The sequence below is a fragment of the Pseudorca crassidens genome, chromosome 5 (assembly GCF_039906515.1).
Source record: "Pseudorca crassidens isolate mPseCra1 chromosome 5, mPseCra1.hap1, whole genome shotgun sequence".
NCBI lineage: Eukaryota > Metazoa > Chordata > Mammalia > Artiodactyla > Delphinidae > Pseudorca > Pseudorca crassidens.
Window position 1 is genome coordinate 37,203,314 of NC_090300.1, and position 60,948 is coordinate 37,264,261.

At 43.2% G+C, this 60,948-nt stretch overlaps 1 protein-coding gene and 1 pseudogene across 1 annotated transcript; one reads left to right on the plus strand and one right to left on the minus strand.

Annotated features, from left to right (window-relative positions):
* Nucleotides 1–15,730: 15,730 nt before the first annotated feature.
* On the minus strand, nucleotides 15,731–56,510 carry LOC137224814 (inhibitor of carbonic anhydrase). The gene is made up of 17 exons (XM_067737772.1): nucleotides 56,391–56,510; nucleotides 46,693–46,865; nucleotides 43,343–43,451; nucleotides 42,365–42,526; nucleotides 40,942–41,089; nucleotides 40,066–40,121; nucleotides 37,946–38,124; nucleotides 36,443–36,614; nucleotides 35,391–35,539; nucleotides 33,276–33,366; nucleotides 32,061–32,117; nucleotides 29,031–29,186; nucleotides 25,784–25,925; nucleotides 19,484–19,548; nucleotides 18,672–18,856; nucleotides 17,231–17,417; nucleotides 15,731–16,405 (listed from the first exon to the last, which is right to left on the minus strand). Exons 1-17 carry the CDS (start codon nucleotides 56,431–56,433, stop codon nucleotides 16,371–16,373), a joined length of 2,109 nt encoding a protein of 702 aa, XP_067593873.1. The 5' UTR covers nucleotides 56,434–56,510; the 3' UTR covers nucleotides 15,731–16,370.
* Nucleotides 49,981–50,237, plus strand: LOC137224817 (small ribosomal subunit protein eS21 pseudogene; annotated as a pseudogene).
* Nucleotides 56,511–60,948: the final 4,438 nt, after the last annotated feature.

Sequence of the window (60,948 nt, forward strand, 5' to 3'; positions counted from 1 at the left end):
TACAATGAGATATCATCTCACACCTGTCAGAATGTCCATGATCAAAAAATCTAGAAACAATAAATGCTGGAGAGCATGTGGAGAAAAGGGAACCCCCTTGCACTCTTGGTGGAAATGTAAATTGACACAGCCACTGTGGAGAACAGTATGGAGGTTCCTTAAAAAACTACAAATAGAACTACCATATGACCCAGCAATCCCACTACTGGGCATATACCCTGAGAAAACCATAATTCAAAAAGAGTCATATACCAAAATATTCATTGCAGCTCTATTTACAATAGCCCGGGGATGGAAACAACCTAAGTGTCCATCATCGGATGAATGGATAAAGAAGATGTGGCACATATATACAATGGAATATTACTCAGCCATAAAAAGAAACGAAATTGAGCTATTTGTAATGAGGTGGATAGACCTAGATTCTGTCATACAGAGTGAAGTATGTCAGAAAGAGAAAGACAAATACCGTATGCTAACACATATATATAGAATTTAAGAAAAAAAAAATGTCATGAAGAACCTAGGGGTAAGACAGACACAGAGCTACTAGACACCGAGCTACTAGAGAATGGACTTGAGGATATGGGGAGGGAGATGGGTAAGCTGTGACAAAGCAAGAGAGAGGCATGGACATATGTACACTACCAAATGTAAGGTAGATAGCTAGTGGGAAGCAGCCGCATAGCACAGGGAGATAAGCTCGGTGCTTTGTGACTGCCTGGAGGCGTGGGATAGGGAGGGTGGAAGGGAGGGAGATGCAAGAGGGAAGAGATATGGGAACATATGTATATGTATAACTGAGTCACTTTGTTATAAAGCAGAAACTAACACACCATTGCAAAGCAATTATACTCCAATAAAATAAATAATTAATTAATTAATTTTAAAAAATGTGAAAAAAAAGAAAAATGTCAGGCAGTGTTGCTGGATACAAGATAAATATACAAAAATCAATTATATTCCTAGATTAAAATTTTTTTAATGAATAATGCTATTTAAAGTAGTATAAGAATCACAAATGACCAAGAATAAGTCTATCAAAAGATGTCTAAAATTTTTACACACCGAACTGTAAAATATTGATGAGAAATTTTAAAGAAACTCTAAGTTAATGCAAGGCTATACACAGAAAATGGAGTGGTGACTCAATATTATAAAGATGTCAGTTCTCCTCAAATTATAATATATAGGTTCAGTGAACTCCCAATCTAACTCCTAATAAGTTTTTAATATTTTTTAGTGGGAATTGACAATGTAATCCTAAAGTTTATAAGGAAATGCAAAAGACCTTAAATAGACATTTGTTTGGTTGTGTAAGTTGTAGCATTCCAAGATTAGAGCAAAATGCATTTGATTTTTCTAAACTTTTCTGCCTAACTCTAAGTACTGACATCTGAAATATAATTGCCATGTCTATCCAATTCAGCTGTTCATTATCAATAAAATTACCTATGTGCTTTCTATAACTTGACACTGGATTAGTAGTATGAATAAAAATTATATACAGTCCACTAAATAAGTATTTGTAGACATACATCCACCACAGTTGGTATATAATTTAGTTCTTATGTTTATTCCAATTCTTTCACATTAAAAAGCAAATTAAACTCTAGCTATGGTTTAAGGTCTATTTCAGATTCCTCTTCTCTTCCAGATTCGTCTTCTCTTCCTCCGCCTTCTTTTACATAGATATATGCCATTTTCAAATATACACATAAGTAGAGAAAATGATGTAATAAACTCCCATGTACACCTTACCCAACTTCATCAATTGTCAACATTTTGCCAATATTATTTCATCCATCCTTCCACTTCCCCATTTTTTTCTGGAGTAACAGACAGTGCATTACTTCACCCACAAAAGTGTGCATCTATAACAGCTAAGGGATTTTTAATATATAACCATAATGCATTTATCACACCTGTCAAAAATGAACAATTATTCCATATTATTATCTAATTCCCAGTTAATATTCCAGTTTACCTGGTTGTCAAAAAATTTTATTACCTCATTCAAATTAGAACCTAAAACAAGATCTAGGCATTGAATTGGTTATATATCTTAAATCTCTTCTGCTCTTTTCTTTTACCCTTTATGCTATTTACTTGTTGAAGAAACTGCATCATTTGTCCTTTGGAATTTCCAACATTCTGGATTCGGCTGGTGTGATTTAACATGTTATTTTGCATTTAACAGCATTTTACAGAAAGTCCCTCAATTTGGGTCTGTCTGAAATTGCTTCATGATTTGATTCAGGGTGTGCATTTTTGACAGCAACATCACAGAAGTGAGGCTGGGTTCTCAGAGTATTGCATTAGAAGGAACACAATAGTAATTTGTTCCATTATCACTTCTGTAACCTTTATTTGCTTGGTTAAGGTGGTGTCTGACAGGTTTCTACACTGTAAATTTTCCTTTGTAATTAATGAGTAGTCTGTGGAGAGACACTTTGAAACTACTTAACATTTTGTTCCTCATCAGACTTTCATCCTCCAGTTTTAGCATCCATTGATGATTCTTGCCTGAATCATTATTACTATATTGATTACCAAATAGTGATTTTTCTGATTATATCATTCCTTGTGCATTTATCAATTGCCATTCTAAAATAAACAAGTACTTCTCTTTCTCCATTTATTTATTGATTTCCTTTTATTTGTTTTTATCAGCATGGGCTTGGGGGTTTCTTTTATATTCAGTGGGTTATAATACTTTACTATTATTGTTTTTTTCCCATTTTTTATTGTGGTAAAAAACACATAACATGAAATTTATCATCTTAGCCATTTTAAGGTGTACAGTTCAGTGATATTAAGTACATTCATATTGCTGTGCAAATTGTCACCACCATACATCTCCAGATTTCTTTTCATCTTGCAAAATTGAAACTCTACACCAATAAACAATAATTCCTCATTTTCCCTTACCCCCAGCCCCTGGCAACCACTTCTCTACTTTCTATCTCTATGATTTTGACTACACTAAGTGCTTCATTTAAGTGGAATCATACACTATTTGCCTTTTGTGATTGTCTTTCTTCACTTACCATAATATCCTCGTTTCATCCATGTTGTAGCACATGTCAATAATTTCCTTCTTTTTTAAGGCTGAATAACATTCCATTGTATGTACATACCATATTTGCTTATCCATTCATCTAGCAATGGGCACTTGGGTTGCTTCCACATTTTAGCTATTGCAAACAATACTTCTATAAACCATGAGTGTATAAATATCTCTACAAGACGCTGCTTTCAATTCTTTTGGGTATATACTAAGAAGTGAATATCTGGATCATATGGTAACTCTACATCTAATGTTTTTTGAGAAATCTCCATACTGTTTTCCACAATGGCTGTACATTCCCACCAACAGGGTTTTAATTAATCCACATCCTCACCAACACTTACTACTTTCTGGTTTTTTTGATAGGAGCCATTCCAATGAGTATGTGGTATCTTAATGTAGAGTTAATTTGCATTTCTCTAATGATTAGTGATGTTGAGCATCTTTTCATGTGCCTATTTACCATTCATATAATTTATTTTCAAAAAAGTTAAAGTTCTTTGCCCATTTTAGAATTGGTTGTTTGTTTTTCTCTTGTTGAGTTTTAGGAGTTTTCTATATATTCTAGGTATTAATCCCTTAACAGATATCTAACATGGAAATGTTTTCTCCCATTCTGTGGGTTACCTTTTACTGTTCATAGTATCTTTTGATGCACAAAAGTTTTAATTTTCATAAACTTCAATCTGTCTGTTTTTGCTTTTGTTGCCTGTGCCTTGATGTCACATCCAAGAAATCACTGCCAAATCCAATGTCATCAAGCTTCTTCCCTATGTTTTCTTCTAAGAGTTTTATACTTTTTATGTCTTAAGTCTAGGTCTTTAAATAATTTTGAGTTAATTTTTATATGGTATTAGGTGAGTGCCCAACTTCCTTCTTTTGCATGTTTATACCCAGTTTTCTTAGCATGATTTGTCAAAAAGACTATCCTTTCACCTATTGAATGACTTGAACTCCTTTGTGGATATATGTCAGTGATTATTTCTGGGTTTTCTATTCTATTACTTTGATCTATGTATCTGTCTTTATGCCAGCACCATACTCTTTTGAAATCTATAAAATATAATGTTATGTTTGTTGGTATGTTTTGACAACAGGAAATGTGAGTCCTCCAGCTTTGTTCTTATTCAAAAGTGTTTTGGCTATTCAGGATCACTTGAGATTCCATATGAATTTTAGGATTTTTTCCTATTTCTGAGGAAAAAAAGTCATTTGGGTTTTGATAGAATTGCATTTAATCTGTAGATTATTTGGGGTAGTATTGACATCATAACAATGTTAAGTTTTCTAATCAATAAACATGGAAGGTCTTTACATTTATGTCTTCTTTAACTTCTTTTAGCAATGTTTTGTAGTTTTCATTGTGCAAAACTTTTACCTCTTTTGTTAAGATAATTCCTAAGCACCCCCTTTTTTTTAACATCTTTATTGGAGTATAATTGCTTTACAATGGTGTGTTAGTTTCTGCTTTATAACAAAGTGAATCAGTTATACATATACATATGTTCCCATATCTCTTCACTCTTGCATCTCCCTCCCTCCCACCCTCCCTATCCCACCCCTCTAGGTGGTCACAAAGCACCAAACTGATCTCCCTATGCTATGCGGCTATTTCCCAGTAGCTATCTATTTTACATTTAGTAGTGTATATATGTCCATGCCACTCTCTCACTTTGTCACAGCTTACCCTTCCCCCTCCCCATATCCTCAAGTCCATGCTCTAGTAGGTCTGTTTCCTTAATCCCATCTTACCCCTAGGTTCTTCATGAGCTTTTTTTTTTTCCCTTAGATTCCATATATATGTGTTAGCATACAGTATTCTGTTCTAGTCAGACAAGATACTTTATATTATATCTATCTTTAAAGTCTATTGAGACTTAACGTGTGGCCTAACATATCCTGAAAAGAATGTGTATTTGCACTTAAAAAGAATGTGTATTCTGTTGTTATTGGGTGGAGTGTTCTGTATATGTCTGTTTGATCTAGTTGATTTAATGAGTTGTTGAAGTCCTCTATTTCCATGCTTATCTTCTATCTGGTTATTCTGTCCATTATTGAGAGTGGGATATTGATGTCTCCAACTATTACTGTAGAACTGTCTATTTCTCCCTTCAATTCTGACAATTTTTGCTTTATATATTTTGATGGTCTATTGTTAGGTTTGTAAATGTTTGTAATTATTATATCATTTTACTGTATTGAAATCTTTACTAATATATAATGTTCTTCTTTGTCTGTTATAAACTTTTTTGATTTAAAGTCTATTTTTTCTGATATTATTATAGCCAATCCTGTTCTCTTTTGGTTACTATTTGGATGGAATATTTTCTTCCATCATTTCACATTCAATCTATTTGTGTCTTTGGATAAAAGTAAGTCTCTTGCAGACAATGTTTTATTATATCATGTTTTTTTCCATTCTGCTAATTTCTGTCTTTTGATTAGAGAGTTTAATCCATTTACATTGAAAGTAATTGCTGATAAGGAAGGACTTCTGTCATAGTACTATTTGTTTTCTACATGCCATACAGCATTTTTCTGTTCATTTCCAGCATTACTGTCTTCTCTTGTGTTTAGTTGATTTTTTTTTGGTAGTGAAACATTTTAATTTCTTTCTCATTTCCTTTTGTGTGTATTCTATACCTATTTTCCATGTGGTTACTATGGAGATTACATCTTAAAGTTATAACACTCTAAGTTGAACTTATACCATCCTAACTTGAGTAACATACAAAAACTGCTTGTTTACAGCTCCATTCCCCACCCCTTTCAATTGTTGATTTCATAAAATTACATCTTTATACATTGTGTCTGAAAACATAAGCTAATAAATTTTTATGCGTTAGTCTCTTATATATGTAGAAAACAAAATGTGGAATTATAAACCCTTGTTACAATAATACTAGCTTTTATAATCACTCATGTATTTTCCTTTACTGTGATCTTTATTTCTGCATAAGTCTTCAAGTTATTGTCTAGTATCCTTTGATTTCTTTCTTTTTTTAATTAATTAATTAATTTTTAAATTTTTGTCTCTATTGCTTTTCGTTGCTGTGCGCAGGACTTCTCTGGTTGTGGCGAGTGGGGGTTACTCTTCCTTGCAGTGTGCGGGCTTCTCATTGCAGTGGCTTCTCTTGTTGCGGAGCACAGGCTCTAGGCACGTGGGCTTCAGTAGCTGTGGCTCACAGGCTCTAGAATGCAGGTTCAGTAGTTGTGGTGCACAGGCTTAGGTGCTCCATGGCATGTGGGATCTTCCCGGACTAGGGCTTGAACCCATGTCCCCTGCGTTGGCAGGTGGATTCTTAACCACTGCATCGCCAGGGAAGCCCTGTGTCATTTGATTTCAACCTGCAAAACTACCTTTAGTATTTCTTGCAGGGCAGGTCTAGTGGTAACAAATGTCCCCAGCTTTTGTTTATCTGGGAAAGTCTTAATTTCTCCCTCACTTTTGAAGAACAATTTTGCCAGACATAGGATTCTTGATTGATAGTGTTTTTTCTTTTGGCACCTTAAATGTACCAGCCCACGGCCTTCTGTCCTCCAAAGTTTTGTTTTTAAATACTTATTTATTTATTTGGCTGCGCTTGGTCTTAGTTGGGGTATGCGGGATCTTCATTGCCCATGCGGGATCTTTGTTGTGGCATGTGGGCTCTTAATTGTAGCATGTAGGATCTACTTCCCTGACCAGGGATTGAACACAGGCCCCCTGCGTTGGGAGTGCAGAGTCTTAACCACTGGACCACCAGGGAAGTGGTGGTCCTGCAAAGTTTTTGAAGAGGAATTTGTTAATAACCTTGTTGAAGATCACTCGTATGTCAAGAGTTGCTTCTTTCTTTCTGCATTCAAGATTATTTTTTTGTCTCTACTTTTGACAGTTTGGTTATAATATGTCTTGGTGTGGGTCCTGGGTTCATCTTACTTGGTGTTCACTGAGCTTCTTGGATTTATATTCACGTCTTTCATCAAACCTGGGAAATTTTTGACCATTATTTTTTCAAATGTTCTCTCTACTCCTTTCTATTCTCCTTCTGGGACTCCCATAATGTATATGTTATTCTACATTATGAAGACACACTTGTCCCTTATTCTCTGTTCACTTTTGCTCCATAATTTTTCTTTTTGCTCTTCAGACTCAATAATTTCCATTGTCCTGCCTTTCAGTTCACTGATTCTTCTCCCTGTTCAAAAATGTCTTTGAATTCCTTTAATGAATTTTTATTTCAGTTATTATACTTTTAGCTTCAGAATTTCTTTTAGGTTTTCTATCTCTTTACTTATATTTCCATTTTGATTATACGTCATTTTTTTGTTTGCTTACTTTCTGCACATATCCTTTTAGTTCTCTCTTGAGCATTTTTGAAACAGCTGTTTTAAAGTCTTCATCTAGTAGACCCATCATCAGGTCTTTTTCAGGAACAGTTTCTGTTGATTTTTTTCTCTTTTCAATGGTCCATACATTTCTGTTTCTTTGTATGCCTTGTTTTGTTGTTGTTGTTGAAAACTGGACATTTGAATCTAACAATATAATAACTCTGGAAATCAGATTCTCCTTCCTCAGGGTTTGCCGTTTTGTTTTGTTTTCTATTGCTGTAGACTATCTCTGTGCCAAGGATCAGCTGAAGTACAAACTTAAGATCTTTTCAGTCATTTTTGATCCTGCTCCTTTCCCTGGGTATGCACAATGACTTTCTAATTTCTCTTGAATATGCAGTTGCTTTTTAATGCCCTAGTCTTAAATGTCTCATTTTCAAAAGGGAGAAAAAGAAAAAAGTGAGGGGGGGTGGTAAAAAGGTATTGGCCCTTTAAACCCTCTGGAAGTCACTCAGAGGAGGAGGGTCTTGCAACGAAGAGGTGAAGTGCAGTAACACTGGCTTCCCTCCTCTGTATCTGCACCTCCATGTTCAGAAGCTGCAATCAATGACCATAACACAAATCCCTAATATTTCATAACAGAATCCTTATTGCCCACCTTGGATCCCACAAGCTGTGTGCAAGCTGCTCCAGGAATACATACACAGCTGCCTGATGTGGGGCATGGGGGAGGGAGATGGGTAGCCACTGCTAGGCTAAGAACTGAAATTGACTGAAATTAATGGCAGTTTACCCTTTAAACATTCCCCTGGAATTTGGAAGCCTTCAATGGATGCCAACGTTCAAAAATACTTACATCAAACAGTTTCTACCAGTGTAATTGTTGTTTGAGTGGGAAGACTGATTCTTGGTGCTTTATACTCTGCCATCTTCCCAGAACACTCCCCCTCATTTATTTTGATGAATAGATTGTTGTGGCCCTTCACGCTTGCTCCTGTGTATTTGTTACAAGCCCCATAATTTTTTAGGCACATCACTTTCTGGCAGAATAAGACATTCAGGCCTATCTCATACTTTCCCTATACTAGCTCTGGAATCTCTGTTTCAGGAATCTCATTTCTCTAAGAAACTTTATCCTTTTAGTATAGAATGGTATTTAGGAACCAAAATATGGGTGCTAGGTGTGGTAACTGCTTTGGAGAGAAATTGATACTAGGATCTTTCAACATATGTATAGATGATACAGATATAGATATATAGATATAGATTTCCATAATAACACACATCTACATCCATCTCTCCCTCCCTCCTTCTCTCTCTCTCTCCAACCATGAGTTCACACTGATTCCTCCAATTCAAGTTGAACATCGCAGCAAATCTTTTAGTTTTCTCCCTCCCCATATTTGCAACTCCCTTCCTCCTGACAGTGAGAAAGCTGGATCTTGATGTTCTCAATATTTTTAGCTCTTTGTTCCATTCCCCTGTATATTATCAACCTCCTGATCCTCCAGCTGCCTCTTTGGCCCCAGTCCCTCAGGCTTCACTCCCCCTGGCCATCTCAAGGAGAGGAAATGAAGGAGAACAAATAAGTATTTTTTAACTGAAGAAAAGAACAAAAAAGGGAAGAGAAAGAGAAAAGGAAAAGGAAGAGGAGCTTTTTAACCTGTCTCCACAGTCACACAGTAAACTGTGAAGGGCAGAGAGCAGGATCCTGTGCAGAATGAGGAAAAACTGAACAGAGATAGTTAACATTTTTTACCATTAAACAAAGCTCTGGGCTCCTTTTCCTCAACACAATCATTCTTCTATAATGTACTGGGAGAGACTAGCTGGTGTTTGTCCTTGTTTCAAAAGCCAGAGATGTCTATTCTGCATGCAAAAGAACCTCCTAATAAAACTCTCTCCTTATCAGTATAATGTTCAACCTAACCTGGTTGTATCTGACCGCTAGGCCAATAGGTGCAGAGGCCACTGACCCTGGAGCTAAGTGGACTATGGAAACTGTCATGTGTAAAGGAACAAAAGTCCCTGATCAAAGGCAGGTGTGCAGGGAAAGTTGGTCTTCTCTGGCATGCTCTTGGCAGGGCACTCCGACAGGTCTGGCAAAGATGGGAAGAGAGTTAGAGGTCAGGGCTGGGGCACAGTTTAGAGCTCCATGGCAGGGTTGATTTCAGACAAAATTGTGAAACAGGCAGGATCTGTCCCAGGATGGAACATCTATTCAAAAGCCCCTCTGGCAATTGACTTCTCCCAGGCCACACAGCGGGATACTATGGAGGGGAAAGGAAGGCTGGGGAATTCTAAGAGCCTGGTATAAAGTGGGCCAGGACACCAGGGTGTCAAGGAGTCTTCATTTTAAAATGAAAGAAGGATCTCAGGTAGAGGAATCTGCTCCTAGAAGTGGAGTTAATTTCCAGATTTGTATTTGGAAATCACCTGCCCAGTGCTAAGCAAGAATGTAGTGGTGATAGAAGGAGCATTAAGTAAACATGAGAAATGATCACAACTGCAAAGACTGGGACAAGAGGAGAACCTGGTCCTGGTTCTCCTTGACTGGGGACACCACTATATCTAGTGTGATTTGGTCATTTACTTCTATTCAGTAAGACTTTCAGTTGTTTAGTGACTTAGGTGAGTTAGTTCACTCTCACCACCTTTTGTTTCCCACCTAGAAAATGAGAATAATAATACCTACTTCATAGGGTTATTATGAGAACTAAATTAGCAATTAAAGTAAATCACCTGGTACAGTACCCAGCACATTATTCTCCTTCTTATTTTTATTTATGTCATGACCAATATCTTCCCCTTCAATTCCCGTGTGCACAGTGTTGTGACCCCAGCTCCTGAGTCACACCACATCAGGGAGCCCTGCAAGCATGCTCACCACTAGATCCTAGACAATGCATCATAAAGAATATAGCAAGCAGATGCTGCAAAGTTTTTTTCACCTTATGCTAGTTACCTATGCACGCTTTTTATTCACCTGTCCATTCTTGAGGACAGATACTGGGTATTATCATGTGCAATCTGTAGAATAAAATGGGTATGAAATTGGAGTCAGAGACTCCTCGTTTTGAATCATAGGCCACTTAGAAGGTACATGATGCTGGACAAGTTACTTACCTATTCCTAGCACGTTTTCTCTTTAATAATAGGAATATGAGACCTTCTTGGGTCCTTTCGAAGATTACTTACAGTGCTATTAAAGTGCTAGTCCTGCCTGACATGTAACAGTAACCAATAGATGGGCAATGCTATCATTATTATGGAACACTCAGCACAGACTGAGTACTAACAACATATTCAGTGAATTAATGAAGTGACCCCACATAATATCTTCATGGCACCTTCCATTGCTAATGGACCCTTCAGCAAAACACACCCTGCAAGACCATCTAGTACAATGATCTCATTTTATAGAGAGAAAAACTGAAGCCCAGCCAGAGAACGTAACTGGTAGGGTGCCCAGCAGACAAAGCCAGAACCCAGGATTTTGGACTCAATATCCTGAGCTATCCCCACCATCCTGTGACATGCTTTCTTGAAAGGTGTCATTCATAATATCTTCTAAGTCATTTAGGGATTTCACTTCCCATGCTCTTTCACCAAGAGAAGCCAAGTCCTGAGATCTTCAGGTGGGCCCATGAGGAGTGGCTGGTTAAGCTGAGCAGAGTCTAGTGCTCCTGGGGCAAAAGAAACAGATTGCAGATTCCTCTACTGCCCTGACAGCAAATGCCATTGTTTGATGTCCCTGCTCTGCGTGGGAAGAGGATAGCAAAGTCCACCTGGTTTCTTAGCTGTTTCAAAGTAAACCTTTGATCTATACAGATTTGTAGACAATTGGTGTCAACTCTTGGTTTCTACAATTAAATTATCCTACCCTTTTAGTTGTCCTAAATGTTCCACAGATAGGCCTTTTACATAAATATATGCAACTTGTCTATATGTGCAACAAGACTTATTAACCCCTCAGGGTAGAATCTGCCTGAAAATAGATTAAGTAGCCTCTATCTCTACCCCTCCACCCCAGGGGAAAGTGGTGTGAGGTTGCAGAAGAATCAGTGGACTGGAGCTATGAATACACAAAAATTATACACCAGGGGGTGTGTGTGTGTGTCTGTGTGTCTGTGTGTGTGTGTGTTATGATGGTGAGAGTCCCAAGATTTTATTAATACTCAAAGGGGTCCATTAGTACCCCAAACGTGTTGAAATTCTAAACATTTATTATCTGCTCTTGTCTTTTTTCCAAGTCTTAGAATTGGGAAAAAGTAGAGGTAGAGTGCTTGATAGCTTTTCCCCAGACAGGGAGAAGTCCCTGTTGGACCAGGATCTTCAGGCTCCTGCCTCAAGTCTAATCCACTCGAGACTGCAAGGGTGGCTTTCCTGGTAGGGGAAACTGGTGGCAGAGACTCAAGCCCATCAGAGGCAACAGTCTCTGAGGCTTCAGGCAACAGAGCCTGAGGACTCTGTAGCAGGTGAAACTCTAGAAGAGAGTCTTCCTAGAAGCCCCAGGTTGAAGGATAAGCATGCCTGTGGCTTCCTAGGGGTATCCTGTAGGGAGACAGCCTAGGACGAGATGTGAAAATACCTTTCCCAAGAAGGACAAAAGGACCTGGAGCAGTCTGGTGCAAGAGACTGATGAACGTGGAATCAGATTTGTGTAGGAAAGGGAAAACAAGGATTAAGTAAAAGGAAGGTTTAGACCAAAGTGGACAAGGGAATAAAACCAAAAAACCCAAGAAAGCAAGCTACTATGTTTTTGAATAATGCACAAAACAACAGAAGACGGAGCTCTGTAAAGTTAGAAAATCTTTCCTGAAAATAGCCTTAGTCTAAAAGTTCAGGAAAGCAAATTTCACATAAAATTCAGTAACCAAAAGTACTGCGGTCAAATACTATACAAAGTTATTACAGAAAATTAAATAAGAAGAAAAATAACATATCTACAGACAATGAAAGCATGCCAGAAAGACATAGCCTCAAAATATCTAAAATCTATAACCTACACAAAAGTATGGAGAGAGCTAGAAACAGTAGAGATGTGGGTAAATATTATAAGATTTTTTTCATTTTTAAATTTCTTTAAAAGGTAATTGACAGCTTGATGTAAAAATAATAAAAATATACTGTGGAGTTTCTAACTCCACAGTAGAAGTAAAATGTATGATAGTAAGAGCACAAAAGATAAAACAGGGAAATCAGTGGGGTAGTACAACCAGCCTGTGATGGCTTGCAAAGGCTGATTGTGTGTATCTCTACTCAACTCTGAATTCATTGACATTACTTTGGTAGCTTGAAATCATCCATGGCGAGAGTACATACTCCATGAAACTGGCAAATGACACAAATCAAGGCTTTTTTTACCTTGAAGATCTGGTTGTTAAAAGTTTATCCACACATCACTGGGGAAAGTGAAGCTGTACAGGATCTTATGTTAGACACAAAGTGATATAATGTTATTTGATGCTGGTATTAAGCTAAAGATGTATATTACAAACCTTGGAGAAGATATTAAAAATAAAATAATAGCTAATAAACTAACAGAGAAGTAAAATGAAATACTAAAAATTATTCAATTAATCCAACAGAAGGCAGAAAAGAGGAAATAAGGAACAAGGAACAGATGAGACAGATAGAAAACAAATATCAAAAATTACATTATATATAAATGAACTAAACACATCATTTAAAAGGGAAGAGAATGTCACACTGAATAAAAAAAAAAACTATGTGCTCTTTATAAGAAACCCTCCTTAATAGAAAGAAACAGATGAATTAAAAGTAAAAGAATGTAGAACAATAAACCAAGCACAAACTATCATGAGAAAGGTGGAGTGGTCATATTAATATCCAATGAAACAGACTTAAAAAGAAAAAGTATTACAGAGACAACTAGGAACATTTCATAATGGTAAGGGAGTCAATTCATCAAGAAAGCCTAATCTCCTAAATGTGTATGTAACAAAGCCTCCAAATATATAAAGCAAAATCTATTTAAACTGGAGGGAGAAATGAGCAAATCCATACTTATAGTTGGAGAGTTCAATCCTCTTCTCTCAGTAATTAATGCAAAAAGTAGATAGAAAATGAGTCAAGGCAGAGGATTTGAACAATAATTTAGCCAACTTGACCTACTGCTACTTATAGTACTACACTACATATTACAGAACTACACCAAACAATTAAGAATACTTTTTTTTTAAGTATACATGGAACATACACCAAGATTGGTCATATGCTGGCCAAAAAAAAAAAAGAAAAAAGTCAATAAATTTAGCAGGATTGAAGTTATATAGAATATATATCTTCTGACCACAAAGGAATTAAATTAGAAATAAATTACAAAAGTATATCTGGAAAATTGCCAAATATTTGGAAATTAAAAAGAACTTTTAAATAATCAACAGATCAAAGAAGAAATCTTTGAAAAACTAGAAAAAAATGTACCTCAATGATAATGAAAATAAACATATCAAAATTTGTGGGATTCAGCTAAAGCAGTGCTTAGAGGGAAATTTATCATTTTAAATGTCTATATTAGAAAAATAAAATGGGCTAAATATTGGTATAAGCTTGCACCTTAAGAATCTATGAGATTAAAAAATAATAGTGGGACTTCCCTGGTGGCACAGTGGTTAAGAATCCATCTGCCAATGCAGGGTACACGGGTTCAATCCCTGGCCCGGGAAGATCCCACATGCCGCGGAGCAACTAAGCCCATGTGCCACAACTACTGAGCCTGCGCGCTAGAGCCGGGGAGTCACAACTACTGAAGCCCCAAGCCTAGAGCCCACGCTCTGCAACAAGAGAAGCCACCTCATTGAGAAGCCCACACACCGCAATGAAGAGTAGCCCCTGCTCGCCTCAGCTAGAGAAAGCCTGAGTGCAGCAACAGAGACCCAACATAGCCAAAAATAAATAAATTAAATAAATATAAAATTTAAAAATAATAATATGAAAATTTATAAAACTAAAAATTCATTCTTTGAAAAGTTCAAGAAAATTGATAAAGCTACAGCTACACAGGTCAAGAAGAAAGAAGAAAATACAAATTACCGGTATGAAAAATAGAAGAAGAGATATCACTACACAACCTATAAATATTAAAATAATAATAAGGAAATATTTTGAGCAATTTTATGGCAAAAATAGACAATTTAGATCAAACAAATTCCTTGAAACACAAATTTTGCCGCTCTAGATTTTCACTGGTTCTTTTTGAAACCTTACACTTTTTACTTTGTTATGTTCATGTATGTATGTATGTATGTATTTTTGGCCACATGGCTTGTGGGATCTTAGTTCCCCAACCAGGGATGGAACCCGGGCCCTTGGCAGTGAAAGCTCCCAGTCCCAACTATTGGAGTGCCAGGGAATTCTCTTCATGTTTTCATTTAAATCCTTGTGCCTGTTTATAACAACTGTTTAAAGTTAATTGTCTGAATACCATCATCTCTGTGGTTTCTAGGTGAGTTTCTACTGGTTGATTTTTCTGATGACTCTGGGTCACATTTTGTGCTTCTTTGCACATCTGGTAATCTTTGTATCTGATGCTGGATATTACGCATGTCACACTGTTGAATATTTAGATTTTGTTGTATTCCTTTAGTGAGTATTGAGGTTTATTTCAGAGGGCAGTCAGGTGACTTGCAGATCTGCTTGATCTCACCAAGGCTAGTGTCACTCTCAGTAAGGGCAGTTATGGAGCAGCCCTTAGTCTACAGCTATTTCAGCCCCAGCTGCCTTCAGAGAAAAGCTTAGGTGTTCAGTGAGGTCTCTTCACACTGGTTGGTAGGAACGTGATTGACTCCTGGCCCCATGGGAGCCCTGGGCATTGTTCAGCTTATGGGCCTCTCACAGTCATTCTTTGCCTAGACTGACGGACTTCAGTTTCATTCTATACACAAGCAGATTAGTATTTTGCCAAACATTTCAAGGAGACTCCTGTACAGATCTCTCTGTATACAAATTCCAGTCACTCTGGCTTCCCCAAACTCCTATCTCTGTTTCCTCAACTCAGTGTGATGGGCTCTCTTGGGTTCCTGCTCCCTTTGCCATGATCTGGAAATTTCCTCTAAGGAAAAAGTAAGGTCATCACTCTGCACACCTCTTTTCTTTTCCTTCTTTCAAGGATCATAGTCCTGCACTGTTATAGCCCAATGTTTGAGAACATTTGTTTCATGTATTTTTTCCAGTTTTTTAGTTGTTTATGGAAGGACAGCAAATCCTGTACTGGTTACTCATTCACAGGCAGAAGCAGAAGTCCATACACCAAACTGACACTTCACAATATATAACTTGGGTTCCCATGCAGCATTTATTGAGGCACTACCATAGGCTGGAATCATGGTAATAATAGATAAGGCAAAATCTCTGATAAGAAACTGACTTAAATGAGTGTAAATCACACTTCTAGGAAATATACTGCAAAAAGGTAGTAGGATGAGATTTTTGCGGTAATTTTCATATTTTTCAATTAATCTGATCAGGAGTTTGATTCCGCTTGACATTATGGATTTTAAATGCTCAAATATATTTTCAAAATGCAGAAACTCATTCCTTATCAGTCCTTGATACTGCACACACTAATGCTTTTTTTGCACACTCAGACTCCCTTCAGACAGATTTATTGCTTAAATGTTATTTAAGTGACTCGTGGGTAAAACCATCAAACAGTAGGGAGGGAAGTTGAGCTAGTATGGTAGAGGTCTAAAAAAAGATATAATTTAAAACATACTAAATTCAGAAGCACAATTCTAGTATAAACAAACCATTTTCTGCCCCTGCCAAAATCTGAGAACATTTCATGAAGTTTTCTGAAAGACACAATAATTTTTATTCATTTTATTTTTTGCATCAGTTACAGGACACACTTATAAAGATTAACTGATATTAACACAGACCCACCATGCAGACAAGTGAGAATGTGGCCCCACTGGATTTGCAGGCTCTGAGCATCTCTGCGGTTGCCCACTTGGATCAATTTTTAATTTCCATGGAATGTGCAGGCATCCAGAAGTTCTGTGAGAGGTAACATAAGAGAAAGACCGTCAGGTACTACCTGTGCTTATTAAGTATGATGCTCTTCCTATTTTCTAAAAGTAAATGGTAGGTAATGAAGATTTTTTTTAAAAAATCTCTCTCTCTCTCCTCTAACTGATGTCAGTGCTATCCTTAAACATCTACATTTTCCTCTCCTCCTATTCTCCACGTCTCTAACACATGATATAATTTAACAAAAATTCAGGCACACTCCCAATAATTTGATTATTCCAGCTCTAATTTTATTTCTCCAACTTATTTTTTTTGAGGCAGCTATGCCATGTCTATAGTACATAGAAATAGAGAGAAATGACTTACTTAGTGCCACTTCTACATATGTATATATGTAGAGGTGGCCTGCTTAGGCTAACAACACTTGTTTATTTTAATATTAATTATACATTTTATTTAAAATCTTTGAAAATTGGTCCACTATGAGTGGTATGTATGTGTTATTTCCAACCTCCTCCCTACACTGAAGTGCTCCCACACACAGACATTTTCATTCTATTAGCCAAAAAATGGAAATATACATGTAAACAAGTTCAATTTCCAAATGATCTTCAGTTCTGTTGCACTCTCTGGCTCCTTCAAATGATTTGGCCTTTTCAGTTAGTGTCTTATACTGTGGCCTAATTGACTGCCTCCCTGGTAAGCCTGAATCCTCTTGCAGGGCCAGGAGCAAGCCTTCCTAATCTTTGTGTCCTATTCGTACTGGCCCAGGCTTGGCACACTGTCGTCCTTAAGACAAACATGTTTACTTTGACCCCCACGTTATTGCTCCTTGGTGTTTATTCTACTCACCAGAGTGTAAGCACTGTCTCATGTTAGCAATAGCATGAAGATACTCTGGCCCTAAGTATTTTTGATAAGTTGTTCTGTCCTGAAGGTTAGTCAAACATTCTGTATCATCGCTGAAGAGCAGATCCTTGCTTGAGGATTTGAACAGCTGGAACATCATGTATTCAAACCCGTTTCTTCCAAAGAGCTCCTGGGTTAGACAGACAGACAGCGAGTGACCAGCAGCACTGGGCAGCATGGAGCTGTGTGTTCTGCTTCAGAAGCCCCGAGTCTGCTGGACTGCTCAGCGCCAGGCCCTAGGAGACCTGGGACACAGAGACAGCTTAGGAGGTACCGTAGTAAAATGGCACAAAGCATGGCCTCTGCGTTCAAATCCAGGCCCTAGCTTTTCCTGTCGAGTGACATTAAGAAAATTCTTGACGGAGCTCAGTGAACCTCAGTTTACTCATTTGTATATGGAGGTAATTATGCTAAATACTGAGATGATGTATGTAAAGCAACTGCTAAATAGAAAGAGCTCCAAGTTCACAGCTGTATCACTATCCCAACCAATCACTGCCAGATATTTTCAACTCTCTGGGTCATCCTTCCATGTCTTCCTGTGGCCGGAGCCCTTACTACCTTGCCTCTTCTGTTCTCTGGACCTGCCCCAGGCACTGACCCTGCCCCTCCCCCGCTTCCTGCCCCTCCCCCCTTCTTTTGTCCACTTTCCTTGTAGCCCAGGTGACAGCTTGCTCTGTGTGGGACCCATCCCTTCAAAAGTCCATGACCAAGAGCCTCTGTATTTCCACCTGTCCCTGGGTCATCACCTTTTAACTGGGATGTGTGGGCAGAATGTGCTAAGATATGTATGACTCATTTGGGGCTCCTCCAGGAATGGGGTGTGCTAGGGCAAAAGGCAGACAAGGCTCTGGGTTTCCTTAAGATCATCTGATTCAGACAGCCACTACTTCATAGGGTCATCCCTTGTTGGCTGCCTGTAGAGGTCATGAGTTGTCTGAATGTTGGCTCTTCGACTTTCACGAAGCCAAAACAGTCTCAGCCTACCCAGGTCCAGGAAACACACTGGGATCCTCCCTAGGTCACACAGAGTAACCTCCGTTCTGCCTTTTCCACATGTAGCCCAGCCTACTGTGAAGGGCACAGGGCCAACTCCCTTATTTCTGTGACAGAACAAGCCCAAGAGGTACCACGACTCTGCTTAGAGAGTCAAGTGAGTCTCAGGGAGACGCTTGAGATACCCATGCGTCTGGGACTCTTCCAGTCCACTGTGATATCCTAGACAGCCCCAGAGCAAGAAGTGAGCGCAGCCGCCAGCCTTCCGCATTCATCAGAGTCAGGGCCCACTGCCGAGGGAGAAAGGGCATGCGACTGGGATGTGGCCTGTGCAGCTCTGCAAGTAACCTAAGCATTCGTTTCGGGGATGAGGACTGAATTCCCACACCTGTTGATTGAAGAGCATTCTGCGGACAAAATCCGCCTTATCTTTCCTTGAGACCACAGCATGACTTGGGGCTACGGCCAGGTGGCAGCTCTGAGCCTCGGTCACAGGCTTCCTGGTGCCATCGAGGCACAGCAGCTGGAAGTCCTCCTGCTTCAGATCCTTCGCCCAGGCTTCAGGGTTCTTTCCTGGGGAGAGAGAGGAGGTGGACGGGCTACAGCTGACAGCTTTGGTCAAGGCACCCTCAATGGGGGGTGTGACCGACCACCAGTGCCTGGGAGAATCACAGAGGCGCAAAAAAAACCAATAAAGCCTTTACAATAAAGCAGAAGAGCAACATTCATAAACTCATAGATTCTCTTAAAGGCAAAGATTTCTTCAACAGACCTGAAAAGCACTAGGCAGAAAGGAGAAGATTGATGGATTGAACCATACTAAAATGAAGAATGTTTATCAAAAGACATCATCAAGAAAGTGAAAGGCAAGCCTTTTCAGAGAGGGACAAGATATTTGCAATACACATAGCTGACAAAAACTTGTATCCTGAACGCCTAAAAATCAAGACAGCCAGATGTGCTCATATGGACTGTGGCAGCTGTGTGTTTGTCAGTTGAGTTCAAGACCAATGTGATAACCAACCCTGTCAAGTCTGCCCAGACATGAAGAATTTTCTCATTCCCTAAATAAAAAAGGTTAGACCGAAGTCACCAGAGTCTGATGGGGTTAATAAACTTCCCCCTTGCCCATCTGGGGAATGATTTCCCAGGAAGGACTCTGAGTTTTCCGAGAAAGGAAAGGACAGCGTAGGCGCCTACCGTCAGTGTTCCGCAGGACCGTGGGATACTTCACAAAGGCCACGTCTCCCTTCTCAACCAGACACCTGCACAGAGAGGGTCAGGTCAGCAAGGAGGACTTACAGGAGTGGGAGGGAGAGGCTCCAAGAGGGAACCACTGGGAGCTCCCAGCCCTACCCCGGGCCACTTACACCACACACGTTCCTGTGATGCCTGCTGTCCCTGGGGACTCAAGGGGAAATGCCGTGGGAAAATAGAAGTCTGCTTATTTAGATTCTGTTGTAGATACCTATTGTTTGGTTCCTTGTTTTAAACACTGATTGGTTTCTCCACAAGAGCTGCTTGTGTTCTCCTATGAATAGGGATATCCAAGGATAATTCTCTGGTTGGATCAAAACACACATCAGAGATTAAAATCAGCGTAAGATGTGATTCTGAAGGAGTCCTATCACATCCATATGTCTACTCAGCCTTAACAAAAGTTAATGTGCATCATGAGATATTTTTCATGCTTAATCCCCTGAAAAATGTTTCTGTGTGTTTAAGGTGCATTGTTTTCTTTTTTTTTTTTTTTTTTTTGGTGATACACGGGCCTCTCACTGTTGTGGCCTCTCCCGTTGCAGAGCGCAGGCTCCGGACGCTCAGGCTCAGCGGCCATGGCTCACGGGCCCAGCTGCTCTGCGGCATGTGGGATCTTCCCAGACTGGGGCACGAACCCGTGTCCCCTGCATCGGCAGGCAGACGCTCAACGACTGCGCCACCAGGGAAGCCCTAAGGTGCATTCTTTGTGAGAAATGTTGAGCGCGTTAAAAATCAGTTTTGTGACATTCAATCAGTTGGAATTGATCCAGTTCTCTCTCTCTCCTAATCTTCGGGTCCCTCTATCATTAGCTAGGCTCAGCTACTCCGTTCAATTCTCCATCTTGCTCTATTTCCTTGCTTCAACACCACGCCCTCCACCCTGGCCTGATCGTCTCAGTCCTGAAAGAGCCTGATCGTCTGCCTCAGGTGTGTCTGCACCTCGGCAGTGAGGTAAACCAGAGCTTCCCGATCGTTGACTTCACCTGGGCATTCCTGTTGTCCCTTCTCTGCTCTAGATCTGTGATTCTCCAAGTGTGGGCTGGACCGGCAGCATCAGCACCAGTGGGAACTAGTTAGAAATGCACGTTCTCGGGCCCCACCCCAGACCTACTGGCTCAGGAATTCTGGGGGTGGGGTCCAGCCATCGGTGTTTTAACAAGCTCTCTGGGAGATTCTGATTTGTGCTCAAGTGTGAAACAGTGCCCCCTCACCCCCGCTCTATAGAGCTTGAGACAGCACCCCCTCAACTCTATAGAGCATGGACTCCAAAACGTTCTCCCACTTCCTGTAAACCTCTGTCTCTCCACACACCCCTACCCAACACTCACACTCTGACATGTGCTTTGGCTTCCCAGAGGAAACACAGAAATCATCACTTGGGCTTCCTTTCAGCATCCTTCTGCCAAATCTGGCAGCCCAAGGCTCCAGCACGCTCCTGCCCTCCAGGGACAAAGGAGGAGGGAAGGTCTCTCTCCAGCAAAAGTCTCCTCCCTGGGTGGTCTGCACCTCACCCACGCTCACGCACTTTCCACTGTAGTCATCCTCTTTCTCTTCTATAACCCTCTTCACTCTTCTCATCAGCTTCCACACTTCTTGTAAAAACAAACAATAAGCCCTGCCTTGACCCCACACTGCCCTTAACAATGGGCCTCTCTCCAGGACTCATCCAAACACCTGAAAGGATCATCGCACTTGCCATCAGCACCCCTGCACATGACTCTCTGACCCTTGCCAGTCATCTTAGGGGACTGACTCAGTATTGAATCTCCTCCCGCCCAGGTCACCAGATCCAGGAGCTAGGTTCACTGTACTCATTTTATTTGATCTCTCAAGTTCATCCTTTCCCCAGTGATCTGAAATGTCATCTTTGTTTTAGATTAAATATAGTATGTCCATGTACCTGTCTTGGAAATTTTTTCTCTTCCACTGATTTATTTGTCATTTTTCACATAAACCAGCCTGTATTGCTCACAGCATTACTATATTAAGTAGTAGTATAATATTATTTTTATACCTAAGAAAACAAAATTCCCTTTGTATAATTTTATTTTTAAATTCTTGGCGTTTGTTCGGTCTACCTAGCTTTACTACTTTTTTGAGTACTAACCCCCCCCCCCCATCTGCTTTAATCCATCTGGTCACAGCAGAGGCAGCTGGAACTTCACGATGCAACTTCACAGCATGAGTTATGTGAGCGGGAAACTTTCACCTGAACTGGGCTGACAATCCTATGTCCTGGGACCTGGGACTAATACGTTATGGTCTGTGTTTGCTTCTTTATAACTAAAGACCTGTAACAATGCTGGGGCTGCTGGTCACAGACATTCCCTCTGTGTAGACTGAGAAACAGAGAAAACCACCCTGCGGGGAAAGAGAAATGAGGCAGATGTGCAGAGAGAGAGAGAGAGAGAGAGAGAGAGAGAGAGAGGAGAAGCAGAGTGCTGAAAATTCATTCGTCATTTATCTGGAATTCTAATTTAACTGGATGACCTGAATTTTACCTGGCAACCCTCGCCTTAAAGTATCTTGGCTACTCCTGAGGCTCAGGTCTCAGCCCTTACAAGGAGAAAGCTCCCACAGCACCTGTTAAAATATGCCCTTGCCTTAAGATGGTTCATATGGGTGTTTTCGCTTGCAACCAAAGTCCTCATTCACTTTATTAAAGAAAAAAGATGTGAACCAAGATCAGCAGATAAAATGTATAGTATTCTAGAGAGTAAAAAGTGCTAAAGAAAACATAAAGCAAGAAAGGCGGATATGAAATATTGGCAAGGGTATGTGTGTAAAATCAGAGAGTGGCCAGGAAAGACTTCCCTGAGAAATCTTAAAGGAAATGAGGGAACTAGCCATGATGCTATGAGAAGAAGGAGCACTGCAGGTGGGGGTAAGAGCAAGTGCAAAGGCCCTGAGGCAGGAGTGTGCCTGATATCTTCAAGAAACAGCTGTGACGCCAAGATCACAGATGAAGCAGAGACAACAAGAGGAAAGATGTAGGAGATGAGGTCACACAGAGCCTTCCCAGATCTCAAAGGGACCACACAGGTCAAAGAAGGACCCTGACTTTTACTCTGAGTAATATGGAAAATTACTGGGGGGCTTTAAGCAGAGAAATGCTTTAAACAGAATCACTCTCGTTGCTGTGTTGAGACAACACAGCAACGAGAGTGGGGGAGGAGGATAGGACAGATGCATGGAGATCTGTTGGGGGTTATAATCCAGGGAGAGATGATGGTGGTTTAGATCAAGGTGGTATCACTGGAGATGGGCGATGAGGACAATTCTTGTTACCCTTTGCAGGCAGAGCTAACATGATTTGATGATGACCCAGGCGTGGGGTTTGAGAGAGAGAGAGTAGACACAGTTATCACACACCAAGGCTTTGACTTTTTCCTAAAGGAAAAACGGAGTTACCTTTAACTGAGATGGCGAAGACCTCAGGAGGTACTGGTTTGGGTGGGAGTGTGTAAATTCCAAAAGGTCAGCTTGGGACATTTAAACTTGACCTGCGGATTAGAAACCAAGTGGACATGCCCAGGAGGCAGTTGGATATATGCGTTTGGAGTTTCATCTGGCGTTTTGAAGAGATGTCTGAACAGGAACATAAATTTGGGAATTGTCAGCATATAGATGGATCGAGACTAGATAAAACCACCAAGGTCTGAGCATGAAGAGAGAAGACCAATGCTGGAGCCCTGGGGCACACCAACTTGTACAGGTTGGGCAATGAGGTAGAGCCAGCAAAGAGGCCGAGATGCAGTAACAGGAGAGGGAGGAGGGAATCCAAGAAAGTGTGGGGTCCTGAAGCCAGGGAAGAAAATGTATGCAAGTGGGGGAAGAGATCGGTGGTGTCGGTGATCTGGGCTTTGGATTTATTTAACAACACAGAGGTCCCTGGCAATTTAAAAGTGCAGTTTCAGCTGCGTGGTGGGTGGTGGTATACAGGGGAGGGGGTTGGGAGGCAGGGAGTGGGGAGGTATGGTGGGAGTAGTCTTCTCACGTGCCAACGGTAAGGAGGAATGTTTTCTGTAGATAATTTAAATACAATAATAAAACCAACTCCACTGGTTGGGGTGGGGGAGGTGAACAGATTCCTAAACTAGGCTTTGGGGAGATTGAAAGGAGAGAAAGTGAACCGAGCAAGGACATTAAAATATCCTCCTTCAATGAATTTTGTTGTAAAGAGGAGAGAAATGGAAAGCTGCTGCAGAGGAAAGTGAGGTCAAGAGAGGTTTTACTTATTTCTTTATGTTTAAGGTGAGAAAACAGCAGCATGTTTGTATGCTGATGGAAATGATCCCGTAGAGAATAAGATGTGAGAACACAGGAGAAAAGAGGGGGAGGAGCGCTGGGGCAACGCCCTTGAGCGGGCTGCCTGCCGGAGACAATCGCTGCAGATGCAGGGCTGGGCTCGGTGAGGAGATGGCCCGCTCCTCCCCAGTAAAAGGAGGGAGGGCAGCGTCCAGGGGCGCACACATGCCAGCACTCGGCAGATGTGGCGGTGGGACGTTGTGGAGTTTCTCTTTTGATTGCTTCAATTTTCTCAGGTGAAATAGGAAACAAAGGTGTGACAGATGGAGGAAGAAGTGTTGGAGGATTGAGGAGAGGAAAGAGTATGGAATGGTCTTGTAGGAGCGTGGGGTAGTAACGGACTAGAGACTTCTGGCTCATCTGAGCTGGGTTCGCATTACTTTAAAGGGAGGCCAGTCAGCCTGGAGGCGCTGGCACCGAAGTAGAATGTTGCACCCAACCCAGGTCGAGGTTCAGCCAGGAGAGATGACCGGCATTTGAGGATGTGCCCAGGGGAATAATTATCACGGTTGGCTGTGGAATGTATGCTGCATCTGGAGGGGGAAAAGGACATGAGGGTGGGTGTGAACAGGATCAACGGACCTCAGGTCAGTAGGAATGGTGGAGCCGGGAAACTAGAAGGCGTGCAAAGGCAGGCAGGTGGTGGCGGGCAGGATGAGATGTCTAGAGCTAAGATTGTTTTTCGTGTGCTCGTCTGCACTTTGGAACTTCTGTCGTTCTGGATAGAACTCCGAGGACAGAATTCTAGGTCTCTGTGATTCTACTGTAATCATACCAAAATGGGACCATGGACCCTAATACCAATGTACTTCCCAGTGTAAAGAGAAGTTCAACAATTTTAGCCTAGGTTTAATGTTCAGCATATATTTTTGTAGTGGGGTCTGTGAAAATATGTAATTTATGTACGGCTTATGAAAGTGACCAAACTTTGGAGAGGGAGGGACGAAGCAGTCTGGCAGTGTGATGAGTAGAAGGCTCCTTTCTAGAGACTCACGTGTTCTCCACACCACCCTAACTCCACAGGGTGCCCTTCATACTGAGAATTAACTCTACCTCCTTAGCCAGGCCCTCAAGGCACCGAGACAGCCAATGCCTGCAGCTCCAGCCTCCTCCCTCACCTGATCCCCTCCCTCCCAATGCTCTACTCTGGCGCCTTCTCTGGCCTCAAATATGGCATCATTTGTCCAGCCCCAGCCTTTGTCCTTGCTGTTCCTTCTTCCTGGATTACTCTTCTCCATATTTTCTCAGGCCTGATTCCCTCTCAACATTTAACCCTCAGTTCACATGGCCCCTCTGATCCTGAGGCCTTCCCTGACCACCTTTTCTAAGATTGTCCCTGAGTCACTGCCATATCACCCCCCTTGGTCACCACCACCACCCCCAGCACTTATCACAGTCAGGAAGTGATTGTGCTTTAAGTATTTATTGTCTTACTCTCCCCACGGTGTGTCTTGCTGTTGCTCTAACCTCTCTACTTAGAATAGTGCCTGCCACATACTAGGTGCTCAATAAATATTTCTTGAATGGATGGAGGAGCCCAGGAATATGTGTTTTTAAATATACTCTTCAACCAGGTGTAAGAAGCATGTAGCCGGTGTCCTTCCTTTGATCTTAAACTGGGTCTCTGAAAGATCCTGTGACTTGTCCACAATCACACAGAAGAACAGATCAAAAGTAGAAGCAGGGTTGTGACCTGTGTCCATCAGTCTTGCCTCTCCCCAGGTGCCCTGAGTCCGCTGGCTCTGCCCAAGAGTGCTCCAGGAAGGGGCTGGGCTTGAGTCCTCAGGGCCCCTGGGAATCTGCAGTTCTGTTCTCTAATTCTGGCTCCTCCTAAATGCAGCACCCAGATGGTGGGATGATGAGAGAGGTGAAAGGGCAGGAAGTTCACCAGGCTGGTGCCAAAGCGAAAGGTGGTGGACAGATGCTACTTGCCTGAGAGCCCCACTCGAGCCGTAGTACCCCTCGTGGCTGTTGGGAGCACACGTGTGGGCTGGCGTGCCACTGCCATTGCACAGGGCACAGAGACTGGACGCTGGATCAGACCCAGGGGCACAGCTTTGACTGAAGAATTCATCTGCGCAGGAGGACACGAGAGGTCAGCTCTTCCTGCCTGTGTTGGCAAGAAAGCCTCAGACTGTGTTCCTAAAATTGCCTGAGTGACATAAAGACACACTCAGGTATTTAGTACCATATGATTAGAAACAAGAAGCTTATGGAATTTAAAAAAAAAAAGGTTGCAGCTGAAGCAGAGTAAAGGGGGCCTGGCTGAAGCTGGGACAAGGGTCTTTGAGATCACAGCAGTCCCGGCACAGGTCAGTGGTGTGGACGGGTGGACACAGGTTTAGCCCTAAGAGAGTGGACAAAATTGGAAGTCCTAGGTGGTTGAACCTGTCCTGTATGCTTTCCGATCTCTACTGCCCTTGTCCATCTTTACAAGTCTGCCATCATGACTCAAAGGCCAGGAAGGGGCCCAAGAGGCCCAGCTGCCCACCCCTGTGCTGAGCCCCAGGGCACTGTGGTGAGGAAACCACACAAGCCCCGCCCTCCTGGACCCCAAGTTTCTGTGGTGACAGTCACGACTCAAGTAACCACGCCAGTGAATTTATGTTTCCCTATCATCGTGTTTCCCCACCGTGCTCTGGGAAAAAGAACATAGTTCCACGGCTACAGATAAAGGAACCTGGTACATACCTGGGAGTCAGGGAGAGGCCTGAAGTGGACAGATGAAGAATGAATAGGAATTACCCAAGTGAAGGGCAAAGGGACGAGTTTTCCAGACAGGGAGCAGCATCTGCAAAGGCCTAGGGCAGGAGTTGGGGGAGGGAGCAAACAGCACAGAGAGCTTAATGGAGGCCATCGGTCCTGGACCACCCAGTGGTCCAGTGAGTGGGAGGGGTCAGGGTCCAGACCACATGTGATATTTTACACCTTTGTGTATATTTTGTTCTTTATTTGCAGAGAAATGGGGAGCCTCTGACGGGCTTTAGACAATGTTGGGCCAGGGGTCTAGCAGCAGGGTGAGCCAGGACAGATGTGGGGTGTAGGCAGCAGGCTACTGCAGGGGTCCAGGGGACATGAGGGCAGCTTGAAGTAGCACAAAGGGGAGGGAGGAGCTACGTGGAAGGAGGAGAAGCTGATATCACTGGTGATGGACAGGTGTGTGGTGGCTGGCAGACTCATTTCCAGCTGGGGCCAGTGGATGGACTGTGGGGGGCCTCCACCAAGCTAGGCAGCTCTGGAGCAGGGCCAGGATCGGCAGAGATGATGCATTCCATGTTGTACAGGTTGAGTTTAATGTACTTTTTGAAATACTGGACTAGATAATGTCAAACAAGCAGTTCAATATACATAGGTTTGGAGAGCAAGGAGAGATCTGTGCCAGGGACAAAAACTTGACAGTTATCAGCATATAGACACAATTATCGTACAGCAGCAAACTTATCTAGTGCTTGCTATGTGCCTAGCTTTGTACGTATAATGTTTGTTTAGATCGTTATCTAGGCTATAGGCATGGATGTGAGGGCTTGGGGGTTGAGTTTAGAGTGGGGAAAAAAGTTGCTTTAAGCAACTCAAACATTTATTAACCAGGTGGGAAAGGGACTTTGTAGGGGTAGGAGAAAAAAGAAGCCAGTGTGTTTTCACAAAAGCCAGGAGATGGTGGTTTAAGGTGATCTGAAGCAGGAAAGGTCATGGAAGCACAGACTGGAGCCCATCCTTCCAGTTGAGCAACATGGAGGTCCCGGTAGCCTTGACCAGAGTTCTCCCTGTGGAACCAGGTGGAGGAGCCAGAGGGCAGTGAGTGCAGCCATGAGTGGGGTGAGTGGCTGAGACCATGATTTTATGAGGTTTGGCCATAAAGGGGAGAAAGAGAAGGCAGGAGCTGGAGGGGAATGTGGGGAGAGGGAGGGTTTTTAAAGGTGGAAGACACTGGGTACGTTCACATGCTGAAAGAAATTGTTGGGCATACCAGAGGAAGAGGTAGTAACTGAGGGTGCAGCTCTGGGGAGGGGCGAGGCAGGGCCCACAGTCAAGTGCAGGTAGGAGGATGGGCTGCGTTGTAGAGGGAGGCTGAGCAGGTGCAGCCAGCAGGAGCCCCCAGCTTTGGTGGTGGGGTGTTGATGGGAACCTTCCTGAGGGTTTGAAGTATCTCTTGCAGGTGCAGATGAGATCATGTGCTCAGAAAGGGTGATAGGTAGGTAAGCGTGGGATGGAAGTGTACGGACAGCTAGGACATTAGGATAATTATTGGGAAGTGTGGGTGTGGAGCAGAGGAACAGCGGGGGTACTCGTGAGCACCAGGGTAGGGCAGGGGGCGCTGGGGTCAGCAGCTGGAGCATCTCCATGGAATGAACTGCTCTGCCCTGCGACATTCTCCAGCTGTGTTCAGCTGATCAGGTGCAGAGGGCCAAGAGAGCAGGTGACAGGGTTCCTGCAGGGCTCGGATTTGTCAGATGGCTGGGGAATTCCGGGGAGCAGGAGCCTTTTAGGTATTGGCAAGAGCATTGTTGAAACGACTAATATGGAAATTTAAGAGAGGTGAGGGTGAAAGTGAAAGCTAAAGCACTCAAAACTTACTGGTGTAAGGTTTTCAATTAAGAAAGCAGCCTATTCAGTTTATGTGGAAAGACAACACATACACACAAACACACACACATATCACATGTGCACCCCTACATTCCACTCTTTTTTTTTTTGTGGTACGCTGGCCTCTCACTGTTGTGGCCTCTCCCGTTGCAGAGCACAGGCTCCGGACGCGCAGGCTCAGCGGCCATGGCTCACGGGCCCAGCCGCTCCACGGCACGTGGGATCTTCCCAGACCGGGGCACGAACCCGTGTCCCCTGCTTCGGCAGGCGGACTCTTAACCACTGCGCCACCAGGGAAGCCCCCCTATGACCCACTCTTGCTTTGCAACCCAGGTCTCTTCCCTGAGCCAGATTTGAAAGACATAAAGAGTAGCGTATTTCCCTGAGATCTGCCCTTTGGGCCGAACCACTCCCCTCAGAAGCAATGGGAGAGGAGAAAGGGGAGTCCTGCTAAGGAGATGTGAAGCTCACTCACATGGCTGTCCAGACCTTGTCCACACCATCCACTTATGCCATTCATTGAACTGAATTTCTCCCCTACACAGGCACAGGCCCAAGGAAGGGGCTGCTGCACCACCGCTCAGAGCACACTTACCAAATTTACAGGACCCAGTTTGGTTGTATATGAAACCCATGGGGATGTTCCAGCCTGCAGAAGTGCCAACTGCAGTGTGGCAGGACTTCTTGCCTCGCAGAGAATCCCAGGTGAGGTCAGCATCTGACTTCTTGACCACTGCCACGACGTAATAACCTTGCAACAGAGATACCAGGATGCAATTTCAATACCTCCAGGGCCCTCCCAAAATGTACTGCAGAGTTGCTGCCTGCCAGTCTCCCAGGGGAGGGGGAACAGCTTGAAGCCCTCACCTTGCTCTAGCAGATCCTCCCAGTAACCATCATTGTTAGGTACTCAGCCAAACAGAGCGACTCTACTGCTCTCCAGATATGTCTCCAGGCATACACTCACAAATATTTACACACACACACTTCATACTTTTTCAACAGAATCCTGCCAGTGCTTTATTCTTCCTCAATGATATACCTTTTTGTTTCAGTAGAAATAGATATGCCTGTCTCATTCTATTTATTAGTTGAATCTAAGTTATGTCCACTGTATAGAAGTACAGTGTTTTATAATCCCCATACTGGTGGGCATTGAAGTTGTGACCCATTTTTCCCCATGAAAAATCACTTATCTAAATAAAGCTTTGTATGGAGTGTGCACCTGCTTAAATATTTCTGTTTGAATAGAAGTCCAAAAGAAAGAGCTTTAATGACTTCTTTTTTAAAGTCAGGTCTCTGATTTTCTAGGTTTACAATAATACCATTTTCTAATAATGACAATTTAATCTCTTCCTTTCCCCAATATATTTTTAAAATATTTTTCTTATCTTTCTGCATTCACTTACAAAATAATGTCAAATATCTTTGGTGCGTGTGGGCATTCTTGTCTTCTTCCTGATTGTTATGGGAACACCATTGATACTTGATGTATTCCTATTGCAGTAGAGTGTAACAGAATCCTGCTTGTTGAGTAAGGCCTAAACTGCAAGGCTGAATTTAGAGACTGGAATCATGGGTAATGTGGTTCCCCACCACCACTCCCACCACCCCCAACACACACACCCTGTCTTGCTGTTGTGGATGAGGTATCTATATATTCATGCCTGGAAAATTTGGGAATCAACATGGCAGTGGAAGACCTGCCCACCAGTTACTAAATGATCTCAGACAAGTCGCTTAGCATCTAGGATCCTAAATTTCTCCTCAGTGAAATGGTAACAGTAATGCTAATATGAGCACACTGTACGTTAGGAATGGGAAGGGGAGGTTACATGGATAGGTTTCCAGCCATATTGCTAATGCAGAAGCAGTACCAGAGCCCCTTTCTTGGTGAAGCAGATTCTCCTGAGGCCACCGCAAGCTCTTGCCTATCCGACTGGGTTCTATTACGCCATTCCGGCGGCCAAATACTGTTACAGTGCCTTTCTTGAGCTGTAACAATTTCTGCACAAATGGTATTATTTATTGTCATCTGGTGTGTGTGTGTGTGGCTTTGGGATTAACCCCTCACCATCTCTACTCCAATCTAACTTTCTCCATTACCCTGAACCGTCTTCTAAGCATCCTCATTGACCTACATTTGTATATCACTGCAGTTCCTGGAAATTTCAATCACTTGTGAATCAATTAGAATTCTTTCTGACTTTACGTATTTTATAATCAGAACAACGAAATGCCAGCCCTTAGAGTTGAAGATACAGATCCAATTCAGAGAAGACAGAAAGCCGTGAAAGCAGAGGGAAGAGGGACAGTTGACCCCAGGGCTGGGGTCCTGCTGCAAACAAAGGGCAGCTGCCGCAGGGTGAGTGGCTTTGCCCCCCTGAGGCCTTTGTGGAGGCGGGCGGTGCAGGGCCTCAAGACCCCAAGCTTGTGTGCCCGCCCACCTCCTGCAGCTCTCCTGTCTCATAAGAAATTCTAAACCCAGGTGAGCACTTGTTTTCATCTCAAGATCCTCCATCACGATGGTTTCCAAAGCTTAATATGCATCAGAATCATCCCAAGGGCTTGTTAAAACACAGAGCAGCGGCCCCATCCTGGACCCCAGCAGACCTGCAGTCAGACTCAAGAACGCTCACATCTAACAAGTTCTCAGGCGACGCTGATGCCGCTGGTCCAGACACCACACTACCTAGAGAACCACTGCTCTAGCCAATGCCCAACACTAGGTACCTCAGGGACAGACACAGAACCTCTCTGCCCATGTGGAGACATGGATGGGAAAACTCATCACCTGGTCTCCTATTCTGAAGAGGAGGTCACTCCCCAGCTATTCAAAGCCAGCCACTAAAAGCTAAAGGGCTGATTTCATCTTCATCCTCCTCCTCTTCAGTAGCAGCATCTATGACTCCCCTCCTCCTCCCCCTCTGAGGCATCCACTGGGCCCCAGAAATGTCAGGAACGGGCTCCTGCCCCGGTGCAGACATGGGTGGCAGTATGTGACAGGGAGCACTGCAGTGGGTCAGGAAGGGCAGGGGTCTCCAGTCACGGCGCCTCTGCCCAAACCCAGGTGCAGCCACTTCCTGGCTGTGTGGCCCTGGGCAAGTCACACCGTCCCTGAGCCTCACTTGCCCATCTACGTGATGCGGCCAGCAATGTGCATGTTCTAGAGGACTGCTGAGCAGAGTGAGCAGAAGCAGTCCAAGCAGGAGCCCTCTGTCCACTGTGACATGCCCCACGACAGACCTGCTCCTTCACGATGGACTGCGGCAGTGTCATCTCTCTCTCTCTCTCTCTTTTTTTTCAAACAACTCTACTAACTTCGGTTTATTTGTAAGGCTTTCCTCACCCCCTCCCTGACAACAGGACTTTATCTTTTTTTTGTGTGTGTGTGGTACGCGGGCCTCTCACTGTTGCGGCCTCTCCCGCTGCGGAACACAGGCTCCGGACGCGCAGGCTCAGCGGCCATGGCTCACGGGCCCAGCCGCTCCGCGGCATGTGGGATCTTCCCGGACCGGGGCATGAACCGTGTCCCCTGCATCGGCAGGAGGACTCTCAACCACTGCGCCACCAGGGAAGCCCAGGCCTTTACCTTTGAGCCCCAGTGTTACCGATTCTGACTCACCTTCCACAGGTGTGTTCACACACTTAGACCCAAGCTGCTCTTTGCCATCTTGAGACACTAAAAAGAAAAAGAATTGAGGTACAGGTCATTAAATTCTCACATTACTCAAGTCCTGACTTTCTCAGTCTCAGTAGTCAAGAATAAAATGAGAAACGCTGCTAAGCAGTTTATCATTGGCCATCAACAAGGCGAGATCCTGCAGTCCTATTTCACCTCCTCTCTCCTGACCTTTGCCACTGGAACATTAGGTTCCCTCCCAGAACATGCCCAACATTCAGGGAATTACAGAGAAAGAAAATGAGATGCTCATTGAAGGGGGTGGGGTGGGGAACAGAAGCCACTGAAGACCTTGACAGAGATCCTTTCGATTTGCTGTGTGATTCTAGGCATACGGACATTCTTCCCTTCCGAGCTCTGGGCTGTGTAGACAATCCTTGTAGTCATGCTGTGTTGGAGGGGAAGGATCCAGCCCATGGTTCAGAAAGACCTGGTTGCAGTCTTTATTCTACCTTGGACACATCATTCAACTCCCCCAAGCCTTAGTAAAATGGAGATACCACTATTTACTTCATAGAGTTGTTTTGTTTTGTTTTGAAGGATAACGTATGGTTTCTCACTCACTGCATAGCAGATGAGGCATTTAACAAATAGTGGTGAAATCCTCTTTTCCCCTGGCTGTATTTTTCCAGGTGGAGGGATCCCCACAAAGACCATGACCTTGTGGCCCCATCCATCAATGTCCCAGTGCATCTTGGGTGAGCTAATTTTGGATTAGTAAATTTGGCAAAAGTATCTAGGCACCTGTGGCTCTTTCTTTGTTGAAGAGAATGGGGAGAGGGTGGTTTCGATCTCATCTATGACAGAATGTGTTTTCCCTCTGCCCTCAGCATGCGGTCTGCCAGCAGACCTGTCCTCCTGAATTGGTGGGTGACTCTAACTCAAGGACAATTTGACAAGCCCCATGGCTAGCTCTATGCCATGCCCTCCAATATCACTCTTTCAGTAATAAAGGTTTTATTTTGATTTCTTTCAGCCTAAGTTCCGCATCTATATCTTAACTGGTTCTGACTCTGGGGAAGATAGATGTTATCTGCTAGCTCCCTACACTCCAGATAACATCTATTGTTATCTCCACATCGAACTAAATTATTTCCTCACCTTTCTGTGTCCATAGCCCAGAAGGAAGAAAACACAGAGACCCTCCCCTCCACTTACAGTAGTTCTCTGCCAGGACAGGCACCAGACCACATTTGCCCGCTGTGTAGATGAAGCCTCCATCCAAGCTCATGGCATCAGCCTCTCCTTTCTGAAGTTAAGAAATAAACCAATAGCACAACAGTGAGGCTGTTATCCTGTCTCATCCTCAGAGGTTTCCATCTCATTGGCTTAATGTCACACGTCCTTGTGATAAACCAAATGGTGTATGACCCAGAGCTTCTGCCACATAAACACAGGGTTTAGAAAACTGGACATGCCTTTAGCCTGTTAACCCAGAAGCAAGCACCCAACCCAGGTCATGCTCCCTGGTCATCTCTGTGCCCTCGCATGAGACCCCGTTCTGAGTACTGGACATGCCATCACTACACTTTCTTTGTGACCATTGTCACTCACTCGACAATCAGACTCAGAGTATGTGTCTAATCTGTTTCTATGGAACACGTTTTCTTCCGTATGGCATAGTTCAATTCTGTTCTTATAACCCCATTAGTACTCTAATTAATAATTCATTAATAATTAACTTATGATTTTAATCAATGAACTTTTCCAACAACAGAGACAAAAAAATGCATACTTATATTCATAGATAAGGTCATCAAGAAACAAACACACAGACACAGGCACTCTTTGCTCTTCTCCTGTTAATTGCTCTTCTAGAAATCTATCTTAAAACAGTAGTAACTACAGAAGCAAAAGCTTATCAAGCCCCTACTATGTGCCAGGCCCTTTTCTAAACACTTTACAATGATTTCCTCATGTACTCCCTCACAGAACCCAGTAAGGTAGGTACTATAATTCTCCCCCTTTTATACCTTAGTTAACTGAAGCAGAGAGAAGCTAAGTAATTTATCCAATAGATGGTCACTAAGACTTAGGTAGTTTAATTCCTTAGCTTCTGCTCATAACCACTATGGAATGTGTCAGCCTCCAGGATCTGACTAATCCAAAGGACACATCCCTAAATACTATTCTAGGTACATTTTTTTCATCCACAAAATGGGTGAAAAATCTACCTCATAGGCTCATCATGAGGAATAAATGAGTTAATACAAGTTAAGAGCTCATACATATGCATGGCACATAGTAAGTAACTCCAGACATATTCACTGTCATTAATATTAAAGATATACTTAGAAATATTGATGGGTATAGAACAAAAATGTTCAATCCTATATTGTTTATAACAGCAAAGGATTTGGAAATCATTCAGATATAGACATTTAGAAATTGATTGAATAAATATTTGGTGGACTATTATGCAGCCATTAAGAACATTTTAAATGAATACTTCATTACCTAAAAAGTGCACCAATTGTGCTCAAGAATTGAAATCGTAATAACAACTGTTAACATTTATAGACTGCTTATTATATGCCAGGCAATGTTACAAGTGCTCAAATTCATTTAATTCTTATAATTGACAAATTTAGGAGACTGTATAAATAGCAAGACTTTAATCTTAGACATTGGTCCCAGGGACGTTTACCAAAATTAGATCTTCTTTCTTAAGAAAAATTGTAGTCTCCTACGCTTGTCATTTTTTCAATCTTTTATTTATAAATTTTTTTCTAATCTCAAAAATATTGTCTGCTCATAGAGAAAATGGACAGTTGATACCAACACAACATTATAACTCAGAAATTATGTGGTGCTGATTTCTAAGTTATGAAGTTGTAAATGATATCATTTATTTTTCAATTCTCTTCCAGCATGTAATAATTTTATCCCCAGAAAAAAACCTGAACCTGTCCAGAGAACTGAAAAGGTTGATTTGCTTTCCCAATCCACAGGGGTCCTGACCACACCCTGGGGTGTCACCCAGCTTCCTAGGCAGGACCCCTCAGAGCTCCCTGGGCTCCAGAGCTGAGCTCCTAAGCAGTCTGGGTCCTGGGCTGCTCTGTGTTTCCGCCGGCCCCCGAGCGGGAGGGGCCTGTGGGAGCAGCAGGGTGTGGCTTTCGAGAGCTGGGGGTGGGGGAAGGCAGCACGTAACAGGTGCGTCTCAGCCTCACAGCTGATGGGAAGACATCTGGGAAGGGGGCTTCACCGCCAGACTGCAGAAGCGCTGCGTGTCTGAGTGTCAGAGCCCAACTGCAGGAACGGGGCCCTCCTTACTGCGACGGCGGCGATGCAGCCCTCCGTGGTCTCCTCCGCGGTGCACTTCAAGATGCCACCGCTCAGGGCACTCCACTCGTCACACTTGGCCTTCTCGTGCTGGCCCACTGCGCACCACATCACCCTCTGGGGGTCTTCTGTCCCTAGGTCTGGTGGAGAAGAGCCAGGGATCCAAAGGAAGCCCCCAGATGGGGGAGGGGAGGGGGGCGGTTAGCGCCACTGTCTTACGAGCGGCTGCCCAACAGCAGAGTTGGCAGCAGTGTCTCATGCCCATGTCACTGCTCATTGCTGCCTATCACCTCCCAGGAGAAATGGTGAACTCGGTTCCCAGAAAGAGCAGTGAAGGCAGAGCCAGCACCCTCCTGACCTCCCCTACTCAGACGTCACCACCCCAGGGGAGGCCTCTCTGAGCACCAGCCTGGCTCAGGGCCTTCTGGGGTTTTCTCTTCCAGGATGGGGTTCTCCCACCGAGGGAGCATCCCCTAGTTGGAAGCCAGTGTCATTTGTTCTGGGTGGGCCTGCTTGCTCTGACGCCCACATCAATCTCAGTGGCTTTGGTACATGCTCCATAACTACTGGTTAACTAAATGAAGGGGGAAAAACAAAAGGAAAGAAGGAAGGAAGAAATAAACCATGGGGATCCAAGGGAAAGCAGGCACTGGATTAAAACCCTCTGAAATTCTAGCTGTGCTCCCGGTGGTGGCAGAGGCTGTGTTCCCACTGCAGTTTAGGATGGACTATTTTCCCTGTCAAACAGACCTACTGCAGGGTGGGGCAACCCTGGTTCACACAAGGGAGCCAGGACCATCATTACTTCAAGTTGCCTGTAATCTGAAGGTCTTTCAAAGCCTTTTGTGACCCCCTAATTCAGGCCTTTTCCCCAGATCAGCAGAAAATCCTTGCATGAACCCAATGCAGGTGGTAGTTCCCTTGGGCCCTGCAGCCCAGTGAAGGTTGGGTGAGGTGAGGCTTGTGGGCACCAGGAAAACCTCCATGGCCACACCCTGCCCCATGTCCAAGCTCTCCAGGTCCCCCCGCAGGACCTTACACACCACTCATTAGATGCTGGATGGCAGAAAAATGCTCATATCCCAGGTATAGCTTGGCGTCCATCTTAGGTGGGACTCTTAAAAACCCAAGGGCGGCGTCCGTAAACAGCAGGTCCTTTCCATGAGGAGAGCCGAAGAGCTGGAATTCTGCTGACTTGTCTTTTCCAAAATTTTCCTGTTCAAAGGATAAAAGAAACAGTGAAGAAAGGAGGCTAGCATAAGGAAGTAAAGGAAAAACAAACCCCAAACCAGACAAGGAGAGCAGAGAGCGAGAGAAATATGAGTGCCTGAGAGTAAAGACCATGCCAAGGCCCTCCAAAGTCCCTGTGGCTCATGGGGTTCTCAAATCTTCTCCAGCAAATCCCAGCTTGTCTGCTTTGTGGGCCTCAGAGAGACTGCCAGGGGCTGCCCCCAGGTCTGCATAAAGGGTAATGGTCACCATGGGCCAGGCAGCTGCCCCTCTCCTATGCTGCATTCCCATGGGGCAGCCAGTGATGGTGGCCTTGTTGCTGGCCATCTGATTGCCCCAAGTGGCTCCGGTGGGCTTCATCCTGGAGCGGGTGCTGATCCAGGACCATCAAGCCTAGAGATCAGAAGTCCTGGGCGCGTCTGCCACCCCAAGCCTGCCACTGAAGGCCTTCAAGCAGTCCCTTCCTCTTTCTGGCCCCCCCCAAAAAGCGAAGGGCCCTTTGCGTATAATTCCCACTGACTGGCCCAAAGCCATTCCTGATGGTAGCTGACGGTAACACCTACCCACACACTCTTTGCGACGTCTGTCTGCTTTTTGCTTTTGCAGTGGCTCTGCATGTTGCCTTCTCTGGCAAACCCCACATTTCCTTGGGGTGCCCACAGCTTACCCCGGGGCCCAGGAACCTTTCCAGGTACGCCCTGCAAGTCAGTCCCTTCAAAGTGCATAATCCATGTCCCCAAGGTTGTGTCCTCTGGTGATTAGCTGTGTGTATAATGTGCTCACCGTATCTTCCACAGTCGTCTGTGAGTGACCCAAGGGCAGGTCTGTGTCTAGTTCATCTCTGACCACCCAGTGCTGAGCAGAGGGTGCTGACAGAGATGGGACAGGTGACCGGATGAGGGCGGGCTGGGAGAGAGGGCCGCCAGCGCAGGACACAGAATGCTCACAGCCGGGAACCTGCCGCTGAGGGGTCCCCACCAATGGGATAAGAGGGGAGCACCTCATGGAGGAACGGCACCTGCATTGTAGCCTGAGGACCTCTTTACAACTGAGAAGAATAAATTGGGGCAACAAGGGGCTTCTGTGCAGTCTTTGGCCCATGGCGTTGATGATGCCAAGGGAGGGAGTTTTATGGCCACTGCTGCCCATCACGTATCCAGACCGAGGGCTTATCAGTGAAGCGGAGGACATGTGGCATGGTTCCCGCTGTGCTGGACACCCACGACTTCCACAGTGGCTAGAAGGGAGTCAACGAGAGCGCCCCAAATCTAAGCAGAGACCCCTACGCAGGAGGGGAGGATGGTGGGTGGGGCTACCTGGGCCAGGTTGAGAAGCTCCCAGATCAAGTCCTCCTTGCCGCCCATGCTTCGTGCCACGACAGCGTGGGAAGGGACCCGGGCCAGGTGGCACCTCTTGTACTCGTCCACAGGCCCCCGGGTGTTGTCCCTGCAGAGCAGCTCATACTCGTCCCTGTCAGCCTTGTCAGCCAGGTTCTCTGTGGAGGGAAGCCCACATGAGCCGACGGCAGGCAGAGAAAGAGGTGTGGTCCCTGCCCCTCCCTGTATCCCAGATTGTTTGGGGATTTGTTGAAATAACTTTCTAAGCCCAAGATGGAGCCGCTCCTGCCTGGGATGCCAGGTCACCACTGAAACTTAGATAACTTCCTGTGCCTGTAAATGTTCTGCCTGACCAGAAACACAGTCTATCCAGTCAGCCAGGCCCCCAGTGCCAAGCCAACTCTGGGTCTATACTTCCTTCCTTCTTCCTTCTCACCCTTGGCAATGTGGCCCCAGCCAATCAGATATTATCTATTTTTCTCTTAGTTGTTCTTTACCCTATCAAAGCTTCCTGCCTTCTGCCCTATTCTGCAGTTCTCTGAATGGAGACTGCCCACTTCAAGAAGTGTTGAAGTTTGTATCACCTAAACTGTCTTCTTTAATCATTTTTTAACAGCCTGAGGAGGACTAAAAGAGAATCTTTTCCAAATACATTTTATACAGGTGAGGATGCTGAGCCCTCAGGAGATGAAATGACACATTCTCACTGCAGAGAGACCCAGGGCTGGGAGGCATGCTCAGCCCAAGCCTCTGCTAACATTTGACAGCAAATGTTTTCTGAGAGCTCACAGCACACCAAAGACTGACCTGAAGGCTCTCCATGCTCTGTCTCGTTTAATCCTCATAACAACTGGGGGAGGCTGGTAGATTATCCAGATTATCCTATTCTAGAGATGAGGAGACTGAGGCTAAGAGGGTTAAGGGAACTCATCAAAGTCTGAGTTAGTCTGTGGCTGACACAGCGCCAAGCTAGGACAATGAAACTCAGAAACTTCTGCTTAAAAGACAATGAGGGATCTTATATAATAGTGGACATGTGACTTTCAGCAAAGGGAAATTGGGATGGTCTCGGACAATTGGTTGTTTTCAGAAAGTGAGGATGTTTTCAGTTCTCCAGGGTGAGCATTAGAAGATGCTACCCATTGGCCTAACTGTGCCAACTTGAGCAGCCAGAGGAAATAACAATGACGGCTATCGGGAACAACTTGATTCTGGGAGACAAAACCCATAGATGACACCACTAATTAAAATTATTGATGATAAGATACACATGAATTGCCAAAATGCTAGCAAACCAGGTCAGTGTGTGATAATGAGGGGACAGTGAATTGTGAACAGCTGAGCAAGGGAACAAAGCCACTACACTTCTGCTCCATGTCAGGGAAAGACACCAGGCTGCGAGGAACCAAGGCCCCTGGAAAAAGTGAGGGCTCAAAATTCTCCTTGAGGTGGCAGACACATTTTAAAAAATGAACCTAGCATAAAATACACATCTCTTGTTTAAACATCCTAAGTGATACAAGTGTGTTTTGTATCTAACAGAAATTTAATTGGTTATAAAACCCAGAATCTGTAAACTGAACTTGTCTGAAATATTATTTTGTTTGTTTCTGATAAACTGCCCAAAACTCTGCAAGGTTTTTTTTTTTTAACATAGAAATACATCTTTGTCCATGGTAGTAATGCTTTTGCAACAGATTTAATTATAGATGTGCTAATAAGTTCTGAAATCATTATAATAATCTGTGTTTGTTTAAGGTGATTAAAGCATTTAGGAGCCCTTCATAATGAAGTATTCAGGAGAAAGTGATTAGATCGGAAACTGGTATTCCAGTGACTAAGAGAATCTGATTATTAAAACTTGTTTTATTAGTTGGTAAGTAATGCTTAAATGCTCAGATTTGTTTGGTAGATTTATAGACTGAACAAACTGAGCACTAAACAAAGTACAAATAGTGGAAGTGTTTTTTATACAGAAACTCTCCTATTTCATTAAGATCTTAGCACCACCCATCTCTAGATGTAAGACGGCTCAGGAAGGAATGAGTTCCTCTGGCCAGAGGGTGGCCCGCAGGATTCTTCCTCCATCCGGCACTTACCAAACACCGTCATGTGCCTCACGAAGCTCACGTCCCCCACACTGTCCTGAAGACACCTGAGGACCAGGACAGCTGTGGTCAGGCGCTGTCCACAGCACAGTCTCGCCCCTCCCCCAGTACCCCCCTCCCCAGGCTCTGCCCCGGGCCACTGGCTAACAGGGCTTCACCCACAGTTTCCCAGGCTTCAGTCCGTCCTCACAGAGGTGATGGCCCTGTCTGAAGACCCTTTGAATCCCCACAGCCAAGCCAGGTCTGAAGCAAGCAGGAGCCCCCTAAGCTACATCCCAGGAAACTCTGGGGAGGGAGGCTGCAAAAGAGGAACCCACCACCTTCCTCTTCGAAGGCAGCCAAAAGCAACAGATTAAAAAAAAAAAAAAAAAAAGGTTTAAAGCCTTTTACATAGAGGTTAAAAACTCTAGACAGGCTTGGACTCCCGGCCAGTTTTGCTCTGGTTTTGAGCAGCAGCTATGTCTCTTGCAGGGCGTGGAGTATGGAGAGGTGCCTGCAGGCAGGGGGCTGAGAGGGAGGTGGGGAGAAGCAGCATGCGTCCCTGACACAGAGATACTCAGGTAGAGAGAAGCAGCTGGTGTAGGGGAGGGTTCCCAGCCCTTGGCCCAGCTGGGAGTCCAAGCCTGTGTCCATGGATCCCAGAAACCTCCCTGGTCCAGACCCCTCCATCTGGGGAGACGAGCGGGGCTCCCCCACAGAAGACTGCCCCTCAGGACGGGCAGGAACGAGGGTGGGCCGTGGGAGGCACTCGAGACCCTGTGTTTCACACCGACACTCTAGGTGGTCTGGGGCAGGCCCCGTCCACTCCCTGTGCCTTAGTTTCCCCATCATCAGAGTGAGGAAGAGGAGCAAGGGGGCCCCACTCACTTGAAGGCCCCTGAGTAGCCGAAGTACGGTTCGTGGGAGTTGCAGGCGCACTTGTCGGTCCCCTTCCCCGCACACAGTTGGCACAGTTTGGGGAAAGCCGTCTGATCCGCACAGGGGACGCAGCTGTCCGCGAAGAACTTAGCCGCTGCTGCTCAACACGGAGACACACGGACCTCAGGGCATGAGCTGCCGGGGCCCCTTGGTCACGCATGCGTGTGTGTGTGTGTGTGTGTGTGTGTGTGTGTGTGTGTGTGTGTCCGTATGTGAGAGCCCAGAGGTCTGCATGCACTGCCTGGGACTGTCATGAGGAAGTGGGTGTGCAGAGGTGGCCGACAGTGCCCGGGTCTGAGGGCGTGGCTGGCTCACGCGTGGTCCCGGGGCTCCAGCCCAAAAGAAGCTTCCCAGCCTGTCCCCTGCAGGGTGCGAAAACTGCTGAGCTGCACTGACCCAAGCTGCAGCCCCAGCACCACTCACCTGGTTAGCTCACCAACACGGAGGCTCGGGGGTGGTGGGGGAGGCCGCAGGACTCTAAACACGCAGGAACCCCCGACAGCCCTTCCTTATCTCAGGACGTGGTCCCACCCACCCCTCTCCTCTTCTGATCCAGGGTCTGTGGTGGCTCCCAGGGATCCCTCTTCCAGGAACTCATGGGAGGGGGTTGGATTAACTTGCCTCATGGGCTCGGGGGTGTGCCAACAGCCACATCATAACCGCCCAGACAGACGTCCCACAGCGTCTGACACCGGGGCAAGCAGGAACCCCAAGAAAGGGCAAACATAGCCAGAGCTGTGGCCCAGGCTGCAGCACCCCATCTGACCTCTGCAGCCCCAAACACAGGTGAAACATAAATGCTGCAGAGTCGGCAGGGCTCAAAAAGACACAATTTTGCAGAGCACAGAAAATTTGGCTGTCATCTTTCAGGGGCTGAAAAGGCACCCTAGGCTCACCATGACTCATCGGAACTGAACAAGAGACTGGAGTACACAAAAAATCATAGCTCTGGTCCACTCATCCCCTCTCGCCTTCATCCCAAGCCCTCACCCACAGCACTGAGGCCTGACTGCTGGCGGTATGGTGATCATCCCCAGTGAGCCTTCCTGGGCAGCTGGAAGGCAGTTCCCCTTTCTCATCAGCCTCCACGATGGCCCTTATCAAGCCAAACTGCTGGGATTACCGTGAATGTGGGGCTGCCAGGAGCTCAGAGACCGGGGTTCCTTTGCTGAGAGAAGGAAAGACTCAGCTGCCAGTTCCCAAGGCTCGCTGGTGCAGCAAACCCAGACAGCACACGTTTAAAGCAGGTTGTCCCCATCTTGGAGTTTATGAAACCTGTACGCCTGTTAGTGTTCGTAAGGCCCCAATAGAATCCACGTGGGTGCTGGGAGTAGGAGCCCTGCCTCAGGGCACCCCGTCCCAGCCAGCTTACCTTTTTCAACCAAGTCAGAGGGAAGAAGTATCCCGATGGGGATGTTCCACCCAGGAGACCATCCCAGGCCTGTGTGGCAGGACTTCTTGCCTTGGAGCTGGGTCAGCTGGAAATCGCTGCCCTTCTTCACCACGGCTACAACATAATGGTGAGTCTGTGGATCTGAAAAGGAGCAGAGAAAGAAGGGCCAAAGGAAGATGCCACATCATTGCCACTCATCTTACAGAGTGTGTGCAAAGGAACTTGGGGAGATCCTAGGACCTGCAACATCTCCTGGTAAGCAGGCAGAAAAGGAAAGGGAAAGGCCCTTGATTGACAGAAGAAAGGAAACTGCCCCTCTTCAAGGCAATACACTTGAGTTCTTTTTCTGCACCAGCTATTACAGGGCCTGTAGCTCCCAGTCATTGAGATTTACTGTTTCTCCCCACGGGCTCTTCTCCCTTCTCTGTCTGCAGCCTGGGCACGAAGATGAAGGTGTGGGGGGAAGGTATGGAGGGCGTCTCCAGGGTTTCGCCAGGGCCCTGCAAGCTGGACTCAAATTGAGACAGACCGTGCTCACACACACACTGGTGACACTCATGGACAAGTATGGCAGGCACCCCATTCTTCGCCTCCCCAAACCCCATTCTTCAAACTGTGTTCTCTAGCAACTGCAGAGGACTTGGCACACGGAGAGGCTGTCCAGGTCTGTGTGTCTCCAGAGATGGGCGACCCCACCGGGCGGGCAGTGGACTCTGGACAACATGCCCGCTCTCACTCAGCAGCACAAGCAGCATTCCCATCAGGATGCTCAGAGTTCACAGCTTCCCAGAAAGAGCCAAGATCCCAGCCCCCATGAGTTAGCGGAGGTAACAGCCTCTCACAGTCTAGAGAACTCCAGCAGCTTTGTTCCCTGCAAGTGTAATGCCAACAGAGTCCCTGCCTTCTGCTGTGGCTGCTGTGTCAGAACAGAGACCTGGGTCCCCGTGGAAGACGCACCATCTTTTGACCCGTAGAATTCTGCCACGACGGGCTTCAGGTTGTAGGGGGCCAGGCCTGCCTCAAACACCAAACCTCCATCAATGGTCACAGCATCTGCTTTGTTTGCCTGAAAGAGAAAAGGCCAGACATGAATGAAGCCCCTCACCTCTGAGGAAGACTCACCTAACCCTCTGCCAGGGACACTTGACAAGTATCGCCATGGATACTTGGTATGGCTCAGACCTCCTCCGCCTCCCTAGTGTTGGCTCAAAAGCCTTCGCAGTGAGCTTTCCTCCAACTGTGCTCTTAAAACTACCACCTCATAAATGCTGGAAGCCCTCTGTTTCTCTCCTGAGCCCTTATCAACCATCTGACAAACGTTTATTTATTGTTTGTCCTCCCCTTTGAAATGCAGCCTCCTCCAGGGTGGGGATGTTACTGTGTTGTTTTATCCTGCCAAATCCCAGCACCGACTGCCAGTAGGTGTCCAATAAATGTTGAATTGAGTGAATGAGTTGTAGAATATTTCCATCCATAAGAAGTCATGGTTTGCACTCTTGAGTCTGGATTCCCTCTTCAAGGATCTCTCAGCCAAGAATTCCTTCCTCCCTGAGAGAAGCAGTAACTTCACAGCCTCTTCTCAAAAATGAGGTTGGATTATTCCCTACCCCTCATTTCCTCATGGAAATCTTTTTTTTTCAACTGGAAGTCTGTACCTCTCAATCTCCCCCACCTATATCTTTCCTCCTCCTACCCATCTCCCCTCCGGCAACCACCCGTTCTCTGTATCTATGACTCTGTTTCTGTTTTGTTATATTTGTTCATTTGTTTTGTCTTTTAGAGTCCACATATAAGTAAAATCATACAGCATTTGTCCTTTCTCTGTCTGACTTATTTCACTTAGTATAATACCTTCTGGGTCCACCCATGTTGTCACAAATGGCAAGATTTCATTCTTTTTTATGGGTAATATTCCATTGTATATATACACCACATCTTCTTTATCCATTCATCTACTGATGGACACTGAGGTTGCTTTTGTATCTTGGCTGTTGTAAATAGTGCTTTTTATTCATTTCTTAATTGACATTTAAAGTAATTTGGCTTTTTATAAATTTAATACTACATTTCTGTATACTTGCCTCCCTTTACTCCATCTCATTTTTTCTTACATATATTTTACAATGTGTATTCATATATAAGTATATGTATACATATGTATATACATATATCAAGTTAGTATTCTGTTGGTTGCATGTATCAGAAACCAATTTAAGAAAAGGAGGGATTTAGTATAAAGGTAAAAGACAAGAAGGCCTTGTGAACACCATCAAGGTCAGAAGCAACAAGAACAGGTTTCAGTCCATCCCCATGGGCTCCAGCTCATGACTGAGGTTCTAGATGGTTCTCAGTCTTTCCTCCTTTTCACACATCTTCCCCCTCCTGCCCACCTCCTCCTCAAGTTCCAGTATCAGATGCAAAGACAATAGTCTTACAGATATCTCTTAACCAGGTCCCACAATTGCATAAGGTCATATATAAATATGAATGAATTAGAGAAAATAAATAAAGTTTGTGTACATCTTTATGACCCTTACTGAATATTTCCAAATTTTTCTCCAGAAATGATGTAGAAATTTATAATTTCTAATGCCCATAGCAATACATACCAATTTCACGCAAAACCACTGGCAAGAAATACTATCATTTAAGAAATGTTATCACATTACGAGATATAAACTGCTACCTTAAGGTGGTTTTATTTGTATCCTTTGATTATTATAAAGGATGAACATTTTCCTTTCCTTACTTGTATCGTCTATTAGTTGTCATTTCTGTGAGTAGTTTGTTTATAGCTTGTTATTCTTAAGCATTTCTTATAAATTTAAATGACATCTTTACATAGCTTTTACACTACACTGTTTCGTTATAGCTGATGTGAATATATTTTTCTGTATGCTTAGGGCTTTAATTTTTTTCCTTTGTCAGAGACTTAAAATTTTTACATTTCCAAATTTGTCTACTTCTGTGATTTATCTTTTTATATCTATCTACATTAGTCAAATTGAGTCAAGCTGGGAGTTTATTTTGGTAAATGGATTAAAAATCTCACTTGATTTTATTTCTAAATGGCTATCCAGTTGTCCAACTAAAGAATCCTTTCTCAGACATTTGTTTGGAAAGTATGTCTTATCATACAATATCTAAATCTATGTGTATGTAACCATTAAGCCTAGGACCAGACTGCCTTAGTGTTGGACATTCATCATAGTTTGCATCTACATCATATCATGTAGATAATTAGACAGATGGATGTATGTATAGAAAGCTCGGAATATGTCTGAATTTTGTTCTCTTCCAGATCTTCTACATCTATCCGAGGACCCTGTTCTTTGTAATGCTGTTATTAAATATGTTATAGTTTCAGGCAGGCCTCAGCTACTCCCCAGCTCATTTTATTTTTCATAATACTATTTTATATTCTCACCCATATTTCTTCTTAAGAATTGTAAACTTATTTTACTGACTTTTTAAATTTTATAATATAATTTTGATAACAATTATATTAAATTTATGAATTAACTTTGGGAAAATGTGCACATATATGAAGTTTAGTCTTCCTGTCTGGGAATATGGCATATGTTTTAATTTATTAATAAGTACTGTTCACTTGTCTCAGACTTTTGTATTACATTTATAATAATCTTGCGGATCTCTCATATGATTTTTTCCCTGCAACATTTTTCTGTATATCATTTTAAATGTAAATGAGATCACAATTTGAGGTTATTTTTCCCCAACTAGTGACTGTTGATATATGAAAATGACATTAATTGTGATATATTTATCTTTTACCAAACTAATTTTTTCATTAATAATTATGGTAACATTTCTCTTGATTCCATTGTACTTTCTAGGCATGCAAGCATCTGAAAATATTGATATTTTGTTTGTTTCTATCTCATATGTATTTTATATCATTGCATTACTAGGAAATTCCAAAAACAATATTAAGTAATAATAGTGATACTACAGCTTCTTGTTTATTTCTGAGTCTTTATAGATTTCTCTTTCAGTGCAATTCTGGCTTTGCTTTACCGTGGCCATTTTCACTGAATCCTTCTCTATCAGTTGTTTAATTATTATTATTGTTGTTTTCACTATTAATGAATGTTGAGCACCTATATTTTCATCTACACATAGTCACTGTACTTTCAAGTCTTTAGCTTATTTCTTTCTCCTCTAAAGCATGGTCTAGTTCCTTGCTAGAGAGAAAGTTGTTCTGAAGCAATAAACTATAACAAGTACAAAAAAAGAAGGAGAAAGTATGGATTTTCTTCCACTCTTCTTAGGCAGCAGTGACTTACCACAATGGCCTTGATGCACTCAAGGTAAGAGGTTCTCTCCACACAGGTGACATGAGCACCCTCCACTGAAAGGACATTATTCATGTTGTCACGGAAGCTGTAGCATTTATTGGCCTCATGACTTGAGATAGTGCACCATCTCACAGTTTTTTCAGGGACAGCCAGACACAGCCCTACGGGAGACAGGCCAGGGGTGTAAGTGACCCACAGCACTCACCTTTCTCTGCTGTAAGAAGAAGGTAAAGACAAGGTCAAGGGTTGGCTGAGAGGGGTAGACACACATTGGACTGGCTGCCTGGCCCACATAAATTCTCAGGTCCCATTTCTCTGGTTGTGCCTTTTCCCTTGGAGAAAAAAGCCAAAGCATCCCCCAAAAGTTAAATACAGAATTATCATATGACCCAGAAATTCCACTCATAAGTATATACCCAAAAGAATTGAAAACAGATACTCAAATACATATATACAAATATTCAGAGCAGCACTTTTCACAATGGTCAAAAAAGGTGGAAACAACCCAAATGCACAGCAATGAATGAATTGATAAGCAAAATATAGTACATCCACAAAATGGAATATAATCTACCGTGAAAAGAGTAAAGTACTGCTACATGCTATAGCACTGATAAAGCTCAAAAATAATACGTTAAATGAAAGAAGCCAGACACAAGAGGCCACACATTATATGACTCCATTTATATGAAATATCTAAAATAAGTAAATCTACAGAGGCAGAAAGCAAATTGGTGGTGGCCAGGGGCTGGGGAAGAGGAGGATGGGTACAGGATGCTCTCTTGGGGTGTTGGAACTATGGTGGAACTAGATAGAGGTGGTAGTTGCATAACCCTGTGAACATACTAAATACCACTGAATTGTACACTTTTAAATGACTAATTTCATTTTAGTGAATTTCACACCAAAAAAGAAAATAGCATTATGGGAAGGAAGATTTGGGCCTAATGATTTAATCTTTGTCTTGGCATTAGATACTCTAACCTTACATGGTAGTAACTGCTGGGGCATTAAAATCAGTGTCTGTTCATTTCACTGGCACTTTAGGCTGTAGTAATTTGTGTTAACAATAATGCAAAGGCAAAATGCTGTTTACAGAACTGTGGTATTTGAGCAAAATGTCATCTTAGATGAAATCTAGCAGATGCAAGTAACAGCAGTCACAGCTATGAATTTTTGAGAAGGCCCTGTGTGTCAGGCCAGGCACATGACCCTCCTCGAGTGCCCACAATTGTCCTGCTGGTTAAATACTGGTGTTCCCATTTTGTAGATGAATTTAAACAAGCAAACAAAAAAAACTGTCAGAGACATCAAATAACTTGAGATGAAGCTAATACTTGAAACACCCAGGTCTGTTTGACTCCAAAGCCTGTATTGTGTTTTAACTGTCTGCAAGTAGGAAATATCAAAATAAATGGGACAGGAGATGTCAAATTTCCTTAGAGAGAATCCCATACCAAAGACAGGGAGTGACAAATGGAGTGCTTCAGCTCTGTTTTGAACAGGTCTTCGATAGTAGCCGCCAGGGTAGAAGAGCCAGTGAGAGAATGGAGCTGTCAGGACAGATGCCCTTGCGCAGAATAGAAGTGTGTGGAGTAATAGCTCATATTGCACTTTGAGCCTTTCAAAGCATGTTTACTCTGCTTGCCAATACAGATTCTTAAAACGTTTCTGCTCTTAGAAATGACTGATAACTGTAGAGACAATACAACTCTATAAATGAAAATAGCTTTGTAAGCAGGTTAAGTTACACAAAGAGCCACTGTATACAATTGCAGTTTTTTTTTTTTTTCAAAGGTTTGCACTTACTGAGAAAGCCTTTTTGAAAGTCTATTTTCAGTCACCTGTGCTTATGGTCAAATGATTAAAACTGTAGCTTTTGAATTTCTGATGTTTTTAAATTATTTATTTATTTATTATTGAATGAAAGATTCTTTAAATTCTACCGTGCTTTACAATTTCCAAAAGTTTCACACAGATAATTTCATATAATCCTATAATAACCTTTTATTCCCTCTCCTACCTATATATTGCCCCTCATCCCCTCCCTCTCCCCAGTGGTAATCACTAGTTCATTCAGTGTGAGTATAAAATAGGGTGAATGATATTCACATCATTAGGGGAAACGCTAAAGTCTGGACAAAAACATGGTACTAAAGCAGGGAACTAAACAAATGCAAAACAAATAAAACATAAAACAAACAAACAAAAAATCAAACCAGGATGGGCTTCTATTTCCACCTATGAGAAATAACTGATATGGGACTTGCCCTAGCACTTTAAACAGGTGAGAAAAAAAAAAAAAACCTGGGGAAAAACATACGAAAAAAATGTTTTAACACATTGGACAACAGGAAGTGCAGGACTGTGATCCCCGAGAGAAGGGAAACAAATAAAGTAAGCCCTGTAATCACACTAGCTTTCTTCCTGGACAAAATGTCCAGATAGCAGGGCAGAGAAGAGAAAAGAAACAGCCCGATGGTCACCCCAAGTTGAGGAGACAGAGACCATAGTTTGGTAAGGTGGAGGCAATTAGAATGTGCAGCACAGGGTACCAAAGAGCAGGGAATGCAAAAAGAGAGGAGAAAGAGAAGAGAGATTGAGATCCAGAATTGTCACACCTTGGAGATTCTGGCTAAATATCAATTTGAGCATTGTGGAGGCCAGGCAAGGACAACTGCTAGGGAAAGAAAATTTAATAGGGAGCCTAAACCAAACATTTCTCAGAACTCAAATGGGGTTAGGAATCATTTGGGTTCCCACCATTCAGAGTGGAGAAAATCTTATTGAATAAATAGTGCATTTATGAAAGATTCCATAAGTAAGCTAAACTAGATCTAGAAAGAAGGGTATTCTAGACACTGCCTAAACATCTTGAAAAATAGTCTTGAGAAGGTTAAGCTGATCTGAAGACATTATGAGTGCCTGTCAGAAAAAAAGGTTGACACTCTTTAAATTAAAAAAAAAAAAAGCAAAAACCAAAATACAGTACTCAGCAAGGTAAAATTCACAGTATCCAGCAACCAATAAAATTAATACACAACTGAAGGTGCAGGAAAATGTAATCCATAACCAGGAGGAAAATCAGTCAATACAATCAGACAGAAATGAAAGAGATGAGGAAATTAACAGAAAATAGCTTTAAAACAGCTATTTTAAATGTTATAAGTATGCTCGGAGCGCTAAAGAAAAACATGAACATCAGCGCTGCTGGGGGATGCGGCGCTTCCTTTCTGCTCCCATGCTTGTTGTGGTGCCACCAGACATGCCCTCAACATGCAAAATGATGCCAGAGAGTTCGTGGACCTGTATTTGCCGCAGAAATACTCTGCCAGCAACTGCATCATCGGCGCCAAAGACCACGCGTCAGTCCAGGTGAACTTGGCTGAGGTTAACAAAGTAACAGGCAGGTTCAACACCCAGTTCAAAACCTAGGCTATCTGTGGGGCCATTCACAGGATGGGAGAGTCAGATGATGCCATTCTCCGACTGGCCAAGGCCCATGGCATCCTCTCAAAGAACTTCTGACTGGAGAGGATCATGGATGTGGAATATTTGCCATAAGTAAATAGTGAACCCTACCCCCAAGAAAAGAAAAACATGAGCATAATGAGGATACAAATATAAGATGTAAGGAGCCAAAAAGAATTCCTAGAAATGAAAAATAGAATATCTGAAATAAAAATTCCAGTGGATGAGATTAACAGCTGATTAGATATGCGGAAGAAAAAAGATGATCTAGAAGACATTACTACAAACTATCTAAAATGAAGCAGAGAGAAAGAAAGATAGAAAAACAAATGAGCAGAGCCTCAGTGACTTGTCATACAGTATCAAGTGATCTAACATATGTGTAACTGGAGTCCAGGATAAAAAAAGGGGGGAAGGGGCAAGAAAAAATATGTGAAGAAAGATTTGGCCAGAATTTTTCCTAATATTATGAAAACTACAAACTCCCAGTTCTAAAGCAACCAGAGAAAAGAGACAAAATTAGGTACAGAGGAGCAAAGACAATAAATATCTCAGACTTTTTGTCAGAAACCACACAAGTCATAGACAATGGAATATCCTTAAAGTGCTAAAAGAAAAATAACTTGCTAACCTAGAAATCTAAAACCAATGAAAATAACTTTCAGAACTGAAGGCAAAAATAAACTTTTCCAGACAAACAAATGTTGGGAGAATTTGGGTACAGCAAACTTGCACTATAATGAATGTTAAAGGAAGTTCCAGACCCAAGTGGTTACACTCATGAAATCCATCAAACACTTAACAGAAATAACACCAATGTGGCAAAAACTATCTTATAAAGTAAAGGAGAAAGTAATACTCCTAACTCATTTTCTAAGGCCAGCATTAACCTGATACCAAATCCAAACAAAGACATTATAAGTAAAGAAAACTACAACCAAATATCCCCCATGAACATAGACACAAAAATCATTTACAAAATATTAACAAATCAAACGCAGCCAAAAAAAAATTCTTAAGTACATGAACACACACACACACACACACACACACACACACACACACACACAGGTTTATCCCTTGTCCAGGAATGTGAAGTTGAATTAATGTGCAAAAACTAATCAGTATAGCTCACCATATTACAGAATAAAACAGAAAAATTCATACGATTATCTCTATAGAACAGAAAAGGCACTTGCCAATTCAAAATTCCAAGCAAAGTAAGAATAGAAAGGAATGTCCTCAACCTGATAAAGAACATCTACAAAAAACCCCACAGTTAATATTATACCTAATGGTGAAAGACTGAATGCTTTCCCCTTCAGGTCAGAAACAAGGCAAAGATTGACATTCTCTTCACTTCTGTTTAACACTGTATTAGAGGTCTTAACCATTTTAACAAAGCTCAAAAGAGAAACAAAAGGCATACAGGTTGGAAAAGAAGATAGAAAATTGTCTATATTCACAGATAACATGTTTCTCTACACAGAAAATTTTAAGGAATAAATGATTTAGAAAGGTCTTAGGATCTGAGGTCAAAGCGCTAAAATCAGTTGAATCTCTACAAAGCTAAAAAGAAAAAACTGTAAAATGAAACTTTAAAAATACTACTTACGGGCTTCCCTGGTGGCGCCGTGGTTGAGAGTCCGCCTGCCGATGCAGGGGACGCAGGTTCGTGCCCAGGTCCGGGAAGATCCCACGTGCAGCGGAGCGGCTGGGCCCGTGAGCCATGGCCGCTGAGCCTGTGCGTCCGGAGCCTGTGCTCCGCAACGGGAGAGGCCACAACAGAGAGAGGCCCGCGTACCGCAAAAAATAAATAAATAAATAAATAATAATACTTACAATGGCTTTCAAAGATATGAAATATCAGAACTTCCCTGGTGGTCCAGTGGTAAAAAAAAAACCCACCTTCCAATGCAGGGGACACAGGTTCCATTCCTGGTGGAGGAACTAAGATCCCACATGCCGCGGGGCAACTAAGCCCTTGTGCCACAACTACTGAGCTCACATGCCTCAACAAGAGAGCCCACCTGCCGCCAACTACAGAGCCCACGCGCTCTGGAGCCTGCGCACCACAACGAAAGAGAGAAAAACCTGCATGCCACAAGTAGAGAGAAGCCTGCGCACCACAACAAAGAGCCCGTGCCGCAACGAAAGATCCCATATGCCTCAACGAAGATCCAGCATTCCACAACTAAGACCTGATACAGCCAAGAAAAATGAAAGAAAATAAGAAAAAAAATCTAAAATAGATATATATATGAAATATTAGGGATACATTTAACAAATTATGAACAAGAACTGTACATGAAAACTACAAAAAATTTCCAAGATAAATGAAAGAAGACCTAAATAAATAGATATAGAATGTTCATGGATTAGAAAACTCAATATTGTTAAGATGCCAAGCCTCAAAATAATCTATAAATTAAATGCTATCTCAATAATAATCTAAGCCTAATTGTTTTTTATAGAATTTGATAACCTGATTCAAAATTGTGTTTGGATATGCAAAAGATCTAAATGGCCAAACCAACATTGAAGTAGTACAATAGAGTTGGAGGATTTATACTACCTGATTTCAAGACTTATTATAAAGCTACGGTAACCAAGACAGTGTGATATTGCCACAAGGAGAGATATAAAGCTTAATGTAACAGAACAGAGAGTCTAGAAATTGACCCATATATATAGGGTCAGTAGATTTTCAACAAAGCTGCCGAGGTAATTCAGTGAAGAAAGGATATTCTTTTCGAAAACAAGTCCTGGAATAACTGGATATCCATATGAGAAAAGTGAATCCCAACTCTTACTTTATACCATACACAAAAATTAACTAAAAATGTATCATAGACCAAAACATAAAAGCTGAAGCTATAAAACTTCTAAAATAAAACAAAGAGGAAACTATTGCAACTTTGGGGGTAGCCAATTATATCAATATTTTTAGAGAGGACACAAAACATAATAACAAAAAATAAAAATTAGGTAAGGGAACCTGATCAAAATGTAAAACATCTGCTCTTCAGAAGGTATCATTTAGAAAATGGAGGGCTTCCCTGGTGGCACAGTGAATCCGCCTGCCAATGCAGGGGACACGGGTTTGAGCCCTGGTCCAGGAAGATCCCAGATGCCGTGGAGAAACTAAGCCCATGCGCCACAACTACTGAGCCAGCGAGACTAGAGCCTGTGCTCTGAAACACGAGAAGCCACTGAAATGAGAAGCTCGCGCATGGCAACAAAGAGTAGCCCCCGCTCACCATAACTAGAGAAAGCCCATGTGCCGCAACAAAGACCCAGCACAGCCAAAAATAAATAAATAAAATTAATTATTTTATTGGTGGTGTGATGAATTGGGAGATTGGGATTGACATATATACACTAATATGTATAAAATGGATAACTAATAAGAACCTGCTGTTTACAAAAATAGAATTCAAAAATTCAAAAAAAATTAATTAATTAAAAAAAAAGAAAATGGAAAGCTAAGCTACAACATTATTACTCATCAGGGAAATGCAATTTAAAACCATTGTGAGGTAGTACACACACCTATCAGAATGGCTAAATGTGAAAATATTGACAACACCAAGTGTTAGCGGGATGTGGAGCAACTGAAATTATCATATTGTGGGTGGGAATGGAAAATGGTACAACTACTCAAAAAAGTTTGACATTTTCTTAACAAGTTACCATTATGACCCAGCAATGCTACTCCTAGATATTTACCCAAAACAAATGAAAATATATGTCCACCCAAAGACTTGTACACTAACATTCATAGCAGCTTTAGTCATAATATCCCAAACTGGAGACAACCTAAACATCCACTAACAAATGAATGGAAAACAAACTGTGATAAAGTCATACCATGGAATACTACTCAGCGATAAAAAGGAATGAACTTTGATACATACAACAATGTGGATAAATCTCTAAACAATTGTGCTGAATGAAACAAGCCAGTTACAAAAGACTACGTAGTGCATGATTCCATTTACATGAAATCCTAGAAAAGGAAAAACTTACCTAAAGTGGGAAAAAATGCGAATGACAGGGAAGGGGTAGGGGACAGTTTGGGAGTGATGGAAATGTTCTATATTTTGATTGTGGTGGCAGTTATGGGGGTAGGCATATTTCTTGAAATTCATTGAACTGTATGTATACTTGTAGGAGACCATTTTATTAAAAGTAAGTTATGCTTCAATAAAAATGATTTTAAAAAGAAAGAGTGTGTGCAAGCAAGCTAAGTGTCAATGGAGTCAAGTAACCTAAACTAGGCCAGCCATCAACAACACTCCATCCAACTATGTGACAATTTCAAGAAGGGGCAATCAAAGCCCACTGTGAATATTTCAATCTGCTCTAGAAGGGAAAAGCTGCTGGTGGCCACATGCTCACTGCGTGGAGAAATCTCTTCCCCGGAAGAGCAAAAGGTAGAGAAAGGAGGTGGCAGCCAAGGTGGAGGTACAGGCTGTACTGAGCCCCTGGTTCTTGGCTCTTGCAAGGCCTACTGATCACCATTCCCACTCCTCTGACACTTTTAGTTTAAGCTAGTTTGGTTACATTCCTGTCATCTGCCACCAGAAGGGTTTTTATAGGAAGAGAACACTGAGCTTTGAAGAAAGCACGTCCTCGATTCCAGCCTTGTCCAGTGGCCAAGAGAGAAGGAATGTTGGGATGGAGTGGGCGGAGGGCCAGGGAGAGGCAGCTCTTGCCTCTGTTTAGTAAACACAGAGCCGACTGGGAAAGTGAACTTTTGGTCAGTGCCTGACACTGCCAAGAGAGGGGATGGGGGAAGAACAAACAACAGAAGCCCTGTTCAGGAAGAATACGGGAGAGGCCAGGGGGCTGCACTCTGGATTTTCTGCAGCCATAGTTGGACCACAGCTGTAGCAACATTGCCAGCCTTCCCCAGCCCCATCAGAGCTCCCCGTGTGGCCCTAGGTGGCAGCACTGGGCCAAGGAGGGCCACCCCCATCCCTGAAAGCACTCCTTGCCTTTCCTGCCTTCTTCTGCTCAGCCCAGGTTATGCCTCCCCCCATGATAGATACCCTACCCCAGAAATGATTTAAGACAGCCTGAGACCTGACAGAATCAGGGCTGGACAGAACCCAGTTGTCCCGCCAGGCAGGGGTCTCCACCTGCATGAGGTTAGTGACTTTGCACCATTACCTTCCTTACAGTTACCCAGCCAAGAGCCCTGACAGCCCCCCAACACGGGACGGGGTCCCCTACATTTACGTGCAGGATTTTTTTTCCAGTGATAACTCACCTGTGCCTACAGCTCTGCCCTTAGGTACATGACTTCATGTCACTTTCACAGCAACTGTGTGTTTGCTGTGAAAAAGTAATTTCTACTGAACTGAGGAGGAAATCAGCTCAGAGAGGAGGGCAAGGGACCACCCAGTCACATGGCACCGAGTGGCAGGTGGATTCCATTCTAGGGTGATTGTTTCTCCCCTATATTCCTCCACCTGCCTAGTGTGTAGTCGGGATGGGAGGCATTGTACAGTTCAGAGCAGGAAAGATCCTTCTGGTTAGATACCTGACATGACAAGCTTACCTGATGTGCCCCTCCCCCTCTTAATAATAGTCCTTGAGCCCTCGGAAAAAATCCCTTCTCTCCTCTGACCCTGTTTTCTTCACTGTAAACTGGACGAACAGCCTCCAGGCCAGGGGTCATGAACTTTTTCTGTACTGGGCTAGCTAGGCAATTACTAGCTTTGTGGGCCATACAGTCTTTGTGGCAACTCTCTACTCTGCCCTTAAAGCCTGAAAGCAGCCATGGACAAATACCTGAATGAGCATGATCGTGTTGCAATGAAGTTTTATCTATGGACGCTGACATTTGAATTTCACATAATTCTTATGTGTCAAGCTATTTTTCTTTTTATTTTCTTTCACACATGTAAAAATGTAAAACCCATTCTTAGCTCGTTCGGCTGTATATCAGGCAGCTGGCGGGATTTGGTCAGCTGGTCAGAGTTTGCGAACTCCTGCCCTAGCCTGCAGGGTTTCTGCAAGGGCGAAAGTTGGTCAGGTGCACTGATGAACCACCGGCGGTGGAAGGCACTTTGGAGCCAGCCAGGCGCTGGGTTGCTTCGAAGCCTCCTAGACGAGACAGTGCAGTGTCCCGCCGTGGCTGACCCTCGGCTGGCACCCGGTCCCATCCTAAACGGCCGGCCCCCACCCGGCTCCCAGTGCGCACTCACCCAGGGCCCCCGCGCACAGCACGGAGTAGACCGCGAGCCTCATTCTCCTCGGCGGCGCGCGACTCCTACCCGGCTCTCGGGGCCTCGGCCAACTTTACCTGCCAGCGAGGGAGCGGATCCGCCTCCTCCGAAGGGTTCGCCCTTCCGGCCCATCGCCCTCGCCACACCCCCACCCCTCTCCCAGACAGCTCGCAGGGGCTCGCTGCGGCTGCACCTCTGCCCAGCGCCCGGAACTGAGAGGCTGGATCTCTGCTCGCGGGCTAGTAGTCCGCACCCCGGAGGTACGAACCACAGCAACCCCGGAGCCCACTGGACAGAGAAGCCGAGGCCCAAGATGAGAGTGACCGCCCGGGCCCCAGGTTAGTTACTAGAATGCGGGTTCCTTGACCCCTGGACCTTCATCTAGACAAGCAACTCTTCGATGTCTCCAACACAGACTCTTCGGGACTGAGGGGCGGTCCACTAGGTGAACACTGTGGACCCTTCCCCCAGGAGAGCATGTGCACACGCATACACAACGTTTTGAACGCAATTTTCAGGTATCCTCAGACTCTTCCTCCAAAAGCGTCTCGGTTGCCCACTCCGGGTCCCTCCCCCACCCCCAATCCCCCTGACACCGTCTCCTGCAACCCTGGCTGAAGTCTGAGGTCAAGTGAAGCGCTGAACCCTGGGAGGGCTGCTTCTACTCACCAGTGCAGCCCGCAGCCCCATCCTCCTGAAGTCTATGAGCTCTGCCTGGGGGAAGTCTTCCGAATTTAGATTTTTCAAAATTTTTCTTTAAGTGTAATAAACATACATAAAACTTAACATATCCTAAGTATACAACTTGAGCAATTATCACCAAGTGAGCACACCCCTGTAACCAGCACCCACATCAAGAAACAGAACGTTAACAGAGTGGGGGGTGCCTCTCCTCCAATTACTTCCCATCTCCCCACAAAGATATCCATTATCTTGACTTCTGGCAACATAGACTAATTCTGCTGACTGTTTAACTTTACAGAGATGGAATCATACAATATGTACAATGTTGCATCTGACTTCTTTCTGGTTACATTTGTAAGATTCATCTATGTTGTTGTGTATAGTTGCCCGTCAGGAGATCTTGGTGTTGCATATGACCCCATATTGTATATGCAGGACTTGCTATTTATCCTGCCTGTTGATGATAGTGGTTTCTAGTGGGCTCTTATAGTGAGTGCTGCTGTGAACATTCTAGTACATGTCTTTTCCTGCACACAGGTATATATTTCTGCAGGATATTTTCCTGGGAGAGTAACTGCTTGGTAATAAAGTAGGCATATGTTCAACTCACAGATACTGCCAAACACTTTTCCCAAGTGGTTGAACCAATTTCCACTCCCACATTAAGAGTACAAGAGTTTGGCTGTTCCACATTTTTACTGTTTTGCTGGGAGTGTTGTTGGTTTTGCACCATAATTTTGAGTTTTTCTGATGACTAATGAGGTTGAGTATCTTTATATGCTTATTAGCTATTTAAATGCCCTCTTGTTCAAGTCTTTTGCCCTGGATACATTTTAAGTAGACTTTCTCTCAAGGTAAGTATTAGGACTGGCAATATAGTAATTCAAACCACAAACCAAGACTCATCTAATAAAGCATCCTCAAAACTGAGTCTTAAGACTGTAAGAATGTATTATAATTGAATTTAAACAGTTTATTATTTTAGCCCACCATAACTCTTTATTCTGCCCCCCTCTTCTTGTGCGCAAAGGGTGAATCTTTGCTAAGGAAATACTGTTGTTTGTTTCAGCTCCTACCAAAATTATGAAAAGTTCTTCCCTCTGTCAGAGATTAACCCTGCCTTCCACTGAGGCCAGAGATAGTCCTGAGGGAGTAAGAAGAGGTTGTAAGTCACAGAATTCACAAGGTCAAAGGCATGAGACTATTATACACAAACCTGGGCTCTCCTCCCCTTCTCTTACACACACACACACACACACACACACTCTCTCTCACACATATACCTCAAAGTAAACAATGTATCCTCTTCCTTCCATATCTTACAGACATCACCATCATTGGACAACTAATGGGAGATTGTCCCCATTCTCTCCCCCTTCACACCACCTCTAGCCAGCTAAGTTGAGTTTTCAATTCAAGAAATGTATTGTCTCTATGTGCCAGATAACTAGGGACAGGATAGAGTGAGGAGGGGACCTCTCACATCTGGTCAGCTTTCAAGGTGACCGTCTGGGCTTTGGAGTAAGACCAGCTGGAGGGCACAGAGAAAGGCTTAGGAGCCTCAGTCACACAAGGTCCATGCTGTGCAGAGAGGCTGTCAGGGTCCCTGAGACCACATCCCATATGCTCATGAGCTGGAAATAGCCAACATATTTCTGGTCAGAGATTAAAGCAACCTCTAGACCAGCAATCTGCTGAACACCATCTCAAAGGAAAGGATGAACATGTCCCCTCCTTGGTGAGACACTCATCAGGGGGTTCTTGGCACGGGGTTTGTCCCAGAGACTGCTATGGTGTAAACCCTTACTCTGGGCCTGCTGTGATGGTGACACAAAGTCCTGAAGGCCACCTGCTGCCCCCCCCATGCCAAAGACACTAGAGGCCAGAGATTCCACGTTGGGACTCAGGGCACGATTGCTGAATCACAGCATATGCCTATGTTCAGCTTTAATAAGTGCTGCCACACTGTTTTTAAAGTAGTTGTACACTTCCCACTCTCCTCCCACTCCCACCAGCGTATGAAAGTTCCAGTTGCCTCACATCATTGTCAACCCTTGGTTTGGGCTGACTTTTTAATTTTAGCTCTCCTGGAGCATATGATGAAGTTCACTGTAGTTTTAATGTTAATTTCCCTGATGACTAATAAAGTTGAACACTTTTTCACATGTTTATTGGTGATTCAGATATCTTCTTTTTATTGGATTATTTTCACATTTTTTATGTTGTAGGAGTTCTTTATTTATTCTAGATATGAGAACTGTGAAGGACATATGTATTTCAAATATCTTCTTCCATTTTATGGGTTTTCTTTCACTCTCTTGATGGTGTCTTTTAATAAACAGAAGTTTTATATATTTCTGAGTCCTATTTCAACATTTTCCTTTATGTTTAGCACTTTTTGTAAACTGTTTAAGAAATCTTTGCCTGTCCCAAGTTCATGAAAATATTCTCTTATGTTTCCTTCTAGAAGCTTTATAGTTTTACCCCTCACATTTAGATCTAGAATCCACCTGGAATTGATTTTTTTAAAAAAACACAGACATTTATTTTCCATTCATGTGAACGAGAAATTAGGTTAAAAGAAGTAGATGACTTTTCTTAACATGACATTTTTTTGCCCCAAATATTCACTCAGTAGGTCTCCTGGAATTTAACAAATGATGTATAGACCCTGTAATTTGTGCTATATAACTACAGTTATAAACTGAGTAACTTAGTGAGTTGTATATAGCATGATGTCATAGAAGACAAGGCTAAGGCACATGGCCTAGATCTTTTTGGAACTGATATTTGTGAATGGTATGGGATAGAAGCCTGTATTCATTTCTCCTTCCATATGTGTGCCCAGTTGACCCAGCACCATTTACTTGAAAGATAATTCTTTTTTTACTGCACTTTAGTATAAACTTTGTCAAAAATCAGGTAACTGTCTATGTGTTTCTAGACTCTCCACTCTGTTCCACTAAGCTATATATCAACCCTTCCACTTATATCTGTCTCAGTCTCTGTAGCTTTATAATAAGTCTTGATATATCAGTGAAGACACCCATGTCTAGAGTTTTATTGGTGGAAAGGTTTTCAATTCCAGATTAAATTTCTTTAATAGCTAAAGAAATGTTCAGATTTTCTGATTCTTCAAGTCTTGGTATTGCTAAGTTTTTTAAGAAATTTACCCATTTCATCTAAATTTCAAATTTATTGATGTAAAGTTGTGCACAATATTATCTTTATTCATTTTTTATGTTTACCAGTTTATTATAAAGGATATAGATGAATGACCAGATGAAGAGGTTCATTGGTGAGGTTTGGAAGGGTCCTGTTACAGGAGCTTCTGTCCTTGAGAAACTGGGATGCACCGTCCTCCCAGCACGTGAAAGTGTTCACCAACCTGGAAGCTCTTATACATTTTTAATGTGTGGAGGATCCTTGCTATAATTTTCTTTTTCATTTCTGATATTGGTAATTTATGTTTTCTCCTTTTTCTTGATTAGTATTGCCAAGGTTTTACCTATTTTATTAATTTTCATAAGGAGCCAACTTTTGGCTTTGTTGATTTTCTTTATGGTAAATTCACTTATTGATTTCTGCTTTCTTGACTTTCTTTGGGCTTTGTTCTTTTTCTGGATTTTATAAAAGGAAGTTAAGATCATTGATTTTCAGCCTCTCTTCTACTCTAATATATGCATTGAAGGCTACAAATTTCCTTTTTCTTGATATATTATTATATCTTTATGATTATCTAAAATATATTCAAATATATATTCTAATTCAAAATATATTCCAATTTTCATTGTGATTTCTTGTTTAACTCATAGTTTATTTAGAAATGTATTGCTTAATTTCCAGTGTTTTC

Coding starts and splice junctions, on each gene's coding strand:
- LOC137224814 (XM_067737772.1), bottom strand. CDS start 56,433: ATGAGGCTCGCGGTCTACTCCGTGCTGTGCGCGGGGGCCCTGG. Junction 35,540..36,442: donor CATCCAGCATCTAATGAGTG/GTGTGTAAGGTC, acceptor CTTCTCCACCAG/ACCTAGGGACAGAAGACCCC. Junction 18,857..19,483: donor GGTCCTGCGGAACACTGACG/GTAGGCGCCTAC, acceptor CTCTCTCCCCAG/GAAAGAACCCTGAAGCCTGG.